The sequence below is a fragment of the Musca vetustissima genome, unplaced genomic scaffold (genome assembly GCF_032173495.1).
Source record: "Musca vetustissima isolate MV318-11 ecotype Yass unplaced genomic scaffold, APGP_CSIRO_Mvet_v1 utg6369, whole genome shotgun sequence".
Classification (NCBI taxonomy): domain Eukaryota; kingdom Metazoa; phylum Arthropoda; class Insecta; order Diptera; family Muscidae; genus Musca; species Musca vetustissima.
The window spans coordinates 698,327-770,415 of record NW_026889093.1 but is presented as its reverse complement, the minus strand read 5'-3'; the positions used below and the strand labels follow the sequence as shown (position 1 = coordinate 770,415).

The window sequence follows — 72,089 nt, the reverse complement described above, 5'->3', positions numbered from 1 at the left end:
TCAAATTAATTTTTGCGAAGTATGTTCATATCACAAAAAAGTATTTATGAAAGAAAAAAGTCTGAAACCATCGATAGTATCGATAGTTTGCGAACACTAGCTTAAAGATTTAAGTGAATCCCCCTTTAGCGCTTACAAACAATTTTTACTGGTCAAAGGAAATGTGAATAGCACTAATTTAGGGGAATTGCCTTTTTTACACGGTTTTTTTACACGGCTTCTTCTGGAACCAATCTACCGTGTAAAAACAGACTTAGGTGTATACATAAATACTTTAATTATTACTTTATTTTCAGTTTTTAGTTCTACTTAGATGATATAAGATATATTGTTAACACTATTTATTGGCCTTGGAGGCTTTAGTGTTAAGGAATGAAATTAAATAAATAAAATAAATATAGAGATCGAAAGATTTCAAGCAGAGTAAAACCTAAAAATACCGCACAATTCTTTCATTAGTGAAACTAGAAAACAAAATTAAATCGAATTACTATTTAGATATATTCAGATCTAGTTAAAATATTCATATTGGTTTTTACTGTTTTGTAAAAAAGTCTAATTCGCCGAAAGTGCCCCTACCCGTGGTAGCTTCGGCATTTGATGGGGCACATTCGGCACCATAGTAATATCATGGTAATTATCACCGCTATCAATCTGTTTGGAATTCAGATCCTCTAAAGGTTTGTTTCAATGCGCGACTCAATTTTTGATTTTTAAGGCCATATTTTCTAGCGTCGGACGTTTACGTCTTAAGGTACTTACACCATCAGAAAAAATTTTTTTCTATAACATTTTCGACAATACAGGAACGTTTTGTCTTATCTATGTAATTTCGAACCATATAAAAGGATTATTTTTAAAGACAAACTCAAAAACATTTTAAGGAAATAATATTGCACTATCTGTATATGGCCGAATGGCCCCACTTCAAAATGCCGAATGTACCCCGAAGCTAATTTTTATATATTTTTTTAATTTTTTATGCCAATTTTCAAAAAACATTTTTTAAGAATGCACATTGTAATTGACTACTTTTTAATAATACTGGCTTCAAAATTTAAAATACTTACAAAACATCTGTAAAAATACAAAAGATTTCAAACTTTGCCACCGTTATTTATTTTTATATTCAATACATATGTATCGAAAATTCAAAAACGCGATTGCCGAATGTACCCCGATGCCGAAGGTGCCCCAGTCTTTACAGAATATTTGCTTAAATAGAACCACCATTTGGTATAGTCATTGAACAACGTTAACTATCGATTTTAGGTTTTAGAATGTCCCAGTCCTATCACCTCTGAAAAATCTAGGATTGCATGCATTTTTAAGGTCCAAAAGAATAAGCTTGAACTCTTAATTTGAGTTATAAACATTATTATATCCTCTGCCTCCTTCAGACGTCACTTTGATAAAGCAAAAATGTGCCCCATCGAAATGTATCTTTCAGAACATTTTGGTTCGATTTAGAAATGTCTATCCATTTGTCTTGTTGCCTGGACAAGATTTAGATCAAGTTAAAAGATAAAGACTGTCGGTCCATTCATTCTAGTACTTGTAGATAAATTGTAATCAACCAGTAATACATTCCACTTGTAATACAAATTGTAGCATACTTGGTAGTTTTATAACCATAATCCCAAATGATATCAAAACCTACAAAAGAAGGTTATGGTATATGGATATAATCAATGACGAAAATAAACCAAAATATTAATTTTCACGATTGTAAATATTGTATGGGGATGTTTCGAAGATGGAACAGGTGCGGGAGTTTTAATTGCTTAACTTTCTATTTCGAATTCTTACAAACGAAACGATTAAAAATAGAAGAGTCGAAAATTTTGGGAGATAGACATTTTAACCTTTTCCTCCGAAATAGACCCCCTGATATACTCAACCTAACTTTCACATATCTGTCGGCAATAACGACTAACGATTTTTATTTATTGTTACATATACAATGGTAGAATAACGTCATATTCACTTATAAACATATGTAACAGGTTGTTTTTTATTAACAATCTTATATGGAAAATATCGCGGAAAATTAATGGATAATCAAGTTTTTTTACAATATGGGCTTGCAAATTTGATTATAATAAGAATTTTTCCCAATGTTCCGAAAGATTTTTCTCGAAGAGCTGTAATTTTGAATATTAACTACATTTACTGCATATGAATATTACTGCATTTGAAAATATCTTAATTTTGTTTATATTTTCCAATGTTTGGTTTAAAAAGTTTGGTATATACCATGGTACAATTATACAAGGTAGGGTAACTTTTGTCAAAAAGGAGAAAATACACCTCTACCTTATGGGCAATAATGTCAGAATAAATGAAAACTAATGCAACAAGTCGTTCTGTACCAAAAATGCGAAAAATGAATGAAATGTCAGATTTTCTTTTCAAAATCGAGTTGGGGATATGATATACAAGGTAGTCTCATGAAGTCATATGTTTCCATATTGTTCATAAATTTGATTTGACAACATTCAGTTTTCAAAATTTAAACGAAAATATCGAAATGTACGCAAATCTTGTGTCCAGTGGCAAACAAGTTTAAATTGTCTATATTTATTAATATTTTTAAGCAATTTGTATTTATATGTTTTATAGGCGGATCAATGTGGATCTTTAGAAAAAATATGTTCTTTAATTTGTTGAAAATTTGCCAATCGCCATGCGTAACATTTTATGGAATTTATTTTTTATTTTATTTGACAACGTTACCTATAATCCGACGGGACGTACAAAAATATTCAACTTCCCCACTATGACAAAACGTTGTGTACGGCTGTATTACCCAAATACGTCTTTTCCATAAGTGAATAATACAAACCGCAAAATTAATTCATATTTTTTATGTTCCCATTCGAAATTTCATATTTACTGAATGTTTTGTTTTTGTTTCAACAAAAGAAAAATTGAAAAATACGTTCTGTCAAAGTTGAAATTGTTGAACTTGAAATTTTGTACGTACGACGTATTTCGGTAGTATTCATATAAATATATGTATTCTACTTTTGTGGTGAAAAGCGTCGAACGAGGTGGTTGAATTTTTGGTAGGGCTGTGAAATTGATATATGAATTCCATATTAAGAAGGGTTCCCAAATGAAGAGTTCTCAAACGAGACTATCTTGTATAGTTATGCCATGCATTTCTTCTTACAAATGTTGTAAGATTCAACTTCAAACAAATCGATTTTCGAATATTTTTTATTATATTTTTCAAAACATTACACACACAGTCACACATTTTGTACATGACATTGGCATAACAAGCCACAGTATGAAAAATGTAATTTATAAGTTGATATGGGCTACCTACCACGCCTTCAAAATTATTACATAATATATTGATCCATTTTGTGTTATAAATAATGTTAAATTTGTTGCCGTTATTTAGTTACAGAATCAGAGTACTCTAATATGTGGTCATTAAATTACCGACAGATGGATATAATTATACAGCTTATACAAACCCATTATAAATTATTGAACCTCAGAATAAATATAATCATCATAATCAATTTGCGTGGGATCAATAATCAATTTTATGTTCAATGGCAACCCACACCGCAGCATTGCCATATCAAAAAACCCATTATACAAAATTTCATCTTTGGGCATAATGGCTCAATTAAGGACTGGCTTGCTACACACATACCCACAAAACAATATCATTATTAGCTGTGTGTGTGAGTGTGCGTTTCGTTTAGATTGTTTATGTTCTCTAAAATTGTAAAATTTTTAATCAATTAAAAAAATATAAATACGAATATACGAAAAGAAAACTTACGTATCCTTTAAGTTCTGAAGTTGATCGACGAAAGAAAGTGAAAATGAGTTTCATTTTGGCATCCGGCACAAAAGTATTTCAATCAATGTGATTTTTTTTTCGTAGAATTGTAGTTCATTGAAATTTAGGTGCTTCGCTTTGGTGTTTTTTGTCTCTTTTTTCCTTTTGTTCAGTATGGTAACGTTTAGATGTGGCATTGCCATCGGTGGGAAGAGAGATACAAAACAACAATAACAGCAGCAACAACAACAAATAGTGAAGTGCGTTGCGTTTTTATTTTTAGTCATAATGGCTTAATTAATGTTGGCTCAAAAATACCATCACAGACTAACTATAAAATCAGGGTTGCCATTGTGCGACAGAATATGATTTGCCAGTGATTGATAAATGTACAAATTATAATGAGAAATGCGGTGTATTGAGATTATTACTGATTAAAATCGGAAACGTTTGATGAAAATTACGAATTACGGATGAATAATAATGATCCTTATAATAAAAAATGTCATGCAATAGTGGTCTAATTTAGAAAATATATTAGAGCCACACTATCGATAAATCACATTACAGTTAGCAATTCTGTGCAGATATGATCAAGAATAAATAATGAAGACTGATCGTTTAAGGTTTTCTCTTCAAAAATGATCGAAATGTTTGGATCACCGCAATATTTTTCCTCAAGTTCCGGTTATACTATAATATTTTGGAAATGAAATTGGCCTTATTTTGGTCCTTTTTTTAAGGCGATCTGCAGACACAGTGATGATCTGAGCACCACGACATTTTACACAAGCAACGAGATCTGGCTAATGAATATCCATGTCTGATGTTAAGAATATCCGTCCACATTTAGCTGGTCAATAAGGCAAAATTATTTGTGTAAAAAAGACGAAATACGCATTTTATGTCGAGTGCTATTTACTCCGGATGGACATATTCCGGAGAAGTTGTCATGCCTGTTTTTATGAAGATCCGTCCACATTTAGCTGGTCAATAAGGCAAAATTATTTGTGTAAAAAAGACCAAATACGGATTTTATGTCGAGTGCTTTTTACTCCGGATGGACATATTCCGGAGAAATTGTCAGCTACAAAAGCGATTATTATTCTAAATGCCTCCAATATGGAACACTTGTGCCGAAATTTGTACAGTCACATTTTTTTTCTGCAGAAAGTTAAAGACTATTGATTTTACATAATGGGCTGAAGTGACAGACGTGGACCGAGTAAGGCTCGTGCTGTTTCGGATCGTTGACCCCTCTGTCGTAGAAACGTATACCATTTGAACCTTTGATAACCCAAACAACTGGATTATCAAAGGGTCGGCCTGTCCGAAGATGATGCTTTGGGGTCTTTCAAATATTACGTAAACAGATTTATAGCAAATATTTACACCCCTCTCCCCCTTGTCATCAAAAGTAAGAATAGCTTACACAGGTATGTCAGTTTCCCCATTTCAAAGATCGACATCCGTCTGTACCACATATTGCTCAACGTTGAGTCTTTGATGACTACTTCTTCCGTATTCATCAATAAGGTCGAGCCACTCCCTCCATCTTGTAATGTCATTCAGAACAGCAGTGATGTTATCCCCTTCTCGGTTGATGTTCATTGCGTTTGGAGTGAGTTTGTATCGCCGGCATCCACATCCAATTTTGTCGAAGACAATGCCACGATCTTCGCTCCGTAAATACATGAGTTCAACTCGGCCAAACGAAAGTTCTTTTCGACAGTACTGTAACCGAAATGTTAAAACAACATATGGGTAAAAGAGATTTTCCTTGTTTTTGTTTAAAAGTTTCAGAATCCATGGAGCGCACAATGTCGACCATGGCATAGCCTTTTTGAGACTAGGTACCCATGATTACTGGTTAATTTAGGGGCGGCTTCCTACAGACAAATATAATCCGGATATGCGTTCTAATTTTAAATAATTAAAATATCAGTATCTACCACAAAGTACATGCCCAGAAATATTAAATAAGGGTTATGAGTGTTATAGGTCAATATCCTTCTGTATTTTCGATCAGCAAACTCTTTCCATGCTGGCACAACTATGTTTCGGTTGCAGTAAAAATCTCAATTATTTTCTAAAGTTCTTTTCAGGAGAGAACATTCCATTACATCCAACCTGTTACAACAACTATATATAATTTTACCATGATCAATACCAGACAATGGCCTTGTAGTGAGGCAAATTCTATTGAAACTGCTGTGCCTTTTTTTTGGTTCCAACAAATGTTTTTCTTGAAAAAAGATTCGATTGTAGTGGTGGTGTACGACCATATGATATCCTTGGCGGTTTTTGTATTTTCTTTTATATGTTTTTAGTCCTTTGCTTAAACACTCCGATAAATTTACCTGCTACCAATGAATTTCTTTCCATTTTTTTTATTTGTCACAAATTCTAAATAAAATGTTTCTTTTTTCAATGTCGTTTTTCGTTTGACAATACAATTGTGTTATTTTTGTTTTTGTCCTGATTTCGATTTTTCCCTTTTTGACATCATCTACCTGCTGTCCCAAAAACGATTTTAGAACAAACATTGATTGGCAACCCTAGAAAAGAAGAAGCACGAAAAAATGTAAACAGGTTTATTTTGACGACGATCTTTGAATATCCTCCGTCACGTCACGCCTTCAATTTCTTCTCTAGTCAGTTGATACACGGTGGTAGCTGGTGGATGCCAAAAGAGTGAGTCTAAATTACAGATGAGATGACGTCCCTCTCTCAAGGTTGATAATTGGATGCCAGAAAATGTTTTAATTAGTTCAGATGAAATGAAGAAAACAAAACTGGTTATAAAGAGAGCGATCGAAACACCATCGGAGAGGGTAAAAAACCCAAACTGGCCAACACCGAAAACAAAAAACAAATATGGAAGATTCATAACAAAAACATACTCTCACCATCAGCAGCGAGCGCCTTAACAACTCGAGCAGGCTGGAAGGCAGGCAACCCAGCAAGCAACCAGGCAGGCATGCAGATAGGCAGAAAGAGCGAGCGCACAACATTCGGCGGCGTAGATCATTGTGTACCAGCGAGAAGAGAGCGCGACGAAACATCTTTATAATGCTGCGATGACATCTCTCTAACAACTCAATTATCTTCTGTATACCTACACACAACAACATATTAGTGTTGTGTTTTTTATAGCCTCCGATATAATTAAGCCATCACAGAAAGCGTACGGAGGAGCGAGCTAGCGTCTATTGCCGTGTATACACACAATCATACAGCCCAGTCAGTCAGTCCGTCAGCCATCCAGCCAGCAATCCAGCATTTATTTATTTATTTTCTATTGTTTTTGATCAGCTGCAATTATTTACATTTCAAGAAATCACCATGGCTAGTAGATGCTGCTGCCTGTTCACACCTTCAACAACAATTTAGTTTTTTGGAATATAATTGTTGTTTGTGCGCAAAATTCTAAACACGAATACAACACCGACAAAATAGAAGAAAAGAAGTTCCTTTGGTCGTCCAACGAAGAAGATAAGTTCATTAACGCCGACAGCACTCTATCAAATTACACGCCACAACACGGTCGGTTGATCGGTCGCTCGCTCGGTGGGACAGACAACAGCAACCAGAAGACAAGACGGAAGAGACATGATCATCGTTGGCAGCAGCGGCAGCACTAGCACCAGTCTACAGCAGATGAAAGGTAATCAAATAATAATGTGTAACATGCGTGTACCACGGAGACGACGGACAGAAAAAAATTAAAAAAAATAAACTTACAAAATATTATTATACATACAAGTCGAGCGGCGGCGGTAACAACAACAACGAAGACAATATTGTTAAAGCACCAGCTCTACATTTGAATAATTTGGAAGTTGTTGGATTTTTATAGTTTCCATTCTTGTTTCTTTTTATTTTCCTGTTGTTAATTATTCCCAACTCTAAAGCGTATGTATATGATAAACGTTGTGGCGGTGGTGACAACGAGAGCAAAGTGAGATCGTATCGATTGCTGACAACTTCTGTGAATTGAAGAAGTTTCCAAAAAACATACGGATATATCACCTCCCCCTCCCATCATCAAACATCAAATTTTCATCAATGTGGATTTCTCTTTGACACTGGCGGCTGTGGCCATCAACGGAACGGAAATCCAATAGATTCCTAGTTACCAAAATCACAAAAAAGAAACTCGACTAAACTCTCTTCCCAAAAATATTTACAAAACACGAAGGTGAGAAGACAAAATATCCTGTATAAAAATTGTGAAAGTGTATTGATGTCGTCGTTTTATTTATTTATTTTTTATTCTTGTATGTATTTGGCTACTGGACATACCCCAAAAAAACGAAAACGAACAGAAACTAAAAAAAAAACATATTGGATGCTGTTGTGTTTATTGTACAAAAAGAAAATATTTGGAGCATCACCAAAATTAAATTTGAAATGGTGGTGGTTGTGGTAGTGATGCTTTACAACTCAAGGATTAGTTAGTAAGAATACCAAAAAAGAAAACAAAATCAAAACTTCTCTGGAAACTGTAGATAATTTCAATTTGGAAAACAAATATCGAAAACGGAATATTAAATCATCAAAAGGATACAATTTGGAAGGGCTGTTTGGGCCATTCCTAAACATTGTGGATATTTTTTCATCATCATCATCCTTCTTAAAGGTAAAAGACAACTTTGCAAGATTGCTCCTATTATTTGGTTGGTAGCTATTTTGCTAGTTTATCTTGATTTATTTAAATTTAGGCTAAAAGACGTTGGCAAACATTTCATCATGGCAGATCAATATCAATGGCCGTAAGTATATTTTCTAATTATTTACTTTTGAATATTTTTAACAATTTCATTTTTTTCATTTAAAACTAAATGTTACTGTAGCATATTGTTGTAAATTTATTTTATAAATATAATAATTTCTAATTTAATGTTTTACAATTACATATATCCTACCGTATACATTCGGACGTTAATCTTTCTCAAAAAACTTTTTTGGACAGAAAAGAGTTGACAGACAAAAATAAGGTTGCCTTTTCTTGATCTATTTAATATCGTACCATCAATATCTATATATATCTATATATCTCTCTTTGACATCAAGACCAACTAATTTTTATTATTATCAATCAGTTCCCATTGCCCTAATAGCAATATTTAAAATATAAGCCTAAAATTATAAGAGAACTTGTCATGTGAGACTATATTTGGTCATGAAACTTCCTCAGAACAAAATTTCTCAAGATTTTCAAGAAACCATTTTTTTCCCTTCATATAAAACAGAATTAAGAATGTATTTTCAGGTGATATATAAAGACATACGTTTAGTCTTATTTTATATTTCCAAGACAGAAAAACATTTCACAACCTATTACACCTATTCCATAATATTAAACTTGGTATATTTAGATAACTGATTATTGTTTTGCCCACAAAATATTATTACAGGAAATATGTTATTGTTCTATACCATAAGAAATTTTGGTTTCGGTATCTTGGGAAACTTTTCGAGTTGATATATTCAAGGCCGACCATACCAACTTATTTCTTTCCCATTTACTAACACGATGACGATACAATCTAAGTCGCCACATATGATTTGATTTAGTCTTATTTTATATTTCCCAAACAGAAAAATATTTCATATTCAAGTCTAACCATAATATAAATCCATCAATACATTGGTACATTTAAATAGCTGATTATTCGGTATATCACTTCCTTTAAAAATTTTAGGATAAGTATGAGCACATTTCAGTATAGTCGGACGTGCCGACCATATGATATCCTCATCTAATAATATTAAACAATTTTAGAATATATAGAACCCTGTGAATATTTTAGTATATCCGACCACATCCATCAAGATCGTTGCAATTCATTCTTCTTCTCCCTCTTTACAACTTCTCTAGACCTAGCGAGAACTTGTACACCGCCATCAGGATCACAATTTTATAATTTTTCAATTTTATAATTTTCTCAGATCCAATTCCCATTTCGTGATGTTCATCCGATTTCGGAACGCATGAAGTTCCGATATAATTGGTGTACATTTAAAGGTCAAACACTTCTCTTCGATATACAGTAACGTTAACGGTCATTCCGGAGCAAATATATAAGCCACAGAATACAAAATTTAAATTTTTTACATAAAAACCGTTGGGTTCTATCCCCCGTCTAAAATTCTCTAGAGCGATCATATACTAAAAGTTGGTTCTATGACCAATATTTCGTGGCATTACAAATTTCCAACATATTTATATAGGACAAAAGTGGACCTATTCTTCAGACAAATTCGATAGAAGTTGTAATTTACAGGAAATTGATATCAGTGTAGGTATACTTGTCAAAATAACGAGTATATATACTATTTTTTATCTTAGAACTTGTGATCTATAAGACTTTTTGAATAAAACAGTCCAAATGTTTTCTTGATCCATAAAATAGACAAGCTGTGTGTCTGTAGTTTGGTATGCTCATGACAGCTATTCACCTTGGCATAGCCCCCATATAACAGCTCCGTTTGTTTACAGGTATTTTTAATGTTCATGTGGAAGGGTATAATAGGCCCAAGCAAACTTAGCTATTTCATTAGGTGTCGAAATAGTCACACTGGGAAGTTAGATTCAGAAAATGGGATACTAATTCAATAATTTTACGTTGACAACTCTCAAGATTTTACTGCAACCAAGTAGGTTGCTTACTATATTGGCCATATTGGCTTTTTTTTACAATGAAGTGAATTAATAAATGAAATGTAATGTATATTACTAAATTTTATTTACCACACTCCTTCCGGAGTGTTAATTTCCTTTAAACAATTGATTTCTTTATAAATCTTACGTGAATTAACCATTTAAACATCATGATAATCCCTTTTTCGAATACATATCCATTGTTATCCTACTGCCTTTATGAAAATTTGCATTTAAGTCATTACAGTGTTAAATTACAATATCATCATCTCTAGTATCAAAATCACTGCTTTGTCACGCTATACGCTTAGCTATCAAAAAATCTACTCACACTGCTTTTGTCAGCAAATGTAAAAAGAATTAAGAACCCTCCCCAAAAAATATTATTTACCCATTCTCCGCGTACCTTTATGTCACATTTTATCAATGTGACCACATTTGTGGTTGAAAATATTGTGGTTAATATTTAAAGGAGTTTACAAAAAGTTTGATTTTTATTACAAAATTTAAAGAAAAATACAAGTAGGTTACTATTCGCTACTACTGAGATCATAAAAGGGGAGGTTTATGTGCAAGAATGCGACCATTTAAACAAGTGTAAATCGTTATACACTCAAATACATAGATTTGCATACCATTATATTGACAAGTTTTGCTAATATTTTGTATTCGGTTTTATATTTCTTTGACCGCAACATTGTGGCTTTTCCTGTAAGCGTTCATAAATTGCATTATTTAATTGTGTTAATTTTCATAATTGAAAAAGGATTTTATAAATATTTATATGGAGAAAAGCTCAATACTGTTTTTATATTTAAAGTAGTCTCAATACAAACAAAATTATTTTTCAATACATCAGTTTTTAACTTATGGTTTTTGGTGGAAAGAAAATCGTTCATTAGAAGTGGTATGTCAGATGACAAATCACCTGATACGACTCTCATATAGTATAGTATTTTATTAGTAGAACTTTTAGTCTCTAAGCGGCTAGATAGTCCTATAGAAGAAATATTTTCTATAGATCTTATAGTAATTAGGTTCAACATTATCTGCCAGCAGGTTTTTTACTCTCTGAGAAAACAGAATATGTGGGATATGTAAAAACACCCAATTTTCTTCAAAGAAGTTTTTGCATACAACATGAATATAGGGCAGAATACCATTTAACAGCAAATTCGGTTGGACAAATAGTCCGTGAAAAAGCCAAATATAGGACGGAAAATGTCTAAGATAGCAATGTATAATCGTTAAACTGTACTGCAAATATTCTGCGGAGAGTTTTTTCTAATTGTCTGAAATGTCATGCAGTTGAATCATAATAAATATCTTAAATTGACCGGAACCTTTTTATAAGGGCTAGGTTGAAAAAGCATGATAAACCCTCCCAAATACCGAGCATGCACATCTTCCAATTTTACCTGTACGATAAAAAACATATTTCCAGATTGGAAGAAACCTGAAAACTGAATGTGCTGTCATAATATTTACTCCCATTAGTAACATGTGATCCCTTCAGTAACGCACAAAATTCACTTAGTGTCGTTTAAATTCTCTAGAGTTATAGAGATTTCAGAGGAACTTAATACCCATATGATATATGATAATTTTGACAATATCTAAGTAGTATAGTGGATGTTTTGGAATTGGATTGGGTCGAATTGGTAAAACCTGGCGCGAGATGAAACTTGGCTATGGGGATTGAAGCGATTACAATATTGTTATCGTTACTGGGGTACAACTTTTCGCGTCTGCCATGGAAGTTCTACTGCTGCTATACATTGCAAATTATCTCTGATTATGGTATTTATATTGTATTGTTCTTTGGAGATTTTTCCTAAAGTGGTTGTGCACAAGAAATCGGCCGAAAAGACTAAGTTGGTACTATATCGACTATATACGTTGTGTTGTGTATGATCTTTGCCTCTTCGTGTAGATAGTCCATTTTGTTGGAGGAAACTTTATAACATAACATTAAGCGGTCCAGCCAATTTTGGGAATTATTTCTGATTTTGATATTCATATTGTATCTACATACTTCTTCCGACTGTATCAGACCTGTCTAAAAAGCCTGTTAATATAAAGGTTCTGTATATTACATAAATCAAAATCTTTCTTTGCGAACGAAGAATGTCGAGAACATTTTGAAATTTGTTTTAGTGCATGACATGGCGGTCCTGCCAATTTTGGGAATGATCTTTGATTTTAATATTCATATTTTCTGACTGTATCAGACCTGTCTAATAAGCCTGCGAAAGAAGACGGTCGATAACATTATAACAGGTTTTAGTGGTTTGATGGTTCTACATTGTCAATAGTTTGGAGTGTCAATGAACGTCTCATGTAGGTAATTCATTTTGATTTCTAATCAATTTCACCACTTCATCAAGAAGTGATTATAGTGTAGAAAATAGATGGGACCCTAACATCTTAATTTGTCGGATGCGTCGGAAGCAACAGGTTTAGAGCCTGCGTAGAAGACAACGAAACATTGTTGCTGTTGTTGTAGCAGCCCTATTGCTTTTACACAATGGGCTGAGATGACAGACGTTGGCCGAGTAAGACTCGGGTCTTTTCGGATCGTAGAACCCTCTGTCGTGGAAACGACAACGAAGCGTAGGAACATTTGCTATATGCCACTGACTAGCTTTCACAAACTTTCGAACACAATACATAGGAAATTATACTGAAGACTGAAGAAGTATAGGGATGTTTCTTCTAAGAAGAGAAAATGTTTCTTCTAACATTTCCTTTCTACACCGCATAACAGGCCTCCTTCTCTTCAAACTAACCCAAAATCTTAATATTTTGATTTCCGGACTTATCTTCCCTCCTTAAAAATATATTGAACTTAAAAACCACCGGAAACCAAAGAGTAAAGAAATTAATAATGGCGGATATTCCTATTTTTCTGCCTTGTTTAAATACAAATTACTGAAAATCTTCTCTAATTTAGGCGTTTCATTAACAATAAGACAACACTAAATCAAATTTCCAGTCCGTTGTGTAAATAGTATTATAGTGAGGTTTTTGTTGTTCCGCCTTATTAATATCAATAAATAATTATACAGATTGTTATAAAATATTACAGAAAACATAAATTAAATAAAAACAGTTCACATTTTGGTGTGGATGGTACAATTGTTCTATGTCGAGAAATCAATAAACAATGGTGTGATATAAACAATAAAATTTCACCAAAAGTCTGAATCACAACCAATTTTTCGCTTCTATTAAACACGCGTTAAATATTTTATTATTTTATCCACCTTTGATTACTGCCTTCCGATTTCAGTTCCATTTTTATAATCTGAGACGTCTACCACTAATTAGCATAAAACAGTGTAGAAACACATAAAACCACAAGACCTCATCATCATTGATGAAGATATTACGAATCTGGTTAGGCTCGACGATTATATGTTATAATTATAAAAAATTTGTTATACGTGAACAATTTATGGTAATTTTATTCAATAAAGGTCATAAATTGAACTAATATAAAATCAACTAACTGTAGCACACCACCACCATCACTGTTGTGGGGTATAGCAACGCATATTCCATTCGGAAAACAAATAAATTTTTGGATTTAATAAACCTGTTTAGATACTTTTAGATTTGTTACTCTAGTTATATGATGGCGCCATTAGTGAGATTTTAAAAACCCATTAATTATATTTAGGGAATTTTCGATTGCAAAGTGTATTTAAGAGGGGGTATACATAAATCAATGTTCAATGTCTATATTTTGCGAAGAGATATATAGAATCAAAGAATAATCAGTCGATTTTGATGTTGCTATGCACAGGAACTCCACAAAATGTAACGAAATCACGGACATGGTGTCCTGGATAATGTCATTGCAATCCAATCCCAACCGATCGCGTTGATTGAAATTACGATAATTAAAATTATGATAGATCAAGGAAATCAGTTCTAATTCCGCAATCCAATAATTAAAAATATAAAATGGTATGTGTTCTTTTTTATCGACTAACAGAAGTGTCCTTTACTGAATGGGAAATTCCGTTTCGAGGATTATTTAACTGGTTAGAAATCAGGGCAATCTTTTGACATAGTAGACAAATAAAATCTCATCTCACCCTTGACTGTTACAATGAATATATCAATTATATTTCCCCAAAATATTATGGAAATATGGTTTAGGTACTAACATTTAATAAACATAAATTTATATTAATAAAACAAATTATTACTAATAAATATTGTATATAAAACTCAAAAATATATAAAAACCCCAAACATTAAATTCCATTATTACGCAAATATGAAAATTTCGATTATAAAATGGTTCATACAACACGACTAAAATATTTTTCAATTATTTTTTACTTTTAAACCGAACTTATTTTCCTATAAATACTACAAAATCTATATAAATCGAATTAAATAATTCTTTTTTTATCAAAAATTTCTACCACCCTCCCCCATTATAGGTATACCGATTTGCAACATTTAACATCAAGAAGAGCGGCAGCTGTTGCCGCCTCACAATTTCTCTCGCCATTATATTCAGTTATGAACTGTTGCAATAATGGCAATGAACCAGGATTTGGTGGTATGCCACCGATAACAAGCGCTACACGTAATCATCGTGAACATGGTGGCCGTGATTCACCCAATAGCAGTGCGGTCACAAGTACAACGGCTGCACCCACAACAGAACCTCCCAAATCGTTTGGATGCGATTCGTCATCACCGGAAATGAAACAGCAGGCGATTACATCCGATGCTAAAGTGCAAAATTCATTACAGTGCCATGAAATGCCGGCAGCATATAGAATTCCCGGCTATATCGAACATTTATACTCATTACAGTGTTTAAGTCCCAATGCTTCCCTACATGGTAAGTGGCGTTAAAAAGTTATTCAATATTTTTTGAAGTAATTTATTTTTGTTTTAATAATAGATAAATTTTCCCAAAAACATTTTCACATAGCTGGACTAAGTATGAATTCCAGTGATTATTTACGATCATGCAATATGGGCTCGGTCCGTGAACTACACCCGGCAATAGCAGTTAATTTATCAGCAGCCAACAATGGCTATAACTTTGGCCTTAAAAACAAGAGTATTAACTCGCATTCTTTTATAGCATCGCGCAAGCGTGCCTTATCGTCGTCACCGTATTCCGATGCCTTCGATATAAATTCAATGATACGTTTCTCACCGAACTCCTTAGCTGCGGCCATGGGTGGCCCGTGCCCCGGGCCGAATATGCCGCCCAATGCATGTTATGGTCATTTATCGGCAAGTAATTTTAGTCCCATCCATTCAGCCATGGCACCTCATTTACAACAATTGCAAGCACATTTATTGAGGGTTAGCGCCGGTTTGCTACATCCTCTGTCGTCGGGACATCAAATAGCAGCACACACACACAATATGCTTCCAATGGATCAGAAACAAATGTTGAATCCGAAAACAGATATTCCACCGGTTGCAACAACACCGGTTAAAGAAGAATTTAACGAGAAGGAAACGAATGGAAAAGTGGTAAGTGTGAAAAAATACCCTCTTTTTTATTTCTTACGTGATGCCATATTACAACATGCCATAATGAAGCATGACAATTTGTTAATCAAAATACATCTATGACAAAAACCAACGATCGGCCCACGTGAACGTAAGAAATGGTTCCCGTTACAAAGGGTTGGAGACTTGAAAAAGTTGACTATCTGTACTGTAACCTCTTCTATATGCTAGACAAGAATAGGGAAGTTTAAAGTGAACAATTTAGCTTGTGGTCGGCAAACTGTCCTCCTGTTATTTAAATGGTATTATCATACCGGAACAAGGTACGGTTGAATTGGAAGCCTCATATACTAGATAAGAAAGCTCAATTAAACAACAAAGCCGAAAGACTATACTGGCTGTTGGGTCCGAGATCTCGACTAAATCCAAACAACAATTTAAGAATTTATAAAGCAATATTGAAACCTCTTTGGTGCTACGGGGCACAGCTATGGGGAATAACATACGATTCGTCCATAGATATGATAGAACGATTTCATAAGAAATAACTGAACCTATAGCTCCCTAGACAGCACTAATGAAGTAAGATGACTATGTATAACATATGTATTGTATTTGCCATTTCGCATTTGGAAGGTCTTGTATATATGCACATATTATTGTAAAGAAAATATTTATAATCCTTGTTTTTTGTTATGTAACTTAATGAAGTCACATAATTTCTGTCATTGTTTATATCTTATCTCATTTGCTTATTGTCCTCGGACATATTGTAACTAAATAAAAAAAATAAAAAAGCTTCTTAAACTGAGGGGATTGCCAACAGATTCAATTCAAATTTACTATCTCCATTACATTCAGTTTCATGAAGTCTACTTTTTAGTCCGTCGTTTTGACGACCGATGAGGTAAAGGATAAACCCCAAAACACTTGCCTAGGGAAAATCTAAAGAGTAGTGGTCGACAAATCGAATATTAGGCGCAAAATAAGTCTATATTTAAGAAAATTACATGTGGATAAATAAATAGTATATTATTATCTGTCCATATTCCAAATATCGTTGCTTTGCTATCGATCGACCCCATGTTTAGGAATATTAAGATCAATTCAAAAATGGCCTCCATTAAGATTCTGATTAATGAAAATATGGATTATAATATTTGTAGAAAAACCCCAGCCGTATATATTGATATATATGAGGTATTATTAAAGATTTGTTTGCTACTAAACTCTTCTGCATATTTCTATATCACTCTCTTTCTACCGAAAGATATTTTATTAAAATCATTTTATAAAATCTCCATTAATGATAATAAATACAAGTTTAACAGCCTTAAATCTATTATTAATTATTTTAAAAATACAGTGGAATATATAATTCCAGAAAATCGATAATATCTTTATCAATAAATTATAATGTCTCGAATCTCTCAGTTTCTGTGGAAGACCTTCCTTCCAGTAAATTGAGTTATTATTAATGCAAACCATCACAGGTAAAAAACTGCCGATCAAATATTTTTTTTATCGAATTCCAATCAATTGATGTTCCCTTATACAAACATTCGGAACGTGCTTTGGCAATCTTTATATGAAACCTTTGCCAACCTTTTCCTAAAAAGGGAACATTTTTGGTGCTTGCGTGACGCACAAACGAGGTAGCGTAAATTGTGTTGTCACGTTTGGAAACAATGCAAAGATGTTTCAACTCACAAAACATGTGAGATGGGAAATATTTTTTGTGGTGTGGATTTGGAGACATTTATATTGAACCAACATTTGTGAAAAAGAGGCGAAGAATTGAAAGTTTAATAAAAATGTCACATGGAAAGAATGGTATTCCCTGTAGGAGGTAGTAATCTTGTAGAAGCATACGGGTTTATTGGAAAGTTTATGGAGAAAATTTTTTTTTCTAAAATTGAAGGCTTAGGTAAAAAGTACTAATTAGATTCATGTCCTTAAAATGGAATTAGCGAAATATGCGTCAGTACGCATTCCGAAACCTTCTATGTAGAGTAACTTCGGGTAATGTTGACTATGCGTCAAATATGGACCGCCTCCACATCTTACAAAATGCTGTCATTGTGCAGCATGTTTAAGTTGTCCACGCAAGACGCTGCTATCTGAACAGCAACAGGTCTTTCTGTGTGGAACCAGTTAGTTCCGCGAATACTAGTTCTATGACAAGAAGGAGTATTCACAAAGCAGCCTTGCGATTTGTGTCCTCATGAACCCAGCAATATTCTCCTTATGTCCGCGTAGCAACATACTTTAGTTGCAATGCCTGCTAGGTTGTTTCAGAGAGAAGATTTATCGTAAACATCATTGAGTGGATAAAACTCTCCACTCAGGCATGTCAAGAAGGTTCTTTTAATCTAGGAAAAGACGAATAGGAAGATTTGAGAACCCTAAATAACAAATTAAAGCTCATTCGGTTAAAAAATGTGAGGCATTGAAAAGGTCAAATATTTATGGTGAATTGTATAAAAATCAGGAAGCAAAACAAGCCGATCTGAATAGTTTTCGTGTATGAACACATCGTAGATGAAGAGCGTTAGTCGTCTCAATTCGTATTGATCGCGAATTTATGATGTCTTTCCAAAATGTGGTACAAAACTGTATTGAATGTAAACATATGGACACGCCACATATAAAACTGATACAATTGTGTATTGGCTTTGTTGTGTCGAAAGTAAATTTTCTATTAAGAAAGTGGTATAGTGTTGAGCTTTCTTTGTCGTTGGAAATAAGGAAAAAATTGGCACATGCATTAATTATGCCTATAGTATTATATTGTATTGAAGTATACTGGTGTTTTTAGGAAGGTTCGGTTAGTCTTTAATCGTATTATTCGTTTTGTATATTCACTTAATGTCCGTGAGCATGTGTCACCATATGTTTTTGATTTTATTGGATGTACATTTCATGATTTTGTAGTAGGGCGTTGTATTTTGCATTTCTATAAAGTTAATAGGTGCAATTCCCCTTTATTTTTAATAAGCGTTTTAGTTTCTCCAGATCATCAAGAAATACTCAGCTTATAATTCCTAAACTAACATCAATTTTGGAACGATCATTTTATGTTAGAGTAGCTAGATTATTTAATACATTGCCACACCCTTTGAGATACTTCCACCTATCGCCTTATGCTTATCGCCGCCGCCTCTATGCATATTTTCGTTTGAATTCCCTCTAATAATGAAATCTTTATTTTATTTTTGTGATTTGCCTTTTGGCAAATTTTTGAGTAGATTTTATTCTAAATTAATTATATTTTCATTTTTATTTAATAATAATTATTTATATATATTTTATTTAATTTTTAATATATTTTTCTGTATACCAATTTTCAAGTAACTTTTTTATAAACATTTTTGTACTTATTTTCTGTCATGATCTTATGTTTAGTATACTCTGAGTCCATGTTAAATTATGTACTTTTATTCTGCTCGACTTTCGAGTAGAATTTTAGTCTTGAGACAGATATTTTTTTTTGACTTTTGTAGCTAACTGCTACTTTTGCTAGTTTTCGTTCTGATTACTATTTATTGTCCGCTTTTATTGTCGTGTTTACATTATTTTAAAATGTAGATTGTTAATTTCTTCAATGTGGTCCTCGGACTTTGAAATTACCATGAATAAATAAATAAATAAGTCATTGCCTACGAGATGGAGCACACCGGGATCCATCTTAAAAAAAATTGAGTTCATCAATATGTTGATATTTTGCGTAAGCCAGCTAAGACTTGATATGTTATTCGCATACGAAGAATTTCGTCAAATTTAATAAACACGTGGCAGTTAAGCGAAGGCTTAACAAATCGTCATTTTGTAAAATTTTATATTTAAGCCCGTGGGCGTTATACGTTTTAAATTATGTCCTCCTTGTGAGCCGTCCGAAGACGAACTGCATCTAATATTTTAAAACTGTTTAAAAGGATTCAATAAGAAGGTGGATATTGGCGGCATGTCGAAATAAAGAAATACTAAATCTCACATAGGTCGATTGTTCAACAAATTGTTCACCTAGATCCGAAGAGCCTATTTTCTTAATGGGTTGCGTGTCTACATAAAAGAATTCATCTAGTCACATATGCGATCTGTAGGAAAATGAACAAACAATTATTTAAAATATATCCAGCCTTCTTGGGATGATTATCTTTCCAAATACACAGACAATTTTTAACGGTACTACTTATAATATTAAATTAGACCATTGGTCTAATTTTTAAAATAATGAAAATTGATAATTAATGATCTTACCAATTACAGAATTTCAAATCTAGTTAATTTTTGGAACTTTTTTCTAACTCACAATTTCACTGCATCCGGATATAATTTAATATGAAGCAAGTTTCCCATTATGATTGCCTTAATTTTAAATCTCTCTTTCTATTTTGTTTTTGTCCATTGCAGCATCATATCGAAGAGCCACCACGTCTTGCTGTGGAACCAATTTCCTCGTCATGTAGTGATGTAACACTACAGGAGGCTGACAGTGCATCAGCCGTTGAAAACAAAAAGACAAGAAAATGTTATACAAAATTTTCTGGTCAATGCCATGAAACTAAGACAACCAGTAAACCTCCAAGCGAACCATCACCGAATGTAACACCACACAGCGTAAGTGGCGGTGGTGGTGGTGGTAGCAGTACTACCGGTGGCTATGATTGTGCAAGTGCCGATACAACCGATCTTAAAGATGAACCATTGGATTTCGAGGAAACCAATTGCCATTGGAAAGATTGTGAAATTGAATTTGGCAATCTGGAAGATTTGGTGCGGCACATTAACAATCATCACATACAAAACAATAAGAAAACATTTGTATGCCGTTGGGAAAACTGTTCCAGAGGTGAAAAACCATTTAAGGCACAATATATGTTGGTGGTGCATATGCGTCGTCATACCGGCGAGAAACCACACAAATGCACGGTGGGTATTTGGGAAAAATCAACGAAATAGTTTACAATTACTTACATTTGGAATTTTATTTATATTTTGTTTTTTAGTTTGAAGGTTGCGGTAAGGCCTATTCACGTTTGGAAAACTTAAAAACTCACTTGAGATCACACACTGGAGAAAAGCCGTATACCTGTGAATATCCCGGTTGCACTAAAGCGTTTAGCAATGCCAGTGATCGTGCAAAACATCAAAACCGCACACACAGCAATGAGGTAAGTGAAAAAAACTAAACAGAAACTACTCAAGAGTAATGTTTGCGAACAAAATGTGTAATGTTGTTGGAAACCGCAAAGTATTATGGATGCGGAGCATAAAAACTCACTAGATCTTGAGACAAACCTGCAATACAAAAATCTCTTAAAATTGTTTCAAACATGTTCGATCTCCACCACATCTCATCTGTATTTTTTGCATTGCCTTTTTTCCAGAAACCATACATCTGCAATGCCCCCGGTTGCTTGAAACGCTATACCGATCCCAGTTCGCTGAGGAAGCACGTTAAGAGTGTACATGGAGCTGAATTTTATGCCAATAAAAGACATAAAGGTTTCAATGAGAATGGCGGCAGCAGTGGTGGCGAAGACAAATCTAATGAAAAGAACGGCCATATGCGTGATTACTATCAGGGCAATAGCAGCTCAATGAGTCAAAGCATTAAGAAGGAATACAGTCTGAGTGCATCGCCAAAGTCGCATGCACGTGCCATCTTCCAAAATCCCATGATGCGTACAGCAGCCGTGGCTGAAATTGATGGTGACAATGATTGGTCGTCTGGAATGATGGGCGGCGTGGGTGGTGGTGGCGGTTATGATTATGGCAATAGTAACAGTGACTTTGTTACAAACGATGAAAGCTATTGGGCAACATATGCCGATAATGTTGATGTTTCAGAATTGCCACCTGTGCTGAGGACAATGGTTACAGGTGGTCCATCACCATTGGCCGTGGATAGTTCACCACAACGTATACGACCACGTCTACAAGCCAAGCCGATGATTTCACCCAATATGGGTATTGGCATAAGGGAATTGAATCAACGTATTACCGAATTGAAAATGGAAACAAATATTGATGACACAACAACTGGCGGGCCATGTGGTGTTGGGCCTAAACAATTCTCAGAATTGGACCCAACCACCATACGTAGGGATAGTCAGAATTCCAATACCAGCAGTTATTATTGCAGCATGAACAGTCGTCGCAGTAGCCAGTGTTCCCACCAATCGTCCATGTCTACCCTGCGACCACATTCCTCCTTTAATACAGGTGGCGGTGGATCGCTGTACGATCCTATCTCACCAGGATGTTCAAGACGTTCGAGTCAAATGTACAATATGAATACTGGTGCCATGAATCCCATACAGGAACGTGTTGATGTTCTTAATGTGGGTGTGAATACCACAAACAATTTCCGAAATGACCTCAACAGCCATCCGTTTGTGTTTAATCGGGATAAAGGTGGAAATATACCACCACCGCCATCTTCGCATCTGATTGCCAAGCATTTGCATCAGTTACAGTGTTCCTTGCTTTCGTCCACCTATCTAAGGCAGCTACGCCAAAATGGTCGTTATTCTATACCGAACATTTTACGTTTCTCATCGGGATTGCCAGAGAAGAATCGCCTGTTGGATAGACGTTTCTCGGAAACGAATCGCAAACCTTTGAAATTGATAATGTCATGCCCCTCTACCTTTACATATTCCCTATTGGCCAGTCAGTTGGTCAAAGCCATTGAGCAGGTGAGCAAGTCACGTTCTGCCGAGGCAAGAGAATTGATGGAAGTCTCCTTGGATCATCACCCCAATGAAAAGATTAACCTAGATGAGGTCGATGAAGATGAGTTGATTGAAAATAAATTACTAGTCCTACCGGATGAAATGTTGCAATACCTAAATCAAGTGGCCAATCATCATCATCAGCAGGAACAGGAACGCCGCAACAATAACACGGAGACCACTATGGGTGGCGGTTTTAATACCAATCAAAATCGTTTTATGCAACAAATGCAAAGTAGTGCAATGATGCCACCGCCTGCAAATCCCCCACCATCATCCTCCAATACACACGTCACGAATCAACGCAATAATTACGATATCTATTCGTATGAACACTATATGCGGTATCCTCAATATTACGATTGTGCCAATAACTATTATCAGCAGTACCATCAAATGAACAATATGAATCAAACAAAACGGGATAGCTGTTCGGGACAGATGCCAGGTGGAGCTGCCCAAAGTAATTGTGCAGCCCAAACACCAACACCCTCTCAACAAGCGTTGCCATCCAACAATGTTGATCCAGTTGATAGTTCCATGACAAGTTTGGTGGATTGGCGCTTAAGTACACCTGGTGTGGAAACTAATAACCCAGCGGCAGCAGCATCTGTAACCGTTGGTGTACCACATGAAATACAATGCAACGATATATCACAATCCCAAATGTCACCTGCAATAGTTGGTAACAGCAATCATCCGGCGGGCAACACAAATGCCTACAATCAATACACCAGTATTTCTTCGACTACCTTCAATGAGAGCAATACCACCCCATCATATTCCAATAATAACAATGGTTCCAGTGGTGGTTCCATGATGACTGAATCCTATCAACGTACCTTGGAATATGTACAAAATTGCCAGAGTTGGTTGAAGTCCAGCAGCAGCAACAAGGAAGGACCCAATGAGGCAGCCTTGTATTGCGATGACTTCAATAATCCAGCAAATGCGGCAGCTGGAACCACAGCCGGCGTACCCATGGTCACAAGCCAAACCAACATTACAAGCTGTACTTATCCCACCAATAATAATATGGTCATTAATGACATGAACTCATCGCTTACTTCACTTTTCGAAGAAGATCTGTGTTTCAAAATGATTTGAAACCACTTACGTATTATTAAAAGTTAAACGAAAAAAGAAAACAGTAGCAGTATAAGACCATCATACAAACACACATACATTTATATACAGAAAATCAAATCTATACATATATATTCATTCATTTGCCTTTCATTACTACTTAACTATACATCGTACATACATTTATATATAGAATCTAGAATCTCTAATTTTTATTATACGATCTTACGTCTTCCGTAAACAAAAATTGTATTCTTTAATTTACAAAAAAAAAAAAAAAATTTTTTTTTTATTTACAAATTTTTATAAAAAATGCTTTATATTTACAAACGAAATTATTACATAGGGGTAATATTTTTATGCTTTACTCAGACAGAAAGTAAGATATTGTATCCTCGAAAATCAATTTTGTAAATCTCTATGTGCCTTTCAGAAAAACAATTAACGAATTGTTTTGTCTTAAGAATACTCAAAAAAGTGCTGAAAAATTAACAATATATAAATTGTTTATTTTATTATTATTATTGCAATGCATTTTAAAATCATTTTACATAAACAAAACATTACATTTTTACTTAAAATACAATTTTTTACCACCGTTTTTTATACATATATATAACTTATATATTTTTGAAGTTTACAAAAGAAAATACAAAATACAACTGTAAGCATTTAAAATAATAACTTTTTTAATATGGAATTTTATTTTTTAAGATATTTGGTGTACTAATATAATAAGGTAATTAATGCATACAAACATAAGGTATTATACTGACCGCGTTCTTTTGCATTAAGGAAACTTTAAACTTGCCTACAATTCCAACCATCAGCTACGCCAAAATCTTCGGGGTTACATTCGATAGCATGTTCAAATCATTCGCGTAAACCACAGCTATCTCCGATAAGTTGAAACGTCCTCAAGTCCCCTACCAACTTACTGCAGAAGATCTGAGGCTGCAGCCAGTGAAAGTAGCTGCCTTTACTAATTTGGACACAAGTACAGAACCTAGATGAATCAAACAGAAAGAATAAATACATATTAAAATGCTACAACAACAATTGGAGGTTGTTGGTTGAGTGGAAAGATGCTTACTTTATCGCTGTCTACTCCAGACGACATGATTGTGGAGATTACTGTACCAAACTGTGATGACGCATATAGTCGCTATATATTCAATAGAAGTTGGATCGAAGATGTATAAGCATTGAGATGTCATCCGTTCCATGGGTAGGATATTTTGGGTTACTTATTGATCTGAAATCTATAGCTTTTTGAAAGAACAAAGTTCGGTTCTAGACTTGCTGGCAAAAATGTTCTATTAATGGTCATATTTTGGTAGTTTCAGACTCCTGGCATTTGACAAAGTAAGTGACTGGTGGAGGGCATTAAACGTTTGGGCCGACCGAACTTGGCGCCATTTTTTCTTTTTATACCCTTTACCACACTGTGGTATTATGTCTTTGTGCATATGTTTGTAGCAGGCAAAAGGAAACGAGATATATGTTTTCTTTTGATAATATGCATAGAATCAAGTTCTGAGTCGATTTTAACATGGACTGTCGTCTGTCTGTCCATGTTAAATTGTAAACAAAATGCAGGTAGCATTTATTATCCGAATATGATAAAATTTGGCACAGATCATTTATTTGCCCCCAGGACAAACCCTATTGAAATTGGTGCACCAAAGAGTCAAATTTAGGGCGATTGGCACCAAATTTTGCACGAAGTACTGAAGTTAGGATAGCTTAACGTGTGTCAATTTGTAATAAAATCGGTTCAGATTTAGATATATTTCCCATATATATTTTCGTCCAATTTATAGCAATTTTACCAGAAAAAGTGGACCGAAACTTATGATATTTAGTGGGGGGTACCCTTATATGGGAGCTATGCCTAAACGTGGACCGATATATATTTTCGAACTCTATGTAAAATTTTGGCGATCTATCTCAATTCATTTAGAAGCTATAGTGATTACAATAGCCAGACGGACATGCTTAAATCGTCATAGAATTTTACGCTGATCAAAGGTGGTAAAGGCTATCATATAGTCGGCCACGTCCGACTTTACTACTTTTCTTACTGGTTTAGTAATGAAATTATGCTTTCTAGGACAAATATGCAACATTCTTGTAGAACCGTTAGCTTGATTACAAGTACACTTATTGTGCCATCATTGTACTAACGGGTAATGCTAGGAATTCTATTTTGCAGGATAATGTATATAACGTAGTGCAGTGTATACATGAGTTGTTTATTTTGAAAGTGGTTTAAGTCAATTTTTTCTTAACGTAATATGTTTTGTATACTTTTCTAGAAATCCAAGATTTGTATCAGAACCTAAAAGGGACTTAAGCCACTTTCAAAATAAACGAGTCACATGTAGCCAAACATTTGTTTTATTCTCTTTTCAGGATAATATGTATGGTAATTACGATCCTGGACGATAGGGGTCCAACTCCAACAAAAATGTTCTCCCTTACCCCATTCTATAGTAACCAGATGTTTTTCGAAGCGCCAATGACTAATTGTTGTGTCATAATAAATTTGTAATGTCGTGTTTTAGGAATTGCTAAATAAATGTTCTTGATTCACTTGAATACGATTTTTTGTTGCCCAAAATGGTTATAATTTCTAGTTAATTAATTTGCAATAATAAACCAATGTTTTGTTTTCTTTATTATTTAGTTGACTGAATTTGAATTGTGTGACAAAGGAAATCATTTGTCGCATATTACTCACAAAGCTCCAACTAATGGCGATTGTTTTTTTTTGCGAAAATAAAATGACATGGAAAATTTTAACTGCAACAACAAAAACAAACCATTTATGGCGGCAATTTATTAAAAGTGTTTTTCTAAAACTATTAAAAAACGTTTGCGAAATTATAAAAGGTTGTAATGGAAATGTGTGAAACGTGTTGAGAATAATATAGAAATTGTTGAGATTGCAAAGCTGCTGGGGTGTTTAGATATTTCCTCACATTAATAGCTCTGTCTGTTAACTCGATATTTGGTAACAATTGTTACGAAATGTCAAAGAGAGTCAAGTGAGAGAGCAAGTTTGACAGTTGAACAACAACAAAGTTGCTGGAGTTTATTTTTTTTTTTTTTTTTTTTGGTTTTTGAAAGTTGAAACTTGGCCAATTTCCAGATAACGCCACAACAAGCAATCGGGAGGGTTCCGCTAGGTCGTTAATGTTTAGAGCAGGTAAAAAATATTTAAAAAACCACGCCTATATGTTTTATAGGTTATCTGTATTCGAAAAAACACGTGTTAGTTAAGCGAACGCTTAACAACCGCCATTTTGTAAAAAATCTATTTTTAAGCCCGTGGGCGTATAATGCTTTCTTAAACTTTTTAGATCACGTCCTTCTTGTGAGCCGTCCGAAGACGAACTGTTGCTGGAGTTTACTGAAAGAATTTTATTCAGTAAGATTTTGCAACTCAGCCATTTTCTGATCAGCTGTTTTCTGACCAAACACAAAAATTATTTAAAACATTTTTTAATTTGAAAAGTTCAATTTGAAGTTAAATACAGAAGATGGAAGAAAATTCGTAGGTAATACAAAGTTTCATTAAATTATAAACTAATTCCTTATATATTTTTAGGCAAGTTCCAGATAGAGAGCAATGTATTGATGCAGGGAGCTTAAATGTTCCCGGGGAACATACCAGATCAATTTTTCTTTTATTATTCACTTTATTTTTAATATTAAATGCAATACAAATAATTGTGTTCGTCCTTTGTTTGTTGTTTATTTTGGCGCAAATCAAATGTTTTCTTGAATCAGCTGTTTATTTGCTAAATCTTACTAAATGTTGTCTGTTTACTTTTTTCAGTATTATCGCAAAAGAGAGTAAGAAGGGCTTACTCTCTGAACTAGAACTTACTGAATAAATGTTACTGGAAAAGTAACCAGACACACCTAATATCAGTGAATAACTTAAAGACCTTGTGAGGATGAGAGAACTCGAAATGTCAAATTAAAATGCCCTTAAAAATAGGCCTATTCAAAGCCGGGATGATGAAATTATGGAGGTGGAAATTTTCGTCGGAAGTTAAAAATCTTTCTCACAGAAAATTTTAATTTAACTTAGGAAAACTCCCTCCCCCCATTTTAAATTTTCAAGATTTTCCATGGGCTGGTAAATCAATACCAAAGTTGTTAAGGTTTGTATCTTTGCAGATATATATTTTAAGATTTAAAAGAAAAGAAAAATAATTAAAATTTTGTTGTTGTTTTATTGGATTAAAGAAAAGTCCTTATTTTTGATGGCGGGCATAATAACTCCTCACTGGCACATCGGAATCTGAAAATTCCATCGGTGTTAGAAAGGGTAAATGTTTTGGCTCTCGTATGAACTAGGATTATTGACTTCGCTCAAAAATCAACAAAATGGCGGACTTTGAAAAAATATTTTTGAAAAATCACCAGTTTTTTACCACAAACCAAGTTAACAAATAAGGATGATCTTGACCGATTGGATTTATCCTAGTTCATACGATAGCTATACACTCACAGAGAAACGTCCCAAAAATTTGGAATCGATTATTATTCTTTGAGTTATCGTGCCCGCCATTCGCAAAAACGCTGTTTGGAGAAAAGTGCGTTTAAAGTTTGAGAAGCCCTCTTGCCGCCACTTGATGCTAGCACAATAAATCGGCTATATCTTCAAGAGTTCTTGAGATTTTCACTTGAAATTTTGTAGCGACAAAAACTAATAAAAAAATTTTACCCCGAGAATAGGGGGTCCCCTTAAAGGAAAAGAAAAATAATTAAAAATGTGTTTGTTATTGTTTTATGGGATTAAAGAAAAGTACTTATTTTTGATGGCGGGGATAATAACTCCTCAATGGAGCATCGGAATCCGAAAACTAGGATTATTGACTTCGCTCAAAAATCAACAAAATGGCGGACCTTTGAAAAAATATTTTTGGAAAATCGCCTATTTTTTACCACAAACCAAGTTAACAAATAAGGAAGATCTTGACCGATTGGACTTATCCTAGTTCATACGATAGCTTTACACTCACAGAGAAACAACCCAAAAATTTGGAATCGATCGGATTATTAGTTTTTGAGTTATCGTGCCCGCCATTCGCAAAAAACGCTGTTTGGAGAAAAATGCGTTTAAATAAATACCAAGTACCAGATCGGCATGTTCGGGTCGTAGAAATCATTAAAGGGGTTTACTTACTCGGCCTATTTCTAAGCTTGTAGTCTTGTTCGATAACTAGTTTGTATTCTGCTATTCGTACACAAGTACTGTTCTTATACGACCTTACATGCCTAAATATGTCAATGTCAACAAAAACAGTTCCAGAAAAGCCGCTACAAAAATGTAGATTTTTTGCCGTTTCCTCCAGTGTCCTCTTGCCTTAGGTGCTGAAAGTTCAGCACAATTAATTTTCTGGCATTGCATCAGTCACATGGTTAAGGTTCACATCAGATACATTCACCCGATTCGATTTTAAAAGATATAGCCTTTAAAATCGAATCAAATAATGCGTCCTCAATCCAGTAGAATGGAAGGATTTATTTCCCTACGGTTCTAGTTCGAATTGGTGGCTGCATGTTGAATTCATCATCGCTTCTGAGCCGAATTTTGAGATCATTTGTTGATATGATCCAGATCAATACGTTTCCAGTTTTAAAATATTTTTCCACAAAATAAAATTTTCTGCCTTGGAACTGGCTGTGTTGATCATAGAGATTTCACCCCCATAATACTTTCTTTCTACATGATGTATTCAACTGTAACAAATACATTTTAAAATAAATTAATATTTTGCATTCCACCCTAATATTTATAGAACAACATTGCCCCTTTGGCGAAAACACAACAATTGGTAATTAAGATTTTAAATAGAATTTTTAAGAGAGTTTTAACCATTTTTGGTTTTACGATAACATATTGACGAATCTTATCGAGTCTGTAAAAAATGGAAAGAACAAAAATAAGAAATAAAAAAAACGAGTCAAGATCTAAGGAAGGCGACTATTGAGCGACCACCGGAATTACAACAATAACGCCGACGCAAAATGTTATGCAAAACAAAAAACTACTTCTCCCCCGTGTGTCCCAATTTGAAGTGGTGGGGAAGTAATGGTGTTACAATTAAATACTCCCCCCCAAATGGCTTTGGCTTTAATGGATATGCTGCCTGTGATAATGACACTCGTGTTGTATGTTTTCGGTTTTACCTTATACAGGCAAAATCCGATCACAATTGGCTTAAATCGATCGTTTTGATAGCTTTTAATTTGCAGGTGTGACTTGGACAAAATCTAATTATTAACTTGTCGGATAAATTGCCATATATGGTGTTGAACATGTATCTTTTTAAATACATATGTACATATGTTTGTATGTTTATATAGGAATACGAGAGAAGGTGGTAGCAAAAACAACAACGTATATATGTATACACCAGATACAATCAAAACAGCTCTACACATTACAAGATCACCGGACCAATTTAAAACAATTCACGACCAGCTTGCAAGTGTGTAGTTTTTATGGCCAAATGTTATTGAGGCACAGAGTTAATGAAATTGTTTGTAATATTTTTTTAAGAAAATTTTCAATATATGTCCATGATTAATACAAATTTCCCGCCTCATTCTTGGTATGTTGAAGTCGTATGACAATTATACATCAGTTTCCAATTTACAGTAGTCGATGTTATTGCCCACATAAAGATGTGGCCAATTAAAAAAATAAATATTTTTTGTGGTCCACGAATACTAGAATGGATTTTTTTGAAGCTTTGATTTTTAACAAAAAAAAATTTTTTTCAAAACTATTTTTTTTCAAAAGTATTTTTTTATCATCGCTCCATTTGGATTTTTTGAAAATATTTTTCATAGGCGTGGATTTTTGAAAAATATTTTTCGTAGGCGGGTTTTTTTTTTAATATTTTTCATAGGCATGGATATTTTTTAAATATTTTCCATAGACGTGGATTTTTTTAAAACTATTTGTCATAGGTGTGGATTTTTTTAAAACTATCTTCCATAGACGGGGATTTTTTTTTTTAATTTTTTTCCATTTTTATTATTTCACCACACTGTGGTACAGGGTATTATGTCTTTGTGCATATGTTTGTAACAGGCAAAAGGAAACGAGATAGACACATGGTTCCTTTTGAGAATATGCATAGAATCACTTTCTTAGACGATTTATGCATGTCCGTCCGTCCATCCGTCTGTAAATGTTAAATTGTAAACAAAGTACAAGTCGCATTTATGATCCGATTTGGATGAAATTTGGCACAAGTCACTTATTTGGCCCAAGGACGAACCCTATTGAAATTGGGAAAAATCGGTTCAGATTTAGATATAGCTCCCATATATATTTTCGTCCGATTTAAGGAAATTGGGCACCAAAGTCCCTCTATATTATTCGATATATATATTTTTGTCCGATTTTATGTTAATGGTACACCAAAGTCCCTATATACCTTTCGATTTGCACGAAATTTGGCATAGATTATTGAATTAGGTCCAGAATGATGTGTGCTATGTTCCGTGAAAAACGGTTCAGATTTAGATATAGCTCCCATATATAATTTCATCCGATTTTATGTAAATGGTACACCAAAGTCCCTATATACCATTCGATTTGCACGAAATTTGGCATAGAGTATTGAATTAGGTCCAGAATGATGTGTGCTAAGTATCGAAAAACGGTGATGTGTGCTTTTATGTAAATGTTATATACCTTTCGATTTGAAAAACGGTTAAATTAAGTCAGATGTGAGTTAAGATATAGATTTAGATATAGCTCCCATACATATTTTCGTCCGATTTATGGTACATGGGCCACTAAAGCCCTATATATCTTTCGATTTGCACGAAATTTGGCATAAAGTACTGAATTAGGTCAAGAATGCCGTATGCCAAAAATTGGGTCAGATTTATATATAGCTGCAATATATATTTTCGTCCGATTTTAGGTAAATGGGTCTCCAAAGTCCCTATATATCTTTCGATTTGGCATAGGGTACTGAATTGGGTCCAGAATGATGTGTGCTAAGTTTCGTGAAAATCGGTTCAGATTTAGATATAGCTCCAATCAGCAACGTACACAGGATTTCAATTCGCCGGGCCCCCCTGGCCGCCCCCTGCGTACGTCCCTGGCTCCAATATATATTTTCGTCCGATTTAATGTGCACTAAAGAACCAAAGATTGGCCGACCCGCACACAATTTTGGACAAAATACTGAAGTTACTATAACCTTTTGTGTGTCAAGTTTTCTTGAAATTGATTCAGATTTACATATAGCTCCTATATGTACATTCGCTAATTTTTAAGTAAATGGTGTACTAAAGACCCATAGCTAGGCCGATTGGCAAAACGTACTGAAATTAATTTGTCTGTTACCGTACTGCAAGAATCTACAACTTTTTACTACGATAATATGATATCGAAGAAAATAGTAAGATCTAGGATAAATTAAGTCCTTAATTTTCCTTGAAATCGGTTCAGATTTAGATATAGCATAGCTTCCATATATAATTTCGACCTATTCATGTTGATTGTAAACCCAATAATCAATGGTTACTTGATTGGTATTACATTTTAAACTGTGAACTTATAGATAAAGATCGAATTTTTATATTCGTTCAATTTCATGTCAATGTTCCTTCGAAAAGGCGACATCTGTAAAGATACATATGTAGACTATCCCCAAAGTGGTGAAGGGTATCATATAGTCGGCCCAGTCCGACTTTACTACTTTCCTTACTGGTTTATAATATTTTTCATAGTCGTCGACTTTATTAAATATATTTTTAATTTTTTAAAAAATATTTTCCATAGGCTAAGATTTTTTTTAAATATTTTTTATTTTTTCAACAAAGACTCGGATCAAAAAAATAGATTTCCATGGTTTCAATATAAGTGTGGATTTTTTAATATAGTTCCATGCTTCCAATATAGGCGTGGATATTTTTAAATATATTTCATAGACCCGACATACGATCTGATTCTGATCACAATAAATGGGAGTTGAGCATCCTTAAACCAAAGAGATATCAAAGTGTAAATAGGTTACAAATCGATTATGTAAGGGATCTGACAATATTGTCAGAGAAAATCGATATCAGTATTTAAAATTTTCTTATTGACATCTACGTCAATATCAATTTTCTATATACCTACATTTTATATAAATTTTTTCAAGAGCAAAGAAGGAAAATAATTTTCTTCCAGAAGGAAAAACTAAAAAAGCGAATTTTTAATTTTAAATAAAAATATCCCAACATGTCCTCGGAAGAGAAGAGAAAGAAACTCGATGAGCGTAATTCGTATTACATTCAGGTCAAGGCCATTGATCCGGATCGCAATATTAAGAAGCTGCGAAAAATATTCGGTGTCTCACATACCATACAGAAGCAGACTTTGCGTCGTCTCAGTGTAACCGATCAGGAAAAAGAAGAATTGGAACGTAAACGACTGCAAAATTTAAAGGAGCTGAGGCAGCAGCGCATCTCATCGTTGGGTGCAAATCATCGCTATATTTTGGAAATTGTTGCAGACCTAATGGGAGCTATGGAAACAGATGAAATTATAGCTGGTGTGGTGGATGATCCGGGATTTGTTGATTTACTCTCTTCGCTCTGCGAGAAAAACGGAATGCGTGCATGCATGATAAGCTATGCTGCCATGACGGGATATCCTCCGGATTCTGGTCGATATGTGGAAAGTATGAAACGACAAAGCGTATATCGTGCCATAGTTCAACGAAGTGACGATGTTCGATTATTCGGCAAATGGGTTATTCTGTATCGCAACAATAAAACCAAATCAATTGATAATCGTACAATATCGGAGGATATATCATTTATATCGTGGAAATCCGAACAAGCCGATAATTGTTTATTTATCATTAAGAATTTCATAGATCGCATTCTCCTAAAATCGGTTGAAAATTTCACCGAATTTGGCTATGCTGAATTTGAACAGAAACGTAAATTTTTCCACATCCTAAATATGTACAATGCCTTTTTGAAATCATCGGAAGCCACTGTATCCAGTCGGGTCAATTTCGAAGTGTCACATGAGCTTTTCAAAGGTTTCCTATTGGTGAAATTTCAAATTGAAGCCAGTTCAAAGGATGTCAATCGGGTGAGGCTCGTAGAGAAATATTTTAATTTATGGATGCGTCAAATACAGGGAATTCAGGTGGAGGGTAAACAAATCCAAAGAGATAGTCCCGACGTGGGACCGCTACAAATGTTGGTTCTGTGGCGTCGTATGTTGGCCCGTTATACCTCAATTAAGGAATTTGTTTCCTCGCAGGCTTTCAATAATCACAAACAATGTTTGACATTGTCAAGGTCATCGAAGCTATTGAAGGTGGGAGTGAAGATTATTATAAAATATGTATTTAAATATGAATTTATTTTTTCAGAAATGGTCGGAAATTGACAATCAAGTGACTTTGGTCTTAAACGAAGCCAAAGATAATGTTAGATATATAACTTCGCTACAAAAGTGCTGGGATCCTTTATACAGGTGAGACGATTGTTTTGTCCACTATTATTTATAATTAAAGTACTGGTCGTAGTTATGGACTAATGGTGCTCTCGACATGAGGGCATAGGTGTCATCCTAAAACGATAGTTCGGTTAATATTTAGGGTCCACCAATAGGCGTGGATTTTTTTAAAAATAGTTTCTCGTTGTCTACCAATGGACGTGGATTTTTTCAATATTTTCCTGTTGTGTACCAATAGGCGTGTTATTTTTTAAAAATATATTCCCGTGCTTTATCAATATGCGAGGATTTTTTAAAGATATTTTCTGGTCGCCATACATTTTAGTTTTAGTCGTACACACCTGTCTGTCGATTGGGCGCCATTGATATCTCACGAAATTATATAGAAACTATATCTACATTTGAATCGATTTCAATTTCGGAGAAACGTTTTCTATCCAAATTTTATCTTCTTCCTTTTTTTCTATTTTTAGATCATCTCCCGATGAAATAATTAGCAGTCTACCTGGTCTATTGATAGCGATACGCAATGTTTCCAAGGCGGCCCATTACTTCAATACACCAAGCAATGTAACGGGTCTCTTTGTGAAAATCTCCAATCAATTGACAATAGTTAGTAAAAACTTTCTAACCGATAATGGACGTCTGAATCTATGGACTATGTCACCAAAGAGGTTATTGAAAAAATAGAGAAATGTCGAAAAATTATCGAAGTCTACAAGGATCAATATCATACGACATGTCGTGATATGGCCGAGGCGGATGAGAAACCATGGATAATATCATCGGTTTATATTTTTACTTGTCTAGAGAAATTTCTGGAACGTTTGGATAAGGTAAGGTGACATCGAAAATCAGTTCATTTCTTTATTAATATTCTTCGGGTCCTTTAGATTAAATCGATTTGCATTACCGAAATAACCTATACCGTGTTCGATCGTATACGCATTAGCGGCATGGAGAAATTCAATGCGATAATAAAAAATGCCAAAGCGGTGATTAGTTCCAAACCCTATGATCCATTAAATTATCGCAGCGATACATTCGACAAGGACTACGAACGTTTCGTGAAAGATGTCGAAAAGGCCGAAGTCGGCATGCAACAGTTCGTAAAGCAACAAATAACGAATGTGCCAACAGCCGAATCGGTTTTGTTGATATTACAGCGATTTGAACGGCTGAACTTGGAATGTTTGTGTTTGGATCGTCGTTATTTGGAAGTCTGTGAAATGCTGGAAAAGGAAATGTTCCAGCTGAAAGATGTGTAAGGGGAAATTTTCATTTGGAATTTAAATAATTGCCAATCTCATTTTTTTCAGCTACAACGAGGAACGCGGAGATCCATATGTTTCCCGTAACTTACCACCCGTCGCCGGACGTATTATGTGGATACGTTCGTTATTCCAAAAAATCGATATACCCATGAAAGCTTTAAAGGAGCGCACCTGTGTTTTGGCCAACAAAAAAGCTCAACGTGTTGTCCGATATTATAATTATATCAATGGCATAATCTGCCATTATGAAATGACATATCACAAGGCATGGTTCGATTACGCCGAAGAAGTTCGTTGCCTGTTGAATTCACCGATTTTAAATTGTAATAAAGATGCTGCCATATATACGGTGAATTTAGATCCAGCCATAAGGCAGTTGATAAAAGAGACGGAATGGATGTGGAAATTGAAGTTGGAGGTGCCAAATATTGCCTCTGTCGTTACCTATTGTAAGGAGATTATATTGAGACCTGCAGAATCTCTGAAAAATGCCATACAGCAATTTGATAAATTGCGCCGCAGTATTACGCCAGTCTTCATCAACATAATGCGTTTTCGTTTAAAGGAGATATCGGTTTTGCTGAAACCGGGTCTGTCGACCATAACATGGCTATCGGAAAATTTAGAAGATTTTGTGAGAGGTGTGGAGGAGGTAGGTTGGAATTTTACAACTTTAATTAATCAAGTAAAATTGACCATAAGCTCGGTAGGGCATTCGAAATACCCATGGTTCGGGACGTTTATATCAAAACTATGTAATTTTTAACATCTGTCAGGACAATTTTATTCTGTGACAAAATCGAAGTACCGATTTACAGACAATCACATGTTCAGGGGAGGTAACGTCGCCATTAATCCAAATTTGAAGTGTTAAAAAGTAAAAAAGTGTCAGTCGGCGTTGCCGACAGCCTATGGTTTGTGAAGGTCTTCGTAATTAAATTTAGAAGTTTATAAAATATTGACCCTCTGTGGGGGAGGTACCAAAGGGAGTGGACTAATGAGTCCAAATCGCACTTGATCTAGCCTAGGTTGAGCAAAAATAGGTTCAAATCGGACATTCCATTCGCCTGATATTGGATTTATTGGATATTGAAAATTTTGACCATTCGTGGGGGAGGTACCAGAATGAGTGGACCAATGGGTTTCCATTTTCAAACTTGATAGGCATGGAAAAGGTTATAGCTTGTGCTAAGTTTGGTTCAAATCGGACATTCCATTTGCCTGATATCGGATAGTCCGTTATCATAGAGTAAATTTTTAGTACAATTTAGACTATTCGTGGGGGAGGTACCAGAAGGAGTTGACCTATATTCCCAATCTTCAGACTTGAGCTAAGTTTGGTAGAAATATTACGAGGTGCAAAGTTTGTATGAAATCGGTTACTCCAACTCAATAGGACAATTTTTCGAAAATCTTCAAAATACCGAAAGTAGGGATATACCGATATATGGGATCGACACCGAAACATTGAACATGACTGCAAAAAATACACTTGCTAGAGCGATTATAATATACAGACGGACGTGGCGAAATCGTTTACTTTATTCGACATAAACTGATTATTTCCCTCCCTCTATAATATGTTGGAGGTTATAAAAATAAAATCCAAATTAAAAATAAATGTGGACCAATTAGTTTGAAAAACATTTTCTTAATTGATTTTTTTTAATTTTCTTTTATAGAAAATCAATGAAGTATCGACATTTTATCAAACTATTCTGAACATCGATTCCATTCGGATAATGAATGAAATGAAATCCCTGCAACAATATATGTATATGTACACCCCCACAACGGGACCTGTATCCTCTGAAAAATTCTATGAAAACTGTAATAGCTTACGTTTGGAAATCGAAAAGGAATTGGAAAAGAAATCTGTGTGTATGGAACGAGCCGTTATCGATTTGTGTAATATGTTTGTAGAGTTATTGGATTTCGGGCCATTGGATTCGAAAGGACGAAGGGTTTTCCAATTACCACCAGATAAAATTAACGATTCAAATTGGCGTGAGGAGGGTGTTATGCCCATCGACAAATGGGATTGGATACAATTTCAGAAAATCTATCGTACAATCTATTTGGTACCCGATGACATTCTGAAAACTTTGCAATTTAAAAATTACGAAAATATCCGTTATGAGTTGCATCATTTGCGTAACGATTGCATGGATTTGTTTTCGTATTATAATTCGAAAATGATTCTAGCGCTGGTGGGATGTTCGAAACGTTCGTTGGACTATGTGCGTCAGACGATTTTGAGGTGAGTAAAACGATTATATTACTAAAATACATTTACTGCTCCAAATAGTTCATATATTGAAGAAAAAATCGGCTGAAATTAATAATGTTATTTAAAAAAAACTGATTTTAGTCTAAATTTAATAAAAATTTAAAATTTAGCTCAGCTTAACATAGAAAATAGAAAAATATTAAACAATTTGGAAACGAATTATAAATCTGCAAAATTTTTATAAAGACTATAAAACCCGTTAATTTAGGGATACTCGTTCCTTTCAAGAATGCAGGTTTTTATACCATCAGTTTGTTCCCGATTTTCAAATACCCATAGTTTTTGAAACAAGTATAATGCTCAATCATATCGATATCTATCTTGTCCGCCAGGAGGTTATTTATACTACGAGGAAACGAAATACCAAATTACAGACACTCAGGATGAACAATATGGCTATGACCTTCAGCATATCCAGAATGGCCGGGATGTTTAGAGATTTATTCGCCATCATTGACCATATGACAAAAATATTATTGGAATATCATATTTGGATATTTTATTTTCATTGTAAGCATATTCAAATATTAACGGCGATTCGAAAATTAACCAAATTTTCTAATCTAAATTCGATATTTCTGATTCTACATCCACATTCGTCCAGTAAATCTGCTGGTAGGAGATTAACTATGCACACTATATTATTTTGTTGTGCCAAATACGTAAAAACTTTAGTAAAAAGTGAACGGATCTTCTAAATTTTTGATAATAAAACCGGTTTCAATGCCTTGTATGCAATCTTTGTAATGATAATGATTGTAAACAAATGTGTTTGATTTATTGAGCCGGTTATGATCTGAATATCCGGTTCAAAAATTTAGAAACCCGATTCTTTTTTCCTCCGAATTTATTTTATACGTATTTGGCATAGCTATCTCTTCGAGCATAATAGGGTAAGCAGCAAAAAAAATGATCACGCCATGTCTCCGAACTTTGACCTCTGATGTATTTTTCCTCCTGGAGTTTTCATATACTTACCAAGGTCTTTCATCCCCAATAAAAAAATTTTCCACCGTCTAGACCATTACCTCGATTTTGTCGCACAGTGTTTGAAGTTATTTTAAATAATATTTTCTATTCTCTATGCTTCTATTTCAGAACTAATTGGCGCACCGATTTGCGACCTCCTATTCTCTATACGGAACTTGAAATATATTTGGAATCCTCTTGTAGCATCGTTCCAAATCTAGAAGTGATGCAAGCTGATTTTCATCGTTCTGTTTTAAATTGTACGGAAATTAATTATTTTGTTACCACCTGGGGAAAACAGGCAAAGACCCACGAGAGAAGACAGCGTCGGGTTACTGTGGGTAAGTAAATGAAGGAACACAAAGTTGTTGTATTACAAAGCTGAAGAAAACAACTAGTAAGGAAAAGATCAAAGTCGGAAGGGACACCACTTTGGGTATATAAAAGAGGTGTTCGTAAGATTTTTATACCCTCATCCTTATGGCTAATGAGGGTATATACACTTTGATACGGCAAAAATGTGCCTCATCGAAATGTTGGTTTCAGACCCCATGTTTCTTTGGACCAAATCCATTTCAAATGTTTACAAATTTAGAAATGCGTACGATAGCCCTAGTGGGGAGTTACCGATTTCATCTAAACTCTCCACTTCATAATATTTCTTCCAAACTTAGTTTATGTTCGAAAATGGAGAACATCGGTCAACCTCTTCTGGTACCTCCCCCACCTATGATCAAAATTGAGCAAAGAAATAATTTGATAATATCATATTGACTTCCTGACTTGAACCAAACTTTGTACAACCTAGTATCTTTACCTAGAATAGATATAGTACGAACATGGGACCCATTGTTCCATTCCTTCTGGTACCTCCCTCACAAATGGTCAACATTTTCAATATTTATTTATTTGAACCAAACCTATGCATAACTTACTATGTTTATCAAACTTAGATCAAGTTCGGCGATGGGACCCATAGATCTACTATTCTTCCCCATAAATGATACAAAATTTGCAATATTTTATAAATCAAAAATCGGTCGAATCGAATGTCCGATTTGAACCGAACTTTGCACAACCTATCGGAGTGCCAATTTAGACCCTTGTGTTGTAAAATTTGCCTAGGCCCATCGAATTACCTAAAATTTTCGTCGAAGAAGTTCTATTATGAGCTAAAAACTCGTCTATTCAAAATAAGAACTCATACCAAAGCATGGACCGATATATTCCAAATTCCGAACAGTTGCAATAAAAGGGTGGAATTTCAAAGATCTATATAAAATATTGGGAGTTCTTTCGGGATTTCTAAAGGCCAGGCAGTAGGCTTAAATTTACATAGAATTTTATTCTGATTGGGGTTTGAGCAAGTTTTCGGAGCCTTTGTTTCAGAGGGCCAGCTTTTTTCTAAGAACTTTGATGGTCCTCGAAGCACTGAAATGACTGTAGTTTGGAATTCCGAGACCTTGGCGGGTAAACAGCTTCTTCAGTATGTTCAAGGTCCTAGCCTAATTTTCCAACCAGAGTACATATAGTTTCGATCGATTTTAGGTATTTTCATTGTCCGCCTCATGGTGGACCCTTCTTACTTCTTTCAGATGAAAATCGCTACGAACGTAACTACTTCCGTTATGTCATCGAACAAAAGGAAATTGTGAGAGCGATAACAAATCTTGCCAATGGCCTAATGATGTTCAAACCTAACATCGATGAATTCCTAAAGGAAATATTCAATAAACACAAATATCTTTGGTCCGCAGAGAGGGAAGCCATTATCGAAAAGTTTGTCAATACAAATCCTCTTACCGTCGATATACGCGATAAATTTATATATTACGATGAAATAACGGAACATCTGGAAAATGCCATACCACGGCATGTTATCGGGCCCATTGAAATTCGAATGGGTATGTATTAGAAGTTCTGAAGTTGTACTTCTCAATAATGTGTTTTATTTTGGCCAGAGAAAGCCTATGAAAAATTCGTCGAAGAATCGAAAAAATGGAAAATGTGTTTGGGCCAGCTGCTCAGTGCCCGCTACAAGAAACAATTAGATGAAATGGTTGATTTCATTTCGGAACAGGAAAACATCCTAGGGAAGCCGATTAACGATTTGGATGATGTCCGTTTGGCAATGTTGTGTTTGGAAAAGATTCGTGATAATTTTATTGAGTAAGAAGAGATTTATAAAATTTTACTTAAAAGGAATTATTACTCTCTCTATCTTATCTTTCTTTAGAATGGATATGCATTTGGGTGTTATTATTGATGCCTATGGTCTATTTTCCCAATATAATATTTATATACCTCGAGATGATTACGATAAGGTGGATAGTTTACAGTTGTCCTTTAATCGTATGCTGAATAACGTAAGTATAGAAATTTTTGGTTTATATCCTGTACCATAAGGTGGGACGGGGGATTGGGAGGTGGACATTCAAATGGTCAATTTTGGGTGAAAAGATTTGAAACGGAATGAAAACCAAAAATAGCAATTAATAGCAAATTTGTTTGAAGGAGGCCACAAAATCCCAAAAAAAGGTGGGGTACCGTTATGAAAGATCTACCACGAAACGTGGACCAATATTGATTAATTTTGGTAAGGTAATGTTCTACACAATAGGAATCCCAAGTACTAAAATACAGCAAATTGGGTTAAAAAATGTGCGCAAATTTGAAATATGGGTCTGTAGTACAAATTAGACCAATATTAATAATTTTTGGTAGGAAGAAGATTTGCTACCCAATGAGAACACAATGAGAAGGTTTTAGCGGCAATTTTCCACCACTGAAGTGGCTGCTATTTGACATTCCGATTTCTTGGAGGGTGAGAACCATCTTTGCAGAATCTTTTTTGATTTGGGGTCATGTTTTGACATGATATAATGATCCCGCACGATTTTCTGTGTTCTTGGAAATTGAAAAACAGCTATCCAAAGCTAGATATGGGACCATACTTTCATATGTCCAAACTCCCATATAATGCTCCCGCCCTATTTTCGAAATTTTGAAGGTTATAGCCGCAGTTTCCAAGCGAAGTGACTGCTATTTCGCATTCCGGGTTCTTAGAGGTTCTAATGTGCTATATAAGCTCATTTCCGGTATTTTGAAAATGTGGCTGGAATTTGGTCTTGGATCCGAACCATTATTGATATTATAAATATTCTACCTATGAAGTAGTTGAATGTTGGCTTCCATAAAAAGGCCCCCTTAAATTTATTCATTTCCTAGCCCAGTTTTCCAACCTGAGTGTCTTGAATTTGGTATTTCTTTTTCTCAAATAAATAAATTTTACTCTCTCCCTCTCGTTCCAGACCAAAAACGTTTCAAATCGCATTGCCGAAATGGAAGGACCTCTCCTTCTCGAGTTGACCAATGGCATTGCCGAATTTGTACAAGAATTCGAACAATTCAATATCGATTTTGAAGCCAATGGACCCATGGTTGATGGCATCTCGGCCAAAGAGGCCAGTGATCGGGTGTTTCTCTTTCAAAATCGTTTCGACGAACTTTGGCGTAAATATGAAATGTACAATAGCGGTGAGAAGTTATTCGGTTTACCCGTCACCGAATATCCGCTGCTGCATCAGAGAAAACGAGAATTCAATTATCTCAATCGTTTGTATTCGTTGTACATTCAAGTGTTGAAGACGATTGCCGATTATTATGAAATGCCATGGGCCGAGGTGGATATTGAAAAAATATCTACAGATTTGGCAGATTTCCAAGTACGCTGTCGAAAATTACCCAAAGGAATGCAAACATGGCCCGCCTATATTGTGTTGAAAACGAAAATTGATGATTTCAATGAAACATGTCCGCTGCTGGAGCTAATGACCAATAAGGCCATGAAGGAGAGACATTGGGTTCGTTTGAATGCCCTTCTGAAAAGTGATTTTGATCCGACGAGTTTTAAATTTACCTTGGGCAAACTGCTGGAGGCCCCCATCCTCCAGAACAAAGAGGATGTGGAGGATATTTGTGTGGGTGCCGGCAAAGAATTGGACATTGAGGCTAAGCTGAAGCAGGTCATCATTGATTGGTCGGTGGTAAATATCCAATTGGGTATGTTTAAAAATCGCGGTGAATTGGTGCTGAAGGGTGGTGAAACTCTGGATATTATTGCTGCTTTGGAGGATAGTATTATGGTTATGAACTCGCTGTCATCGAATCGTTACAATGCCCCCTTCAAGAAGGACATACAATTGTGGCTGAGCAAATTGGTCAACACTGGGGAGATATTGGAAAAATGGTTAATGGTCCAGAATTTATGGATTTATTTGGAGGCCGTATTTGTGGGTGGTGACATTGCCAAACAGCTGCCGATGGAGGCAAAACGTTTCACAAATATCGATAAGAATTATGTCAAGATAATGTATAGGGCAAGGGAGATTCCGAATGCGGTGGAATGCTGCACGGCAGATGAGAATTTGGCAAATACTTTGACATGGTTATTGGATCAGCTGGAGACATGTCAAAAATCGCTGACAGGATATTTGGAATCGAAAAGATTGCTGTTTCCGCGTTTCTTTTTTGTATCCGATCCTGTGTTGTTGGAAATATTGGGACAATCATCTGACCCGACATCGATTCAGCAGCATTTATTGAGTATATTCGATGCAGTGGCATATGTAAGTGGGAGGGGGATGAAGAAGTCGGATACTACTTTTTCTAATGGAGTCGATATACGTGTCTCTGACTTTGGAACCGGGTCGGTATATACGTTCACTAAGTAAATAGTGTGTATGTAAAAAGAGTGACAATCAGAGCGACGATGCTTTACATCAGTGTCGGACAAATACCACTCGCGTGCTCTCAGTAAGAGCATGGAAAAGAGGGTCTCTGGACGTGTCAGATGTTGCCACAATCGGGTCTTGTATGTGCAATACATCGAATAATATGTCTGGTCATTTTTTTATTTCCAAAGCACAGATTCGACACGACTCCTACTCAAATAGTTGGACTCCAAAGCCTGATCTGGGCATTCCTAATCTCAGAACAATTTTTTAAATCTTCCCCTTTCAGGTTGATTTCCAAGGTGGCGATACTATTGTCGCCTTGAATTCTTCAAATCATGAAAAAATCGCTTTGGAAAACCCTGTGCAATGTATCGGCAGTGTTGAAATCTGGTTAAATCGTTTACTCAAGGAAATGCAGGACACAATGCGCACGGTACTGGCCGGGATGGCAGTTAGTTTCAATGACCCACAATTTAATTTTGCCGAAGAATTTGCCTCATTTTGTGGGCAGGCGGGTATTATTGGTGTACAGCTGTTGTGGACTCGAGATGCTGAATATGCTCTGCGAAAATGCCGAACCGATAAGGGTATTATGAAAAGGACGAATACGAAATTTTTAAATTTGTTAAATCATTTTATTGATTTGACGGTGAAAGATTTGACACCCTTGGATCGGATACGTTTTGAGACCATGGTGACCATACATGTACATCAAAGGTGGGAGAGGAAGTTATCACAATTAAGACAAAAGAAATTATTAATATTCCAATTTTTAACTCAGAGACATCTTCGATGATTTGTGTAACATGCGCATCAGGTCCGCTGGAGACTTTGAGTGGCAGAAACAGGCTCGTTTCTATTATAACGATGAAAATGATGACATCATAGTTGGTATTACCGATGTCAATTTTATATATCAAAATGAATATTTGGGGGTGACGGAGCGATTGGCCATAACTCCCCTAACAGATCGTTGTTACATTACACTGGCCCAGGCAATCGGTAAGCTTGGGGGTGTTATTACATTTTGTTGGCAGATATTCTAATAATAACATTTGTTTTTAGGAATGTCAATGGGTGGTGCTCCAGCTGGACCTGCGGGTACTGGAAAAACCGAAACTACCAAAGATATGGGCAGAGCTTTGGGAAAACTGGTTGTGGTCTTCAATTGCTCAGATCAAATGGATTTTCGTGGTTTGGGTCGTATCTATAAAGGATTAGCTCAGTCCGGTTCGTGGGGTTGTTTTGATGAGTTCAATCGTATTGAATTGCCTGTACTCTCAGTGGCGGCCCAGCAAATTTAGTAAGTTGTGACAGACGCACAGTACAGTTGTGTCTTAAATATGTTGTATCAGGACCAGTTTAGTAAGACACATTGAAAAAAAAATCAATGTTACAAACACTGGTCCATGTTTCCGGGTTAGGACTCAATCGAAAATGGTCTCCCGAGATCAACTGTAATTTCTAAAAGTGTGGATGCATAGCAGCTCGATTTTTTGAAGTTTTGTGGGTATCACCAGATGTCTTTCCGGAAAATTGCAAATGCAAGTGCCACGGAAAAGCCCTACCGTATTTCGGAAACTTTAGGAATTTTTAAGTCATTAGCTATATTTTAATTTCGTGATTTCGTACTGGACCCACGTAGCATTACCTCCGATTAAACCCCTATTAAACTACTGTTTTCAATCACAATTGTCACGATAGGTTCTTAGAAGGTTCGCCTTAAAAATCCACGCTTATTGGTCGATTGGTTCTTGAGAAGTTTGTGTTTAAAAATTCACGCTTATTGGCCAAAAGGTTCTTGAGAAGGTTCGCCTTAAAAGTCCACGCTTATTTGTCCGTAGGTTCTTGAGAAGCTTCTCCTTAAAAATCCACGCTTATGGGTCCATAGACTCTTGAGAACAGTTTCTTTTAAAATCCATTCTAATTGGTCCAAAGGTTCTTGAGAAGTTTGTTTTTAAAAATCCATGCTTATTGGTCCAAAGGTTCTTCAGAAATTTGCCCCTAAACCAGGTTTATTCGTCCAAAGGTTCTTTAGAATTTTATATTTAAAAATAAACGCTGAGTGGTCCGATAATTCTTGAGAACACTGCCTTAAAAATCCACGCATATGGGTCCAAACATTCTCGAAAAGTTCGTCCTTAAATATCTACGCATATTGGTCAATATGTTCTTGAGAAGCTTGTCTATAAGAATCCACGCTTATTGGTCCCATGGGTTTTCGAAAATTGTCTTAAAAATTCAACGCTTCTTGTTTCGATGGATCTTGAGAAATCTGCCCTCAAAATCCACACTCATTGGTTCAATAGGTCTTGAAAACTCTGCCTCTAAAAATCTAATCTTATTGCTTCCATGACCCTTGATCCTTGCGAAATAAGTCTTTAAAATCCACGCTAATTGGTCTCGTGGTCCTTGATAAATTAGAATTTAAAATCCACGTTATTGGTCCACTGGTCCTTAAGTACCTAAAAAAAGATTTTTAAAAATGAAAATAATTGGCTTGTTGATCCATGAGAACAATTTTTCTTAAACCCAATTTTATTTCCCCCTCCTTACAGCATTGTGTTAACCGCTCGCAAAGAGAAACGTACTTCGTTCATCTTCAGTGATGGTGATCTGGTAACACTGAATCCCGAATTTGGCCTGTTCATCACCATGAATCCCGGCTATGCTGGACGTCAGGAGCTACCGGAAAATTTAAAAATTATGTTTCGTACTGTGGCCATGATGGTACCGGATCGAGCCATTATCATTCGAGTCAAATTAGCCAGTTGTGGTTTTAAAGAGAATTTAATACTCTCACGAAAGTTTTTCACCCTGTACAAGCTGTGCGAGGAACAGCTATCGAAACAGGTTCATTATGATTTTGGTCTAAGGAATATTCTATCAGTTCTGCGGACATTGGGTGCCCAGAAACGTGCCAATCCCAGTGATACTGAGGAGACAATTGTAATGCGTGTCCTGCGTGACATGAATGTATCCAAACTGATCGATGAAGATGAGGGATTGTTTTTATCCCTCATTGAAGATATGTTTCCTGGAATAAAACTGACCACAGCTGCCCATAAGGATTTGCAGAGGGCCCTTAGCAAGGTGACCGAAGATTTAGGTTATGTAAATAATCCCGAATGGAATTTAAAAGTGGTACAACTTTATGAAACTTCACTGGTACGACATGGATTGATGTTAATGGGCCCCACTGGATCGGGTAAGACCAGTTGCACAATTGCCATGTTACGCTGCTTCACCGAAATGGGTCATCCCCATAAGGAGATGAGAATGAATCCGAAAGCTATAACAGCACCACAAATGTTTGGACGTTTAGATGTGGCCACCAATGATTGGACGGATGGTATTTTTTCCACGCTGTGGAGACGATCACTGAAAGTACCCAAACATCAGAATACATGGATTGTTTTGGATGGTCCTGTGGATGCGGTATGGATTGAAAATTTAAATTCAGTTTTGGATGACAACAAAACACTGACACTAGCCAATGGTGATCGTATTAAAATGGCGGAGAATTCGAAGTTGGTGTTTGAGCCGGACAATGTGGATAATGCATCACCGGCCACCGTATCCAGGGTGGGTATGACTTTTATGAGTTCATCGGTGTTGAGATGGAATGTTTATATGGAGGGTAAGTTCAATGGGATCCTAAAATTGGAAGCATTTCAATTTATTTTATTTATGTCGTGTTATAGCCTGGGTCAGACGTCAACCTGCCTTTGAACAGGATGTGTTTCGTCGCTGCTTTGGCGCCATCTATGATGAGGCCCATTTATATCTGCAGACGAAGCTAATTGCAAAAATGAAAATCTTGGAAGCGATTTATATAAAACAGCTCTTGGAAATATTGGATGGCCTGTTAAGCGATTGCCCTAACCGCTCGGAGAAGTTTTTAGAGCGTACCTTCCTCTTTGCCATGATGTGGACATTGGGAGCGGTATTGGAAATTAATGAACGTGACAAATTGGAGGAGTTCTTCCTGAAACATCCATCGAAATTGAGTAAGTTAAGAAATGGATCATTGGGGGCGGTATTGGAAATTAATGAACGTGACAAATTGGAGGAGTTCTTCCTGAAACATCCATCGAAATTGAGTAAGTTAGAAATATAATTAAGAATTAGTGGAACGGTCGAACTATTTGTTAGTGGGATCAAAATATTCTGAGTAGAGAATTTGCAGCCTTCATAAAAAACTCTCGACCCATTTTAGGCAATTTTAATATCTTAATTAAATATTCTATTAAGTGTTCTAAATTATATGACAATAATAAAAAAGTAATAAATTTCTCTCTTCTACCTAGAATGGCCCAAAAAACAACCTGGTGAAACGGTCTTCGAATATTATGTCGACGAAAGTGGCAATTGGCAGCATTGGAATAATCGTGTCGAACAATTTATATATCCGGAAGATTCTATCCCCGAATTTTCATCCATTCTTGTCCCAAATGTGGATAATGTTCGCACCGCCTTTCTCATGCACAACATAGCGAAGCAGAAGAAACAGGTCCTACTGATCGGTGAACAGGGTACAGCTAAAACTGTAATGATCAAGGGATATATGGCCAATTACGATCCGGAATTTCATTTATCGAAATCTTTTAATTTTTCATCGGCCACTACCCCGAATATGTATCAGGTAGTCAAATGTCTTTCTTTCATAATTCTCATAAGCTTTTTTTTATATTTTTAAAATTCCTATAGCGCATCATTGAATCATATGTCGAGAAGAGAGTTGGTACAACCTATGGCCCACCTGGCCAGAGATCAATGACAATTTTCATTGATGACATCAACATGCCGGTGATAAATGCCTGGGGTGATCAAATTACCAATGAAATTGTGCGGCAAATGATAGAGCAGAGGGGTTTCTATTCACTGGATAAACCGGGTAAGTGTAATGCGATTTTTATAACCTTCCCCAAGAGGTGGATAGGGTATTTATTAAATTTGTCTTTCCATTTCCAACATCCTATCGTAAACTACATAAAATACTCGAAAACATTTATAACGACGGCCGGTCGAAATTAGTCGCTATAGGTAGAGATGTATTTACCGGTTAAATACCTATGGAGTGGATAAATACCAGATAAATGCTATTTACTATATTGAATCGGCAATACAATATCTTACACCCTATTTCCGGGGTTCTGTTATCAAATCGATTCAAAATGGATAGTTTTATAACACTTTAAACATGTGGGTAAATACTTGGGTAAACTCTTTAACTGCCAACTTTTGGGTAAATACCCGAAATCATAGACCGTAATATAGGGGCTACAAAAAAAAGTCGATCTATGCGGATACATTTTTGCATGAACATTTTGCACAAAATGAGAACTCACAATGCCAAATTATAGCCAATTAGATTGTGCAATGTGGACAATAGATAAAAAATGCCTTAAATCCGGAGGTACGGGCTATACCAAAATATGGACACAGGGACCCCATTTTCCACACCAGCACTCGTTTTGGCATTAAAAACATGTGAGCCAAATTTGGCAGCCTGTGTCAAGTGGTTTGCCAGTTAATGAGTTTATACCCAATATTTGGGTAAATACTCAAAACAGTACCTTTATATGGGGGCTACCAAAAAACGTAGTACTTTGGCATTTCGGGTTCATGAAGTGTAAAAAAACATTTTTGCAGAAAAAACTTTCTAGATTTCTTTTCTCGAAGAGAACAATAATTTCCGAAATGCCTTCGTGAATTGATTTACATCTATATTTTAAGTGTTGAGATTGTCATAGATGCGCTGCCCTAACATTTTTCTAAGCTGTCTTCCGAACTTTACGTTACCCAATAAGCCTTGGATTTGTTCCGGAAGGGTATAGGTTTTGACAGTGGTCCTATAATTGTAAATATATTTTATATGTGCCAGAAAAATAGTACTCTTGTAAGACCCCACATTCAGATTTTCTAAAGGGTCTGGGCTTGAGCTAGCATTGCTACGAATTAGTACTAGTTATATGATTTTTTTGCTTTACTTACCAGTAGTGGCACCTTCGGCGTTGGTGATGGTATTATTGGGTTGAACGAAAGGTAAACTTATGGCAGGTCCATTCCCCTGTTTCAGTACGGAAATTATTTTTTCCGTCAGACCCAATGTTGCCGTTTCACTCCGATAGAAGTTTTATATGGGTAGCCTCAATCAACTATCATCTTGTTAATAGTCTTCTTGGGAGTTGGTTATCTTGTTGTCTCTCCCTCACTGCATTATGTGCTGATTACCTCCTCTCCTTGCCCAAACTTGAAGAAGACAGCATTGGACCCATGGTATGTCTTACGTTTGTCTTACAAAGCAGACTGCAATGGAAGATTTGGCTAAGACTACCGAAAGGAGAGTCCCTTTTCATTCTCCTTCCTGTCTTTTATCACCATACTCTAATGCATACAGTTCCTTCGGTAATTGTAAGGAATGAAGGAAGAGGGAATACCTTCCTCAGCTGCTTGAAATATTTGTTTCGGTGGGATATTCCCCATTAAACTCTTAGCTTAACAGATCGGGGAAGGGAGCCTTCTTTGCAGGAGGAGAACCAAAATGTTGTTGTTGATCACCGCTCTTTCAGCATATTTTTGTTGAACTTTTTCTCCCTCCTTGCCGCTTCTTGGGAGGTGAGGGAAATCAGTATTAATCTTGAGAGCTACTATGCGTTCCTGGTTTTATGCTTCATCCTGGCTAACTTGCACCTTTGGAAATATTATTGCTCACTTTTTCTCTACCCATCCGGCACTCCAATGTCTTGCTTTCGATTTCAAGCTCGATGTTTGAGTACGCGCCTATATTAAAAGGTTGGGTAGAGATTACTATTTTCATAGGTTTTGCATTTGTCTGCTCTTGTGGAGACCTAATCCTCTTCGCCGTTTGTTAGGAGGGAGACGGAGGGTTAGGATTCGCCTTGGTAAAGATTATCCACCTCATGTTCGTTCTTTACCAAGGATTAGCCTTGGTAAAGATTATCCACCTGATGTTCGTTCATGATTTTCTGCTTCAATTTTCTCAATATCCTTGCTCACCTTTTCTCACGTCTCTATACACACTTTTCTATAGAAAATTCAATTCAGGAATCTTTTGCTGCTATTCAAAATCTCAATTCAGTTAGCTTTTGTTATTAGAAAATTATATTCAGCTAACTTTTATATGCAAAACTCGCCGAGTGTTTTTTTACGGAAAATAGTCAATTCAACTATTTTTCCTCTAGAAAAAATTAACACGCCTATGTTTTGTTTTATATAAACCCTATTCAGCAAAGTTTGTTGGTAGAAAAATATATTTTAGTTTGCAATTTAAATAACATTTTCCTTCGTTTTTTTTTTTTTTTTATTTTCAGGCGACTTCTCGACAATATTGGACATACAAATACTGGCTGCCATGATTCATCCGGGTGGTGGCCGTAATGACATCCCACATCGTTTGAAACGACATATGGCCATATTTAATTGTACTCTACCCAGTAATAATTCCATGGATCAAATATTTAGTCAAATTGGTAGTGGTTACTTCTGCCCGGCGCGTTTCAAAGAAGAAGTTGTCGAAATAATTCCCCAATTGGTCCCACTAACCCGAATCTTTTGGCAGAATGTCAAAGTGAAAATGTTACCGACTCCCTCCAATTTCCATTACGTTTTCAATTTACGTGATTTATCACGCATTTGGGAGGGTATGTTAAAGGTGGCCAGTGAAGAATGTCAAACGGTCGGGAATGTTTTGAAGTTGTGGCGTCATGAATGTACTCGGGTAATTGCCGATCGTTTTACGGATTATAAAGACACAGCATGGTTTATCGATCGAATGAAGAAAGATGTTAAGGCGAATTTAAGTGAAGAATATTGGGAGGAGTTTCCCGAGGATGAGACATTCTTTGTGGATTTTCTAAGAGATCCACCCGATGCCCAGGAGGATGATGAGGATATATCATTGGAACCACCAAAGATCTACGAAGAAATTTTGAGGTGTGTAACTTACATAAATCGAAATCAACTATGATTATTTACGCTTGTATATCCTTTCAGCATGGACCAAGTCAAGGATCGTGTGCTGTGGTATATGGGCCAATTCAATGAATACGTGCGCGGTTTTCATATGGATATGGTATTTTTCCATGACGCATTGGTCCATTTGATAATTGTATCGCGTATTTTGAGCATGCCACGGTAAGTTCTACAATTTATTAAGACCTCATTTACATATTTTTCATTCCCTTTGTAGTGGTAATGCCCTACTTGTGGGCGTTGGTGGTTCGGGCAAACAAAGTTTAACCCGTTTGGCTTCATTTATTGCGGGTTATAAATTTTTCCAAATCACATTGACTCGTGCATATAATGCTGGCAATTTGATCGATGATTTGAAATATTTATATCGCACAGCAGGCCTGGAGGGTCAAGGCATAACCTTCATATTTACCGATAATGAAATAAAAGATGAAGCGTTTTTGGAATTCATAAATAATATTTTGAGTTCGGGTGAAATTGCGAATTTGTTTGCCAAGGATGAAATGGGTAAGTAGCAATAAGAATTGGACGTAGTGTAGCATTTGTTTCTATAGAAAAAAAATTCAGCTACTTTTCTCAATGAAAAACGACATTTCTGTAAAATAAATCTATTCAGCAAATTTTTTCCTGTCGAAAAAGTCAATTCAGCTAACTTTTCAGTTGTGAAAGTCAACTCAGTAATATTTTCCTGTAGAAAAAGGCAATTCAGCAAACTTTTTTGCCTGGAAATTCAACTCAGCATTTTTTTCTATGCACAAAATTCATTCAGTATAAAAAAAAATCGTTCTATAAAAGCATTAATTTAGCAAACATTTTTAATGGAAAAAGTCAATTCAGCTAACTTTTTTGTTGAAAAAACGAACTTTTTTCTGTACTAAGGTTAACTCAGCATTTTTCTGTAGAAAAAATCAATTCAGAACACTTCTTTGTAGTCAATTCAGCAATGATTTCCTATAAAAATAGACAATCATAAAAATATCTAATTCAGCAATCATTTTCTATAGAACTCATTAAAAGTTTTATACAAGAATACAATTCACAATTTTTCTAATAAACATCAAATTCAGCTATCATATTCTAGAGAAAAAGTTAATTCAGCTAAATGTTACAGAAAACACAATTTAGCGCAGTTTTTCAATAGGAAATATTCAGATAATTTAGCGAACTTCTAATAAAGAAACATTTAATTAATGGATTTTTGGAAATAGTCAATTCAGCTAAGTTTTTTTACACAAAAATCCAATTTAATTAATTCAGCGAACTTTTTAGCGGAAACTTCAATCCAGCAAATTTATTTCACGGAAAAACATTATTCATCAATGTTTTTCTACAGGAAAACATAATTCAGCAATGTTTTTCTATTAAAAAGTCAATTTAGCAAAGGAATATTTCATTCAGCAAATTTATGCGTTAACTCAGCATTTCTTTTGTAGGAAAATCTAATTAAAAAATACAAAATAAATCAATTCAGCAAACTTTTTAAGTAGAGAAAGTCAACAAAGGTACTTTTCTATAGAAATATGAATTCAGAAAAATCAATTCAGCAAACTTGTTCTTTAAAAACAATTTATTCAGCTAAGGTATTCTGCATAAAAAGTAATTTCAGCTAACTTTTTCGTTAGATAAAAATCAATTCCATAAATTGTTTTTGAAAAAAGTAAAATTCAGCTATTTTCTCTACAAAACAAAAAACTGTTCAACAATTGTTTTCTGTAAAAACCGAATTCAGCGCAGTTTTTTAAAAGGAACATATCATTGAGCGAACTTCTTATATAGAAAGATTTAATAAAGGGATTTTTTTGTGCAGAAATATTCAATTCAGCAAAGTTGTTCTAAAGAAAATCCAAATTCAGCTAAGATTTCCTATATTATAAAGACCGAATTCAGTGCAGTTTTTTTTTTCATTGAGCGAACTTCTTAATAAAGGGATTTTTTGTAAAGAAATATAAAATTCAGCAAACTTTTTCCACAGAAAACCCCAATTTATCTATGTTTTACCATAGAAAAAGCATTAAGCTCAAAGAAAAAGAAATTTAAAAAAAATATATTCAGCGAACAGCATAGTCTTTCTACACAAAAATACAATTCAGCAAATTGTTTCCTTATAAAAAAACTTAATTCAGCAATATTTGTTTTTATTAAAAACGACAATTTAGTAATGAAAGTTTTGATTCGGCGAATTTCTTCTATAGAAAAATTTAATTCAGCAAGCATTTTTTAAAGTAAAACTTAATTAACAAGGGCTTTCCATAGAAAGATATCAATTTAGCAAGCTTTTTCTATAGAAACCTGCCATTCAGCAAATGTTTTCTTATCAAATCTACATTTTTACAACCTTCTGTATTTCAGATGAAATTTACAACGAAATTATACCCATAATGAAAAAGAAGCAGCCTCGACGTCCACCAACACAGGATAATCTCTACGATTTCTTTTTATCAACTGCTCGGTCCAATTTGCATGTGGCCCTGTGTTTCTCACCGGTAAGTTTTCATATTTTCGGGTCAAAGGTCAAGGCAATTATATACTCTATTTTTACCCCTTCTAGATCGGTGAAAAGTTTCGTGCCCGTTCTCTGAAATTCCCCGGCCTAATATCCGGTTGTGTCATTGATTGGTTCCAAAAATGGCCAGAAGATGCTCGGATAGCTGTCTCTAGACATTATCTCGAAAACTTTGAAATAGTTTGCTCACCAACTGTAAAGGAAAACGTAATGGACATCATGAGCTGGATTCACGAAAGTGTTTCCGAAACATGTCTGTCGTATTTTGAACGTTTTCGCCGTACCACTTTTGTTACACCCAAATCGTTAATTTCATTTTTGGAAAGTTATAAAAAACTCTACAAAGATAAACAGGAAAATATTATCGTGTTGGCGGAACGAATGTCATCGGGTTTGGATAAGCTGGATGAGGCAGGTGCTTCGGTGGCGGTGTTGAAAAAAGATTTGGTGGAAATGAATAAGGTGATTGTTGTGGCAACGGAAGAGGCTGAAGTGGTGTTGCAAAATGTCGCCGAATCGACGGCAGCTGCGGAAATTGTTAAAGCCCAGGTGGCCGAAAAGAAGGGTCAGGCTGAAGCTTTGGTGAAAATTATTTCAGCTGATAAAGAAGTTGCAGAAGCGAAGTTGGAAAAAGCCCGCCCGGCGTTGGAAGAAGCTGAGGCGGCATTAAAGGTAGATTTGTTTTAATTCATTCAGCAATTATACAGTAGAAAATCACAATTTAGCGAAGTCTTTCTACAAAAATCCAAATTTAGGGATGTTTTTCTAAAAAATACTCAATTCCTCGACTTTTGTGTTTCGAAACTATTTATCAGCGAACACACAAACCACAAAATATGTCTGTAACACTAATAGGCCGTTTTTTATAATTCAGAGATATCGTTCTGTTTGGAAACACAATATCCCTAAGTTTTTCAGTCAAGTTTTTTCACAGGAAATTGTAATTCAGGGATGTTTCTCTGTAGAAATGCTCTATTCGACAAACGTTTTCTATAGAAATTCTCAATTAAGCTAAATTTTCCTGTAGAAAACCTAAAATTTCAAATCGGCGTAAATATTCTATAGAAAAAAACTGAATTCAGGTAGAAAGTTTTTTTGAAATTTTTTATTCAGTAAGGTTATTGAGGAAATCTGAATTAAGTGATATTTTTCTAAAAATATAGAAAAGTCTTTCTGTGGAAAATCTGCATACGTCCCAAGTCAGCAAAGACATTTTATAGAAATTCAAAGTCATCAAAGAATTCATATAAAACAACTAATTCGATACAGTTCTATAATGTGTTGTTTAAATTCAGCTTAGCTTCTTTATTTGAAAAATTTTCAATCATAAATCTCAAAACTTGTTTGTAGAAAAACAGAATTTAAAAGATTTTTTTTTTCTGCAGAAATATCAATTCAGCTAAACTATTTTATGGGGAAGCTCTATTCAGCAATGTAATTATGAACAAAACCTTTATTCAGCAATGTTTTTATGTTAGAAAACTGAATTCAGCAAGTGTGTTATATAAAAAAATCAATTCAGCCCTGCTTATTTTTTGGGAAATGTTATTCAGCAAAGTTTTAAATCATAAATCCGAAATTTATTTGCAGAAAAACTTAATTAAATTCTATTCAGCAATGTTTCCTGTTAGAAAATTTAATTTAGGAAAGGTGTTAAATAAAAAAACTCAATTCAGCTTAACTTATTTATTGGAAAATTTTATTCAGCAATGTAATTATGTAGAAAATCTTGATTCAGTAATGTTTCTCTGTTAGAAAATTTAATTAAGCAAAGCTGTTAAACAAAAAATTCAATTCAGCTTAGCTTCTTTATTGGGAAATTTTATTCAGCAAAGTTTTCAATTATAAATCAGAAATTTGTTTGTAGAAAAACTCAATTTAATAGATTTTTTTCTGCAGAAATATTAATTCAGCTAAGCTTTTCTGCAGCAATGGTATTATGTACAAAACTTTTATTCAGGTATATTTTTCTTTTAGAAAATAGAATTCAGCAAATCTTTTATATATAAAAAATCAATTCAGCTTAGCTTTTTTTGGGAAATTTTGTTCAGCAATCATAAATCTGAAGTTTGTTTTTCGAAAAACACAATTTAATAGATTTTTTTTTGGAAAAATACCAATTTCAGCTAAACTTTTCTACAGAAAATCTATATTTAGCAATGTAATTATGTAGAAAACCATAATTCAGAAATGTTTTTCCGTTTGAAAATTCAATTTGGCAAGGGAGTTAAATAAAGAACTCAATTCAGCTTAACTTCTCTATTTGGGAAATTTTGTTCGGCATACAATTAAAATTAGCTTAAATCAGCAAGGTATTCAAAGAAAAACTGAATTCAGCAATGTTTTCCTGTACATAAAATATATTCAGCAACATTTTTCTTTAGAAAATCTAAATACACCAACGTTTTTCTATGCAAAAACTGAATTCAGCAAAATTTGTCAATAGAAAACCGGAAAACTGAATTCCGCGACGTTTATTTATAGAAACCCCGAATTCAGCAATGTTATTTCAGTTATTTTTTTCTCCCCAAATTCTAATTCAGCAAAAATGCATTTGCTATTTTCCAGACCATTAAAGCTGCCGACATTGCCACAGTACGAAAATTGGGTAAACCGCCATATTTAATTACCCTTATCATGGATTGTGTATGCATTTTGTTCCGCAAGCGCATCAAAGCCATTCGACCCGATATGGAAAAACAATTCCTGCAAAGTTCTTGGGAAGAATCGCTGAAGGTAATGTCCGATACGAGTTTCCTAAAGAAAATTGTGGAATATCCGACGGATATTATAAATGCTGAAATGGTCGATTTGATGTTGCCATATTTTAATTATAGGTAAGCGAGCTTTAAAGCTTTATTTTAGAAGCTTTTAATTGAGAATTTTGTTTTTGATTTACTTGCAGCCTTTACACCTTTGAGGCTGCCAAAGTGGCCTGTGGCAATGTGGCTGGCCTGCTGTCGTGGACCATTGCCATGGCCAAGTACTATGAGGTAAACAAAGAAGTGTTACCGCTAAAAGCCAATTTGGCAGTGCAGGCTGCCAAACATGCAAAAGCTTCCAATGATTTGCGGGAAGCTGAGGAGCTTTTTGCTGCCAAGGAACGGGAGCTGGCCAAAGTTCAACAACAATTCGATGAGGCCATTGCCAAGAAAAATGCTGTACTGGAGGAGGCAAAGAAGTGCCAGGACAAAATGGATGCAGCCACGGCATTGATAAATGGTTTAGCTGGCGAGAAGATACGATGGACAGAACAAATTGCTCAGTTCAAGAGTGAAACAGAGCGATTAGTTGGCGATACCATCATGTTGACGGCCTTCTTGTCCTACACGGGGCCCTTTAATCAGGAATACCGCAACGATCTGCAGGCTCAATGGTTGAAACAAATTATGGATCGGCTAATACCGATATCGGGAAATTTAAATATTATTGATAGTCTAACGGATCGTACCCAAATTGGGGAATGGAATTTGCAGGGTCTACCCACCGATGAGTTGTCTATACAGAATGGTATTATTGCCACCAAGGCGGTACGATTTCCTCTGCTGATTGATCCCCAGTCCCAGGGCAAAGCTTGGATAAAGAACAAAGAAAAGGAAAACGGTCTGATTGTCACCAATTTATCGCATCGTTATTTCCGAACCCATATAGAGGATGCCGTTAGCATGGGACTGCCGGTGATAATTGAAGATGTGGCAGAAGAATTGGATCCATGTTTGGATAATGTCTTGGATCGCAATCTACTAAAAGTCGGTACAACATTCAAGATCAAGTTGGGCGATAAGGAAATCGACTATAATGCCGCATTTCGTTGTTACATCACCACGAAGTTACCCAATCCCTTGTATTCCCCAGAGATATCGGCCCGTACATCCATTATCGACTTTACTGTGACCATGAAAGGCCTGGAAGATCAGTTGTTGGGTCGAGTAATTCTAACCGAACGCAAAGAGCTGGAAGAAGAGCGAACAAATCTGGTGGAGACGGTAACAGGAAATATGAAGAAAATGAAAGAATTGGAAGCCAATCTGCTGCATAAACTCTCCACGACGCAAGGCAGCCTGCTGGATGATGTCACCGTGATTGAGGTTTTGAATACCAGTAAAAATACCGCCATAGATGTCAAGGAGAAATTGGACGTGGCCAAAATCACGGAGGCAAAAATTAACGTGGCTCGAGAAGAATATCGTCCGGTGGCCACTCGAGGAAGTGTACTCTATTTCCTTGTCTGCTCCATGGCCAATGTCAATATGATGTATCAAACTTCGTTGGTACAATTCCTGGAGAGATTTGATGCCAGTATGCATTTATCGGCCAAGACCCATATTACCCAGAAGAGAATCAAGCGAATAATCGAATACTTGACCTTCGAGATTTATCGCTATAAATCCCGAGGCCTTTATGAAAAGGATAAATTCCTATTTGTCCTGTTGATGGCCTTGAACATCGATCGTCAAATGGAAATCATTAGCTATGAAGAATTTCAGAACTTCATAAAGGGTGGGGCTGCCTTGAATCTCAATGATTGTCCACCCGTTCCGTACAAATGGATTACCGATGAAACTTGGCTGAATTTGGTGCAACTATCTAACTTGGCCGCCTTTTCTCAGGTCCTTAATAAAATTTCCAACAACGAGAGATCCTGGTTCCATTGGTATAAAAAGGAATGCCCCGAAAGTGAAGTTATACCAGATGGCTACAACAGCCTCGATCCATTCCGCCGTCTACTCCTCATACGCTCCTGGTGTACAGATCGCACCCTCTCACAGAGCAGACAATATATTGGCCACTCGTTGGGAGAACGTTTTGCTGAACCCGTAGTTCTCAATTTTGATGGCCTTCTCTCGGAAAGTAAACCTTTAGTGCCGATTATATGTTTCCTATCGATGGGTTCAGATCCCTCCTCAAATATTGAGGCATTGGCAAAGAAAAATGAATTGAAATGTTATCCCATATCAATGGGCCAGGGCCAAGAGATACATTCCCGAAAATTGGTATCAATGTGCCTGGCAGAAGGTGGTTGGGTTCTACTGCAAAATTGCCATCTGGGATTGGAATATATGCATGAATTGACTTTGCTTCTACTCGATCTTGAGAGGGGTGAGGAGTCGGCCTATCATCCAGATTTTCGTATTTGGATAACCACAGAACCACATCCAGGATTTTCCATAACTCTGCTACAAATGTCACTGAAATTTACCAATGAACCTCCTGCAGGGGTACGTGCCGGTCTCAAGCGTACCTATGGCAATTTATCACAAGATTTTCTTGATTATTCCCAATCGGAATTCTACCATCCCCTCGTCTATGCCATTTCCTTTCTCCACTCGGTGGTACAAGAACGTCGTAAATTTGGTCCACTCGGCTGGAATATACCCTATGAATTTAATTCAGCCGATTGGTATGCCAGTTGTCTATTCGTGCAAAATCATTTAGATGACCTGGAACCGGGTAGGGGTATTAGCTGGAACACCGTTCGCTATATGTTGGGTGAGGTACAATATGGTGGCCGTGTCACAGATGATTATGATAAACGGCTGCTGAACACGTTCGGTCGTGTTTGGTTCCATGATCAATTGTTCGCGGAGACATTTGAATTCTTTAAGGGTTATAAAATACTTAGCTTTAAGGAACAGGAAGCGTATTTGGCTGCCATAGAAGAGTTGCCGAACATCGATCCGCCACAGGTTTATGGTTTTCATTCGAATGCTGAAATAACATATCAAACGAATACGACGCGATCGATTTTGGATACAATTATATCAATACAACCGAAGGGTAAGTGGGCGGGAGATGGGAGGGGATTATTTTTGTTAAACCCCACCATAAGGTGGGGTGTATGCTGCTTGCACAAGTATCCTTGCTTCAGATCCATACAACAGCACGGGTAACATCATCGTCCGGTTTTTAATTGCTTACTCAGACCATAGTGACATCTGTTGGCCAACACTATTCTACTTCGGATTTCAAAGCTGATGTTATTAGTTTTGTTTATGGCTGTACCGAGGTATATAAAATCGATCACCTCGAAGCTGTAGTTTTCAAGTTCCACAGTTGGTCCAAGTCTGCTGGATGTCTTGCGCGTTGATTCCATCAGCTTGATCTTTTCGCCATTTACTGCCAGTCCCACTTTGTCAGACTCCTTCTCTGTTCACCATTTCTGTTCACCTTTGCCTCTTGTATGACCTTTTCCAGCAGGATGTTAAACAGGTTACACTACAAACTTTCAACATGTCATAGTTATCCTGCATAGCCGTATTGATTTTGCAGGAATGCCGAAGACAGACACGACTTTAAACACCTCAGAACGGGTAGGGCTGTCGAATGCGGCTTTATAGTCGACGAATTCCTGGATCTTTTCCAGGATCTGGAGCAGAGTGAAAATCTGGCCAACGCTGCTACATTAAGACATAAAGTGCGAACCTTGGTTGCTACAAGGTAATGGTCCGAATCGATATTCGCTCCTCATATCGATCGAACATCTAAAACACTGCATGAATGCCTTCAGTCTATCACAACATGATCAATTTAATTTCTCGTTGCTTGATCAGGAGAAATCCAGGTGGCCTTGTGTATATCGAGATGCTTGAATCTGGTGCTGATAACTACCATGTTTTTTGCTGTCGCGAAGTCAATCAAACCTCATGCCGTTGTCTAATGTTTCTTCATGGAGGCTGAATTTTCCAATGGTGGGACCAAAAATATTTTCCCTTCCCATTTGTGCATTAAAATTTCGTAGCAGAATATGCGGTCATATGCTGTTTCCAGGCGCTCGTTCTTTGGTCTGTTCATCTTTGTCTTTCGTCGGAGTCCGTATGTTGAAGTTCCTACCCCAGTCTGTAATTTGGAACATTATTTTTTCAGAGAATTGGCAACCTATTAACACATAATGAAATATATAATCCAGTTGCAATAAAACAATCTGTTCATTTCAGAATCCTCTGGCGGTGGCGGGGAGACTCGTGAGGATAAAGTTGCACGACAAGTCCGAGAAATGCAAAGCAAAGCTCCAATGCCCTATGATCTGTTTGAGGTAAAGGAACGGCTTAGGGCAATGGGTGCCTTAAGTTCAATGAATATTTTCTTAAGGCAAGAAATTGATCGGATGCAAAAGGTAATCGGTACAACACATAAGTTTACATAGAGAATAAAATAAAAAAATATTTTATACATTTTCAGATTATCATTTTGGTTCGCAGCACCCTAAAAGATCTGCTTCTTGCCATTGAGGGTACCATTATTATGAGTGAACAGTTAAGAGATGCTTTGGATAATATTTTTAATGCTCGTGTACCGGCCATTTGGCAAAAAGGCAGTTGGGCATCGTCGACATTGGGTTTTTGGTTTACCGAATTGTTGGAGAGAAATGCCCAGTTTCATGGCTGGTGTTTTGGGGTATGAGGGAGCATTTCGATACCTAATGAATATTGCATTTAAATACTCTCTTGCTTTCAGGCCCGTCCCGTTGTCTTTTGGATGTCTGGGTTCTTTAATCCACAAGGTTTTCTCACCGCCATGAAACAAGAGGTGGCCAGAGCCCATCATGGCTGGGCCCTGGATCAAGTCAGCATGACAAATGAAGTTTTGAAAATCGGCAGCGAAGAATGTAAGAAACCACCCAAGGAGGGTGTCTATGTTCATGGTTTGTATTTGGATGGTGCAGGTTGGGATCGTAAAACAGCACGTCTGGTTGAATCGACCAATAAGGTTTTGTATGTGCTAATGCCCGTGGTTCATATATCGGCTATTAATTCGACAGCTCCCAAAAGCCCAAAACTTTATACGGTAAACATTTTTAAAAAAATATTAATATCTAATTATTTAATAATGATATGGATTTTGTTTTTGTAGTGCCCGGTTTATAAGAAAATCAATCGCACAGATTTGAATTATATATCACCGTTGTGGCTGAACACCGTAAAACATCCGGATCATTGGATTTTAAGAGGTGTGGCACTGTTGTGCGATATTAAATAATGTTTTATATATTTTTTAAATTTTAATAAATTTCTTATAATATTTTTCATAATTTTTTTTTTTATTTTTTCAATGGTCAAACATGTGATTGCAAGGTAATAGGTAATAATTTGTTCAATAAAATTCAAATTAATTTTCAAAAATGTCCCTTCAATTTGGAAACATCTCTATCTTTACAGATTCGAATTCGAATATTGTGAATTAAACAGGAGGCCTCTGTAGAATATTTCGATGCGTTTCAGACGGAGTGACCACAATACGTTGCGATGAAAACTACAATATGTTCACATGTGTATACCCTCATAACGTGGAGTGTATATTATTATATGTGTCATTCTGTTTGCAACATCCCGTGATATTTACGAGAACCCATAAAATATATATATATATATATGTATATTACATAATGGAATAAAATTCTATGTCGGTTGAACCATGTTTGTTGAAGTCACGATAGAGCTTTCAATATTTCATATAAGGGCTTCGAAATCTAGAATGTTTCATACTGAAAATGGAATAAATCGAAGTTCATATATCGGAAAATTCAGTCTCCATAAAGAAACATCCGACAACGGCATGAAGTTAATTGATTTCGTGGCAGCAAAAAATGGTAGTTATCAGTACCAGATTCAAGCATCTCGATATACCAAGGCCAACTGCATTTCTCCCAATCAAACAACGAGAAATCAAATGCATGATGTTATGGTAGACGGATGACATTCATCCAGTGTTTTAGACGTTCGATCCGAGGAGCGAATATCGATTAATAATTTTTTTTCACAGTAAATTTATGTTTGCAACAGCGATTTTTTTTTTTCATTTTGTACTACCGGGCCCCCCAAATTAAATCCTGTGTACGTTGCTGTTCCGACCACTACATTGTAGCAGCCAAGGTTCGCACTCGCCTTAATATAGCAGCAAAGGTGTGATCTAATATAACAAGAAAGTTCGACGTCGAAAAGTTGCAAACACAACGAAAGCACTCCTGCTTGACGTGTCCCCACAATAATATATATACACAATGGCATAGAAGTGGCCACTTCCTACAAACTACAGCAACAGGAACACTTGGGTATCAAAGACCGCCATTAAGAAACCCATGGTACGAAAAACACAGCGTATAGGTCAACCCTGCAGACAGTAGCAATACGTAATGTGATGGAGTATTATCGAGAGAAAAGGAGAGAGGAGAAACGTATTATCAGAAAAATTAAAAGAAAGATCAAGAAAAACGTGAGCGAGAGCAAATCGAGATGTACAGGAGTCAGAACGAAGTTCGGAAATTTTACCAACGAGTAAAACATCAAACCGAAGGCTTTGGTGCTGGCACATCCTCCTGTAGTGATGAAGATGGAAACCTGGATACAGATACAGATAGCGTGTTGAGGATCTGGAAGGAGCATTTTGCAAAGCTTTTAGTATCAAATAGTGGCGGTGAAGAAGATATCTCAGAACCAATAAGAAATGACCGTATAGATTGTATACCACATAGCCAAGATGAGGTTAGAGTAGCAATTAATCGGCTGAAGAATAATAAAGCAGCTGGTGCCAATAGAGCCGAACTCCTCAAGAGCGGTGGTCATATGATGGTCGGGAGCATGCACCAGTTGATGAATACAATTTGGCTAGAATAATGCATGCCCAATGATTGGTACCTTTGCATTCTGTGTTCCGAGCTCAAAAAAGGATCAAGACGATATGTGTCAAACATAGAGGAATAAGTCTCCTTTCCATCGCATATAATGTGCTATCCATCGTACTGTGTGAACGGCTGAAGCCAATGGTCAATGACATTATTTGACCATACCAATGCGGCTTCATCCCACCATTGTCCAGATCTTCACTCTACGCCAAATCCTGGAAAAGACCCACGAAACATCGACTCATTCCACCTATTCGTCTACTATAAAGCCGCATTCCACGGCCCTATCCGTTCCGAGTTGTTTAAAGCAATGTCTGCGTTTGGCATTTCTGCAAAATAAATACGGCTTTGCAGGATAACTTTAACTGGCACGAGGTCAGCAGTTAAAGTCGGAAAGGACCTCTCGGATCCCTTTAATACCGAACAAGAATTCAGACAAGGTGACAATTTGTCGTGTGACCTTTTTAACATCCTGCTGGAAAAAGTCATACGAGACGCAAAGGTGACATGATATCGACATAATGGTTCGAACGTTGAGAGCTGTAATAGCCACCTTTGAAGAAATTGGGTCTGACAGTAAATTGCGGGAAGACCAAGCTGATGATATCAAGGCGCAAGGCGTCCAGTAGACTCAGACCAACTGTGGAAATTGAGAACTACAGCTTCGTTGAAGTCAAATATTTTATATACCTTGGTACCGACACATATAAAACTAATGTCATCAGTTTTGAAATTCGGAAAATAATAGTGTTGGTCAACAGATGCTACTATGGTCTAAGTAAGCAGTTTAGAAACAAGGCAACCTCCCGCCAGATCAAACTCACACTCTACAAGACACTGATACTACCCGGGCTGGTGTATGGATCAGAAATGTGGGTACTTGCGCAAGCAGATGAGGCAGTTCTGGGAGTGTTTGAGAGAAAAATTCTTCGAAAGAAGAATGCAGAATTGGTTCTGCATGGTTCAACATCGGTTTACGTGTTGGTGCAGCTCTTATATAAAAACCGCATTTGCCCATCAGAAAATTATCAATATAGGTCCATGTTTTTTCCTAGCCCCATTTAAGTATTTTTCTAGTATATAAAAGGTTTTATTTTTGAGGCGAATTGTCTATATAGGTCCACGTTTTGACATAGACCCCACATAAAAGTCGCGCACCATTTTCGGTATTTTAAAGTTTTTATTTACCGAATTTTCACATCGAAGTGGCTATAATTTGACATATGGAATTCCTGCTTATGGAATGGCGTGTTGAATTCTTGCCACTACGGTCCATAAGGAATCTTGAAGTAATTCTCCAAGGATCGGAGAGGGCGTAAGGGTATAATATTCGAGGGATATTACTTCATCAGAATAAAATTCTATCGTACATAGTTAATACTCGAAGAATGTATGATTTTAAAATGGGATATATCGGTCGGTTCGTTTTCATTTGAATTGCTATTCACATTGAGTAGCAAAATTTCTCACAAAAAATTATCAACATTGGTCCTCTAGTTAGGATAGCCCTTATTAAATGGTTCTTTGAGGAGTTTGTGCACGATTAAAACTAATTGGGCTATAATTTTGTATTTTAGATTACCATTGGGTAGAAACGCTTCCTTACGAAAAATACGTTGGCCCCCATACAATGGTTGCGTTTATTAATCTAAAAAATTTACCTTGTCCAGGTATATATAAAGTTGCCGAACTATTATTGGTATTTTAAATGTTCACCTCATGTTGGAGGATATAAAAAGTTCCATCCGGTTGAACTTAAAGGGGTTTTTCATTATTTGATCAGACCTCGTATATGTCCCGTCGGTCCAACTGATACTAATTTTTGCATAGACTACCAAATTCGGACTAAAACGTCATATACATTAGAACTTTTTAACGGGTTAACCTTCTTTATGAGGATTTATTTGACATATATGCAAAGAAATTGAAAATTGAAACCCACTGGGTTAACGAAATCCGGTTAAATGTAAACGTACTGTAAAAGGGACTTATAAAGGTGGCCCCAGTGTGAAATGAAATGTTACAATATGTTCTTTTTTTTTGCAACAGGGAAATATTATGTCACGCCAGTAGGGTTTATATTGAATAATTTCTGTGAAGATGGTTTTTACCCACCAATATTCCGGTATGATACTTCGGTTGTATAATACGCCTAGGGCCATCGAAATAACGATAACAGTATTAATATTGAGGCTATGTAATAACATGAATATTTATTGGAAAATTTTTGCACGGTTTTTCCATGTGCAATTTTTCGTACATCTATCGTAATTTAAACACACATCTTGTCATTGCACCATATATAAAAAAAATTTCATAAATTTATTAAATGCTTTGTCGTATATTTAGGTGCCAAATATTTACTTCACATTTTTAAAACCTTGTCAGCTGGTCAATATTTATTAGAAAAAGGCAAAAAACCAAACTTATTTTTTCCATTCCAATCATCAGATTATAGATTAAATCCAATTAACTAATCGCATAACCGTAAATTTAACCGACATGAATGAAATAACTTCTTTTCGAATAATTACGCATATAAATCACACAAAATTGTGGCTGGCCCACAAAATCTTCGAGAGCAGATCTTAAGTAAATTGTACAGAATTGCCACGGCAGTAAATGTAAAGTGGCCGAAAAAGTGCCAATACAATGTTATTAATTTTACACATAATAAATCAGAACTTCAACACACATACAAACAAATATAAAAAACAAACTTGCATACATGTGACAGACGGTGGGTAGGTTGGACCGACGGTTGGTTCGGTCAATTGTGGTCAAGATAAACTAATTTAAAGCAATTCGGATGCTGATATACAAAGCGATATGTAGACATAATCGCCACATAGTTACACAAATAAGCAAAAAACTGCCAACGTTAACCTTACATGGCCCCCAACTGGCCCGGACATGTTAAAATTCATTCATAATAATCGTTCAGAGGCAAACATTAAAGTGTAAATTTTAATAAAAATTGTTAATGATCATTAACCAGACAGACAGAAAAAAATTATATTTTTTTCGTTTGTGAAAATGACTGAAAATTAACTGATATGATTAAATAGAGTACCGAAAACCAGACAGACAGGCATTTTACAATGTGCAACAAGATTACTGCTTGTTTGTGTGCATGTAATACCAGCTATGGCCTTTGAATCAACACACAAAATTACTGACCACTTGCGAACCAGGCAGCAGCTACTGCCGCAAATCTATTAAATTTGAAAAATGTTATGTTTTGATATTTCGGCTTCTGAGGTGTTAAACCAAAAACAAGAATTAATAACAAATTTTAATAAACCAATTTCCAGGGTTAATAATGGACAATTTATTCGGTGGAGTTGCCGGTGCCACCGCAACAGTAACACGTCGCCGATAAATAATTAAAGGCCGAACCACAACACTTTGTTTGTAAACAAACATTTGGTTAGTTTGTTGTCGATAATGTCGAATAATTTAGTCAAAACTAAAAAAAGGGGGAAACAACACGACAAGTAAATATTTAATGGACATTATCGAGGACTTGATGGGGGGATATTATTTCATACAACTAGTTTATTGGAAACCAAATTTGATTTTGTTAAGAAAAGTGCAGCTAAAACCTTCGAAATAGCAAACGTAGAAAGGTCCTTTATTTGAGTAATTTTTTTGTATTTTGGAAGTCCTGGACAAAATTTCCAATTAGACTAATTGTATTTAATTGGGTTACTAATTGTGGGCCAGGAAACCATTTTTTTGGAAAAAACCTTATTTATTTTAAATCTGGAGATTTTGAGTAAAATTTTATATCATTCATGGTTCACGGTTTACAACTGACATATTTTTGTGAATACAATTTATATTTGAAAAATGTTGTATAACATTGACATGTGCCAAAATATTAACATGAAATGACTGTCAAATTAACTAATGGAACTGGTTATTATATAGAAGATGAGTTTTAAGTAATCAATCAGTGACATGCTCTGTCGTTAAAAATTGCATGTAAAAATTTAATAAAAATTGTGATACAATTTGAAGATATTAGCCTCAGCTTCAAACAAATTGGCTGTAATTTGGTATTTTGAAGTATTATATTATCCTAAATATTCTACCAAAAATTATCAATTTTGTTTCACTTTTAAGTGTAGGTCCCACAAAACAGTAAACATAAGAGCTATTGTCGATAATATAAAAATAGTCGTTGGCAAATTAACAATTTAATAAAAACCAGTAAAAACCAGAAAGTAGTAAAGTCGGACGGAGCCGACTATATGATACCCTTCACCACGAAGGGTATATTAAACAGGACTATTATCATGAAATTGTATGAAATGAAATATGTGTTATTTATCTAAATGTGAAACGACCTAGATTTATCTATAAACATGTCTTTCGTTTGTTACAATGGGACAAAAGTATGTAAATCGACTTCAAACATATATCAGTAGGTCATCCGATGGGCTATGTCTGTACTCCTAGAAAACGCAACTACGTTATTCTATGCTCAATTTTGTATATTGTGCTAAACTTGATGTCAATCTGACAAACATGAGCAGTTTGATGCACAATTTACTTAAAATCGGACAAAAATATATATGGAACGAAACTTGTCGCAGGTTAGGTTATACTAATTTCAGTACGTTTTGTTCCTATCAGCCATATATTGGTTCTTTGGTGCGTCAATTACTTAAAATCAATCTATAATATAAGCTATATCTAAATCTCAACCGATTTTCACGAAACTTGGCACACATCAGTAAGCTATGCAATATAAGAACTTTGGTACATTATTTACATTAAATCGGACGAAAATATATATGTATATATATTATAGCTATATCTGAACCGATTTTCAGGAAACTTAACACACATCATCCTAATTCATTACGCTGTGCCAAATTTCGAGCAAATCGAAAGATATATAGGGACTTTGGTGCACCATTTACATTAAATCGGGCGAAAATATATATGGGAGCTATATCTAAATCTGGACCGATTTTCAGTAACCTTAACACACATCATTCTAGACCTAATTCAGTACGATGTGCCAAATTTCGTGCATATCGAGAGATATATAGGGACTTTGGTATACCATTTACATAAAATCGGACGAAAATATATATGGGAACTATATCTAAATCTGAACCGATTTTCAGGAAACTTAACATACATCATTCTAGACCTAATTCATTACGCTGTGCTAAATTTTGTGCAAATCGAAAGATATATATGGACTTTGGTGGGAGCTATATATAAATATGAACGAAAGATATAAAAGGACCGTTTACATCAAATCGGACGGGAGCTATATCTAAATCTGAGCCGATTTTTCCCAATTTCAATAGGGTTTGTCCTTGGGCCGAATAAGTGACCTATGCCAAATTTCATCCAATTCGGATCATAAATGCGACCTGTACTTTGTTTACAATTTAACATGGACAGACAGACGGGCATGCTTAAATCGACTTAGAAAGTGATTCTATGCATATTCTCAAAAGGAACCATGTGTCTATCTCGTTTCATTTTCCCTGTTATATATATGGGAGCTATATCTAAATCTGAACCGATTTTTCCCAATTTCAATAAGGTTCCTCCTTGTGCTAAATAAGTGACCTATGCCAAATTTCATCCAAATCGGATTATAAATGCGACCTGTACTTTGTTCACAAGAATACATGGACGGACGGACAGACAGACGGACATGCGTAAATCGACTCAGAAAGTGTGTCATGTCATGTGTCTATCTCGTTTCCTTTTGCCTGTTACAAACATATGCACAAAGACATAATACCCTGTACCACAGTGTGGTGAAGGACATACAAATAAAATTGACTTCTACTAACATAGCATGCAAATGATAAAAATGGAACATATTAGTCTCATATTCAACCCAATGGGCTGTAATTTGGTATTATGGTTTCGCATTGCGTAGGCCGTATTCATACCAAAAATGATTAACTTTGGTCCACTTTTTAGGGTAACCCTCATATAAAGGTTTGGAGATTTTGTTCGCGTTTTTCAAAAAAATTGCCTATAATTTAGTATTTTGGGTTTGCAATCTTCGTACCAAAAATTATCAATATTGATTTAGGTTTCCCTAATAAACGGACCCCACATTTTTTGGTAGTTTAGGGATTTTGAACAACTTTTTCAATCAAATTGGCTATAATTATTGCAATTTATCTATGATAAATTTAAGACCATAATACATAAAAAATTCGATTTCATGCTATTTTAATTTTAAATACTGCAAATATATAAAATATTTAGATTTTACTTATATTTAATGCGACATTTTGGATTCATTTTAATTGATTTTCAATATATGATTTCACATTTGTAATCAGTGGTCATAGCTTAAACTTAAAAAAAATAGCCGCCGTTTTCGGTCTATCCTATTGAATTTTTACTTTTTTCGTAATCAGCGTCCTTGAAACCTATATATCTTATATTTGTTTATTTCATAAATCTACTGCTCTAATTATGGCCAACAAATGGGATCTCTGGCCCATAGTGGGTAGGTACAATATAAACGGCTATATTTCACATTTAATTAAGGTACGTCATAGTTTGCTACCCACAATACGTAAACCAACGATTTCATGATATCTTTATACCCTTCACCACACTGTGGTACATGTCTTTGTGTATATGTTTGTAACAGGCAAAAGGAAACGTGATAGACACATGGTTCGTTTTGATAATATGCATAGAATCACTTTCTAAGTCGATTTAAGCATGTCCGTCTGTCTGTCCATTTTAAATTGTAAACAAAGTACAGGTCGCAATTATGATCCGAATTGGATGAAATTTGGCATAGGTCACTTATTCGGCCCAAGGACAAACCCTATTGAAATTGGGAAAAATCAGCTCAGATTTAGATTTGGCTGCCGTCCGATTTGATGTAAACGGTCCTTATATATGTTTCGTTCCTATTTATATATAGCTCCCATATATATTTTCGTCCGATTTTTGGTAAATTATGTACCAAAGTCCCTATATATCTTTCGATTTGCACGAAATTTTGCATGGGGTACTGATTTACGTCTAGAATTATGTGTGTTAAGTTTCGTGAAAATCGGTTCAGATTTAGATATTTTCGTTGGATTTAATGTAAATGATGCACCAAAGTCCACATAGTCAATTTGCACGAAATTCGGCATAGTCTACTGAATAAAGTCTAGAATGATGTATGTTAAGTTTTTTCGAAAATCGGTTCAGATATAGCTCACATATATATTTTTGTCTGATTTAATGTAAATCATGGTACAATAATACAAGGTAGGACAGTGGCTTCTTCTGACAAAAATAAAATAAATATACACAACAAGTGCTTGTGTTTATTTGACATTTTTTCAACACAAAACTAAAAACGCGAAAAATAAATGAAAAGTTATGAATTCTTTCCAAAATCCAATAGGGAATACCATCATATGTTTGTTTCATCCATAACAAAGTAATTACTTCCAGACGAACGTGTTAAAAACTTTATTTTCAATTCAATTGAACTTTAATATATATTAATTTATTTTGAATTTATTTGGCATTGTATTCAAAATAATACACACACATACACAAAATATTTATTTTGATTTGATTGAACAAGCCACCTTGAGAAAAAATTGTAATCAGTTGGTAGCTGTGTCCTATCTTGTAATAATTATACCATGATGTAAATGGTGTATCAATGTCCCTAAAGTTTGGAAAGTTTTGTTGAAATCGGTTCAAATTTGGATAGAGCTACCATATATATTTTCTCCTGATTTTAAATAAGTGATGTACCAAGATCTCCAAAATGTGGCTGATATGCACAAAACATACAAAACTGAAATACTGAAATTAGTGTAACATTAGAATGACAAGTTTCGATGAAATCGGTTTAGATTTCGATATAGGTTTTATATATATTTCAGTCCGATTTTAAGTAAATGGTAAGAAGCAACTCTATATCCGACCAAATGAAAAATTTAGTATAGGTTGCAGAATGACATGTTTATGGATCCAATTTCATGTTACTGGTCCTTCACAAATGCGACGACTCTTAGGATTCATCTGTTGAATATACCCAAAGTGGTGAAGGGTATCATATAGTCGGCCCCGTCCGACTTTACTACTTTCATTACTGGTTCAAAATAGAAAATTAGTTTTATATACCCAAATTGCAGATAATTTTTTACAAATAAATATTGTGTTTACAAAAACCTGTTCTTGATGTAGAATAATTTTGTCTTTGACGGAATACTCCTAAGATGCAGTCTTATTGAAGATTTTGACAAATGTTTGCAAGGTGTTTAATTAACACTTACTAAAGTCAACAAGGAATTTGTTGCCAATATTGTTAATGCCATACTGTAACTTTCTAAAAAACTATTGACTCGAATATATAGTTCGGTTTCCTTAACACTATTCAC

The 72,089-nt window shown here is 35.4% G+C and overlaps 2 protein-coding genes across 2 annotated transcripts; both read left to right on the top strand.

Annotated features, from left to right (window-relative positions):
• Positions 1–15,090: 15,090 nt before the first annotated feature.
• Positions 15,091–23,817, top strand: LOC133336813 (transcriptional activator cubitus interruptus). Its single transcript, XM_061545092.1, has 5 exons — positions 15,091–15,339; positions 15,403–15,989; positions 20,382–20,900; positions 20,978–21,142; positions 21,359–23,817. Exons 1-5 carry the CDS (start codon positions 15,198–15,200, stop codon positions 23,813–23,815), a joined length of 3,870 nt encoding a protein of 1,289 aa, XP_061401076.1. The 5' UTR covers positions 15,091–15,197; the 3' UTR covers positions 23,816–23,817.
• A 9,251-nt stretch (positions 23,818–33,068) lies between these two features.
• On the top strand, positions 33,069–62,056 carry LOC133336828 (dynein axonemal heavy chain 8). The gene is made up of 30 exons (XM_061545107.1): positions 33,069–34,163; positions 34,219–34,322; positions 34,778–34,947; positions 34,995–35,140; positions 35,198–35,568; positions 35,624–36,230; positions 37,261–37,838; positions 38,967–39,178; positions 40,433–40,741; positions 40,799–41,006; positions 41,074–41,203; positions 42,149–43,465; positions 43,860–44,290; positions 44,355–44,575; positions 44,639–44,876; positions 46,132–47,213; positions 47,278–47,583; positions 47,884–48,218; positions 48,284–48,470; positions 50,911–51,532; positions 51,593–51,733; positions 51,789–52,078; positions 53,921–54,054; positions 54,120–54,746; positions 56,643–56,911; positions 56,980–59,852; positions 61,010–61,188; positions 61,254–61,469; positions 61,530–61,859; positions 61,926–62,056. Exons 1-30 carry the CDS (start codon positions 33,069–33,071, stop codon positions 62,049–62,051), a joined length of 13,854 nt encoding a protein of 4,617 aa, XP_061401091.1. The 3' UTR covers positions 62,052–62,056.
• Positions 62,057–72,089: the final 10,033 nt, after the last annotated feature.

What these genes read in the sequence shown, in the direction of transcription:
- LOC133336828 (XM_061545107.1), top strand. Translation starts at nt 33,069, where the DNA reads ATGTCCTCGGAAGAGAAGAGAAAGAAACTCGATGAGCGTAATTCGTAT. An exon ending in TACACTGGCCCAGGCAATCG is followed by an intron (nt 44,576 to 44,638) that starts GTAAGCTTGGGG and finishes ATTTGTTTTTAG; the next exon opens with GAATGTCAATGGGTGGTGCT. An exon ending in TTCATGGCTGGTGTTTTGGG is followed by an intron (nt 61,470 to 61,529) that starts GTATGAGGGAGC and finishes TCTTGCTTTCAG; the next exon opens with GCCCGTCCCGTTGTCTTTTG.
- LOC133336813 (XM_061545092.1), top strand. Translation starts at nt 15,198, where the DNA reads ATGAAACAGCAGGCGATTACATCCGATGCTAAAGTGCAAAATTCATTA. An exon ending in TCCCAATGCTTCCCTACATG is followed by an intron (nt 15,340 to 15,402) that starts GTAAGTGGCGTT and finishes TTTTAATAATAG; the next exon opens with ATAAATTTTCCCAAAAACAT. An exon ending in AGGAAACGAATGGAAAAGTG is followed by an intron (nt 15,990 to 20,381) that starts GTAAGTGTGAAA and finishes TGTCCATTGCAG; the next exon opens with CATCATATCGAAGAGCCACC.